Raw genomic sequence first — 72,089 nt, 5'->3', positions numbered from 1 at the left:
GAATTCCCCACTAAGGTATTCTCCTCCTCGATCTGATCGAAGAGCCTTAAGAGATTTTCCGATTTGTTTTTCTACTTCATTCTTGAACTCTTTGAACTTTTCAAAAGATTCAGACTTGTGTCTCATAAGATACACATACCCATATCGTGAATAATCATCGGTAAAGGTAATGAAGTAAGAATAACGTCCCCTGGCTGGCACATCGAATGGGCCACATACATCTGTATGTACTAGGGTAAGTATTTCAGTGGTCCTCTCCCCATGTCCTACAAAGGGCAGTCTAGCCATTTTTCCTCGAAGACAGGACTCGCAAACTGGATATGACTCGGAAGTCAATGAGCCGAGAAGCCCATCTTTATCCATTTTGTTCATCCTATCCTCTCCAATATGGCCAAGTCTGAGGTGCCACAAATATCTTTGGTTTATCTCATCTCTAGATCTTTTGGATCCTTTGGCACTCACTTCTTGCTCGGTAATATTCACAGATACATCCATATGTAAATGATAGAGACTGTCGATCATGAAACCACGTGCGACTATTTTATTTCTTAAATAAATAGAACAGCAGTCTTTGTCAAAAGTAAAAATATGACCTTTCTGTGCTAGACATGAAATAGAAATCAAATTTCTGCTAGTAGCAGGTACATAATAGCAGTCTCTAAGTAATAAACTAAATACAGACGGTAGTCGCAGATGGTAGGTGCCCACAGCCACAGCAGCAACTTTTGCCCCGTTGCCAACCCGAAGGGTTACCGCACCTTCCGCCAGCCTTCTACTTTCCTTTAGACCCTGCATGGTAGTGCACAAATGAGCACTAGAACCGGAATCTATAACCCAACTAGAAGTAGAAGAAACCGTTAGATTAGTTTCAATTATGAGCAAGTCTATACCTTCTGAAGGCATGTCACCTTTCTTGTTCTTCAGGCTCTCGAGGTATGAAGGACAGTTTCTCTTCCAGTGGCCTTCGACATTGCAGTGGAAACATTTTTCTTTGTCGTTAGCCTTTTTCTTTTGAACTTCCTTCTTTGGCTTCTTGTCTTTCTTCTGCTTCTTAGCAGGCTTCTTTTTCTTCCAAGTAGACTTTCTCTTGGAACCAGAAGTCAACTCAGCAGCAAGGACATTGCCCCTTGAACCTTTCAAGGCTCCCTCAGCAGTTACCAACATGTTGATTAGTTCGGTCTTAGTGCATTCAATCTTATTCATGTGGTAGTTTACTATAAACTGACCAAATGAATCAGGAAGTGACTGTAGGATCAAATCCACTTGTAATTCCTTGTGCATGTCCATACCGAGCTTCTCAAGCTCCTCCAGATCCTTGATCATAGTCAGACCGTAATCATGGACAGACTGCCCCTCGCGCATCTTTGTTTTGAAAAGCCTCTTGGACACTTCAAAATGAGCTGTGCGACTCTGCTCACCATACAACTCTTGCAGGTGTGCCAGTATGTCCCTAGCAGTCTTCATATTTTTATGCTGGCATTGGAGTTCATTTGACATGGATGCCATCATATAGCATTTTACTCTAATGTCATCATCCAACCACTTTTTATGCATCTCACGCTGAACATCAGTAGGTCGTGTTGGTAGTGTGGGGATATCTGAATCGAGTATGTAGCCTATTTTCTCACAGTCCAAAATAATTTTGAGATTTCTAAGCCAGTCTTTGTAATTGGTTCCGGTCAGTCGGTTGGTCTCAAGAATACGGGTCAAAGGGTTTGAAGCTGACATTGTATCTGCAGAGAGTAAAGATTCTAGTTAGACTTTTGTACTTGATCCTAATTTGTTCTAAGGTCTTTTAGAACAAATGTAACTCCCACTATTTTCTCGAATCCCTCACACTCTCCTGGTAGGGAAACGGAAATCCCACACGACTAGGGTTTCTAGTGGGTACTGCGGTCCCACCGATTTACATGCCACCTCACCTAACAGTTATTGGTGACACATAGATAGATGAGTGTACAACTCTTGTACAATGCTTCTCAAGCATGGTGCAGTGTAACTTGGTCTCTAAGCCATGAAGACCTCACCTAACAGTTATTGGTCCCATTTCTTAGTTAAATCAGACCCACCGTATAACCATAGGAATAAAGTCGTCATTGGGTCCTCACCTAACAGTTATTGGTGCCCAACCCCACCTTTACCCTACAACATCTCATGTCTATAGAGAGGTCCAGCCCCCCGATGCAACTTGACCACTGTGTCCAGCCGAGACAAATCAACATCAGAAAGGCCTTAGCAGCTCTACTACAGTGGAAGATCTATTGACTTAATATTGGTTAATCAGGTCTTAGTATTTGCAACTTGAGCCCTTCATAAGAGGTAATCGAACAATTGGCCAGGTAAGCAGGTGGGAGGCTCCCCTTACTCAGAGAGTAAGGTCCTAATTAAGTAACCACCTTTTATGCTTTCCTAGACACCAATTAGATCAATTAATCTAATATGACTTGCTCATGTCGGTTCACTCTCGACTTGATTGAGGAGGTTTTGATTTAGGTCTCAATTGGGTTTGCTACATCACATGTAAACCTATCTACCCGACTCGCATTCACATCACATGCAAACGGCACATCACAGGCAATTATAATTGCAGCATCAAATAAAGCTAAACTTTAAATAGGTGATGATCATGGATTCTAGTTAGGTCGTATTACAAGCACATGCACGTCAATCGATCAACTGGTCTTCAACTCTTGAATTAGTTCCAAACCTCCTTGATTCGATCCTTGACCAACTCTTGATCCAATCGCCATCAACCGCTTAGACCCCTGTTCATCTCATGCATCGTCTTCGACTTGATCGTTGACGTACATCACATCACAGAAATACAACCAGATGTAAAATAAAAATAAAAATAAATTACATCTCCTTTTAGGAGGTACGCAGGCCTCTCAAAACATCAAATAAGATGCATGCAAGCATCTGAAAAATTACATGACATCGCAGATCACATCGCAGGTCATTACATTTGATACCAAAAGGGTTTGAATCCTATGATCATCACCATATGCAACAATTATAATTTTCAGATCTGAAAACTAACTGATTATGTCATGACATAGGTTGCTGATCATGCTAATCATGATTCTAAACTTTGTAATCTCATTAACAACGCAATTAGAATCATCATTTTATCACATAAAAATCAGCATGCAAAAATCAGCACCCCTGAAAAATCTGCATGCAGAAATTTTCAGCATGCATGATCATTCAATTTTCAGATCTAATAAGCCTTTAGATATTTAATTCTTACCTTAATCTACGAAGCCTAGGCTCTGATACCACTATTGGGGACCCGCCCATGCCGCTGATATTTCAAAAATTAAATCAGATGGCAGCGGAAGAGGCATGTGCGGGATCGACGTTCATCGCATGAACGTTGTTTCATGAACCGTTCGTAGTTAGATAAGAATTAAAACTTTTAAAACCTTTAGGAAGATCAGATCTTCACCTTGTGCGGGTAGATGATCACCACAAATCTGAGTTCGTGGTTTTAGGAAGAGGGTTCGCTTGAAGCCGTTCAAGTGTCCGGCCTCCACGGGTATCCACACGAAGCAGAGGACCGATCAAAGCTTTCTTGTCTTCCCGGGGTGCTAGCTCCCTTGCAAAGACTTCTTTTGATGGCTGATCTCCTCTCTTTCAATCAACCCTTGATTGTGCTTGAGAGGAGGAAGAAGAAGGATGAAGAAGAGGAAGAAGAAGAATCCCCATGCAGCCCTCTTTTCTTCCTTACGTTGGATGAAGGAAGGGAAGGGGAGGAGGACGCCAACTCTTGGACTTTTCTTCTCCCTTTGCTTGAGGCTGAACCAAGAGGAGATAGAGGGAGGTGGCCACGGCTTGAAGAGGAGAAAAGCTTCAATTGCATTAGGGCGCCGGCCCCTTGCCTCCTCTTATATAGCCATCTAGGGCTCCTACAATCTAGGAGCCCTAGAGTTAATTCCATAAGAAGGGGGCGCCGGCCCCTCTCTTCATGCCGCACACAAGGAGAGGAGGAGGGGCGTGATCCCTCCTTCTTGTGATGCCCTAATCCTCCTCTAAGGAGGATTAGGTGTCCCTCTTATGGCTAAGTCCTAATCCTACTAGGCTTTAACCAAATCATGAATTAATTGGGTTCAATCCATGCTAGTCCTAATCCTATTAGAACTTGAATGAACCATGACTCAATTGAACTCTTCAATCCTAATCCAATTAGGAGTCATGTTGATTCATTAGATTAATAATTAATTTAGACTTAAGGAATCCTAATCCAATTAGGATGTATTTAATTTTAGTCCTAATCCAATTAGGACTCTATTTGAATCCGAAGTCCTAATCCAATTAGGATTTCTAGGAATTCTACTCAATCCAATTTTAATTCAAAATTCCTAATCTCATTAGGGTTGTAGGAATCCTATTCCAAGTAGGAATTCCAGTCCTACTCCAACTAGGATTTCCAGTCCTAATCCAATTAGGACTCTAGGAATCCTACCCGAAGTAGGATTTGTGTTTAAGTCCAATTAATTAATTCCCTTTGTTCCTTCTTCAACCGAATATCAATCGAATTGATTACTCGTGATTCATAATCACTATTCAACCATCGGATCGGTCAATACTTCTAGTGTGTGTGACCCCATAGGTTCTACTCTGACTGGTAGTGAGATATATTATGATCTCTATCATAATATCATTGAAAACTCCTTTCAATGGGTTGGAACGATTCCAACTCAACTCATTAGGGTTTATCGATCATCAAGATAATCCCTATGAGTCCCACCATCCACCAGTGACACCTAGCAGCATGTAGTGGCTACCCAGTAGAATAGAAAGATGAACCTCTAGGTGCAGTTAACATGTGATACAGTCCTACTATCATGGATTCCTACAGGACGGAGGTCATGGACAACTCGTCAAACCCCATCGTCTGTCATATGTCAAGATTTATTCGACTTGAGTTCGATAGTGGAAAACTCTTTTTCCACTTTATATTACTGCCCTGGCCAAGGTCTTAGAACTCAGTCTAACAAATCACATAGGATCACTCCTCTTCTATCAAGGTCGATAGATTTCTTATAGGTGCATACCCTACTCCTACAGTGAACTTACTGCAGCCAATCTACACTGCATAGACCCATATGGCTAGAGACCATGTATGTGTGCAGTCAAACTACAATAACCTCACTGTGAGTAGCCGAAGCACCGCAGGTCAAAGGACCAGTCACACTACTGCAACATCAAGCAAGTCACTGACGAGTGGATAGACATCCAAGTGACTTCTTGTCTTGGTCACGCTCAGTACCCTTGTTCTCTAACAAGCACCTGCACTATCACTTCAGTGTCCCTACACTATGGACTCAAGTCTCGTCCATCCAGAAGAAAAGTGATCTGTGCACTGATCGGATCGATCACCGTCCTCGGATGATCCATTGATCAGGAGCATTTAGAAATTAATCACCAATTATACATGGCTCAAATTCTCAGCTCTTGAGAATATGTATCATCATCTTATTAATTCTTTGGACGATTCATAGACACATAAATAATATGAATGAAAAGATGCCTTTTATTTATTCAATAATAAACAGTCAAGTACAAAATTATGTCCCTATAATCAACAATGTGTCAGCCAAATTGGCTTCTAGGGCATACATCTAACAAGAATTAACCTAGGGCTTACGCCCCCTATCCCTCTTTTGATTGGTGTGTGGAGCTCCTAAAATTTAGGAGCTCCATACTCATCTCCAAGGAGGGGCGTACGCCCCTCCCTTTGCCACACCAAGAGAGAATGTGAACTTAATCCTCCTCTAAGGAGGATTAGGTGGCCCCCATGCATGTGAGTCCTAATCTAGTCAGGTCTCAATTAAATTATGAACCAATTTGGACTTATCCATAAGAGTCCTAATCCAATTAGGATCCAATTGAATCATGATTTAATTAAACTCTTCAATCCTAATCCAATTAGAAGTCATCTTAATCTATTAGATCAAAATTAATTAGGACTTAAGGAATCCTAATCTAATTAGGAATCATATAATTTTAGTCCTAATCCAATTAGGACTTTAGAAATCCTACTCCAAGTAGGACTCTAATTTAATTTGAAGTCCTAATCTAATTAGGACTCTAGGAGCCCTACTCCAAGTAGGACTCTTATTAAAAATGATCAAGCCCAATTAATTAAGTCCAATTAATTCAATTAAATTGCAATTACTCCTTTTTCAACTCACTAACTCTTAGTAAATTACACCAATTATCAAGCAAATTGATAACTATGAACTATTTGTGATTCCAAACCACAATTCAACCATCGGATCGGTCAATACCAATAATGTATGTGACCCCATAGGTTTTATTCTGTTTGGTAGTTAGATATATTGCGATCTCTATCACCATATCATTGAAAACTTCTTTCAATGGGTTGGAACAATTCTAACTTATCTCACCAGGGATCATCGACCATCAAGATAGTCTCTATGAGTCTCACCATCCACTAGTAACACCTAGCAGCATGTAGTGGCAATCCAGCAGAATGGAATAATGAACCTCTAGGTGCAGTTATCGTATGATACAGTCATTCTATCGTGGATTTCTGCAGGATGGAGGTCATGGATAACTCATCAAACTCCATCGTCTGTCATATGTCAAGATTTATTCGACTTAAGTTCGATAGTGAAAACTCCTTTTTTCCACTGTACATACTGTCCCGGCCGAGGTCTTACGAACTCAGTCTTATAAATCACATAGGATCACTCCGTATCTACCAAGATCGATAGATTCCATGTAGGTGCATATCCTACTCCTACAGTGAACCTACTGCAGCCAATCTACACCATAATGATTCATATGGCTAGAGACCATGCATACGTGCATCAAACTACAGCAACTTCACTGTGAATAGCCAAAGCATTGCAGGTCAAGGACCAGTCACACTACTGTAACATCAAGTAAGTCACTGACGAGTGGATAGGCATTCAAGTGACTTCTTACTTTGGTTACGCTCAGTACCCTTGCTCTCTAACAAGCACCTGTACTATCACTTCAGTGTCCCTACACTGTGAACTCGAGACTCATCCACCCATAAGAAAATCGATCTGTACACTGATCTCATCAGATTGATCATCGTCCTCATGATGATCCACTGATCAGGAGCATTTAGAAATTAATCACCAATGACACATGGCTCAAATTCTCAACTCTTGAGAATATGTATCATCATCTTATTAATTTTTTGGACGATTCATAGACACATCACAATATAAATGAAAAAGATGCCCATTTATTATTCAATAATAATAAAGTCAAGTACAAAACTATGTCCCAGAATTAATAATGTGTCAGCCATATTGGCTTCTAGGGCATACATCTAACATGAACGTGAGGCCCTAGAGTTCGAGCTAGGTGGGAAGGTTGCCAGGAAGGAGGCCGATGGCGGTGGGCTGACGGTGGGCCAGTCGGATCCTGGCATTGTTGCGGGCCCCCTAAACCACCTTTTGGCGATGAGGAAGGCAAGGGAAACAGTGATGGAGGGGGTTCTAAAAGTGTTGAGGGAGAAGGGGTTGGTGATGGGACGACCCAAGTTGGGGTGAAGGCAGTTGGGGCCCTATGCTATGAGGAGTACGGGCGGGACTTGCAGGACAATACGAAATGAAGATCCTAGTTTGGAACTGTAGGAGAGCAGCCTAGCCCTCCTTCAACACCTCGTTTAGAAGATTGGCCTAGATGAACAGCCCAAACATCTATTTTTTGTGTGAGATGCGACTTTCTAGAGATGGCCTCCGGCGAGCTCAGCATTGCCTTTCGACTGCTTGGGAGTCCTTTGCAATGGAGAGGATTGATAGGGCCATTGCGTCAGCATGTTGGATCCAACGCTTCCCTGCTTATCAAGTTTGTCATTTGCCTTGGATAGCTTTTGATCATTATCCACTCTTGATCACTATTGCTTCTAGCTCCAGTCATTGCAGTCCTTTCCTCTTCGAGAAGGTGTGGCTTTTGTATCCCCAGTCCTAGAATATTGTTCGGGGGCCTGGGGGACGCCGGTGCAAGGAGATGCTGTTGGGATACCATGCATGCTGCAAAAAAAAATCACAGCGGAAGATGCATGCACGGTCGTTCATCTCATGAACAAATTAAAAAAAACGTTCGTAGATAGATTAAGATTAAATCATTAGAGAAAGATCGTATCTTCACCTTGTGCGGATAAATTTTCACCGCAATCTTATGATTGTGGAAAACTTGAAAGGTTCGCTTGAAGCCGCACACGTGTTCATCTTCTACAGATATCCACACAAGGAAGAGGACCGATTCAAGTGCCTAAATCTCATTGGGGTGCTAGCTCTCTTGCATAGATCACTTTTAATGGTTGAAACTCTCTTGAACAATCAACTCTTGATTGCTTTTAAGAGGAACAAAAAGAAAAAGGGGAGAGGAAAAGGCCACCCCTTCTTTTCTTTCTTTCTCTCTTGCGGTGGAAGGAGGAAGGGGAGAGAGGAGGCCGCCATGCACCAAGAAGGGAGAGAAGAGAGAGGAAGCCCGCCGGCCTCCCTTTCCTTTTATTCTTACCCTAGGCGTGGTGTCCCCTAAAAAGTAGGAGGAGCACCACGCCAAGCCCTAATTAGGTAGGGGCGTGCGGCTCCTCTTCATTTGGGTGCATCAATCCTCCTCTAAGAAGGATTAGGTGGCCTAATCCAATAATGACTCAATCATGGGCTCTAGGACTCTTAATCCTTATCTAATAAGGAGTCCTATTGCAATTAAAATTCTTTATCCTTATCTAATAAGGAGTCCTATTGCAATTAGGATTCTTCAATTAAGATTTTCAATCCTAATCTAATTAGGACACTAGGAGTCCTACTCCAAGTAGGACTCCTAAAATTTGCAATCCAATTGAATCAATCAAATTGCAATCCAATTGCAATTCTTCCTACTCCAACTCACTAACTCTTAATAAGTTAAACCAACTATCAATTAAATTGATAATTGTTGCCTAGATATGCAGCCCAAGTGGGAGGTGATTGGGTTTTTAAAAAACTTTTAAATATAATGCAGCGGATAAACAATAATTTCAATATGAAAGATATAATGTGTTTTAAGTAATGAAATATAGTAAAGATTAAAGTGCAATAGTATAAAGAGAAAAGCATATACAGATACAGAGAATTTATAGTAGTTCGGTGTAACCCACACCTACATCCACTCTCCAAAATTCTTGAAAATTTCACTATAACCACCCAGATTACAGTATGGTTATTTTTCGTGCTCACAACCCAACTCGCTATTTTTTCGGGATCATAACGAACCCAATCGATTATCACAGGATAAACAACCACTATCTTAACACGTTTGTTTTTCGGGTTCACAAACAATCCAGTCGGTTTTCACAGGCTCACCAATCAAAATCTTACACGATTGTTTTTCAGGTTCATAAACAATCCAGTCGGTTTTCACAGGCTCACCAATCAAAATCTTACATGATTGTTTTTCAGGTTCACAAACAACCCAGTCAGTTTTCACAGGCTCACTAACCAAAACCTTAACCTTATTGAATCCCTTGATTCAACAACTTCCAATTGAGGTTTGGAAGAACCTTTATCAGTTTTAAAGCAGATAAAACTATTACAGCAGAGTTTAAGGAATATGTAATAAATGCTGTAACTATGTAAACAAAGCTTCAAGATAAACTAAATAATAAATATGGATTAGAAGCTTTGAAGATGGTTGTTAGCTGTAGTAGAAGATCTGGATAGCACAACAGCAACTCCTCTGTTGAGTATTTCAACTGATTTCCTCACAATATGATTTTTTCTGGAAGACTCTTTTGTGAGGATATTCTTTTGAAGCTTGGATTTGGATGATATGATTTTCTCACTTGATTCTCTCCCTTGTCTTCTTTTTCTCTTGGTGTTCCTTTAAATTTATAGACTATAAGCTTTTCAGAAAGTACTAGATAGCCGTCACACCAAGAAACTATCCGTTGTCACCCAAAAGAAGTACTGTTGAAAGTAGCCATTGGAGCTATCAGGATGCCAGGGGTCGACTCATCAGGTTCGGGGGTCATCCCATGTACAAAGAGAGACGGCTCACTAAGCATAAGAGTCGGCTCTTTCCTTCAATCCATACAATGTTCTAGTGTTTGCCTCAAGGGTCGACTTATCAATGTCGAAAATCGACTCATGTAGATATTGAGTCGGCTCTTCAAACATAAGAGTCGCTTCATTTCTTTAGTGCACATAAGTTTTTTGCGCTCCTCCAAGGGTCGACTCATTAATGTCGGGGGTCGACTCATGTAGATATTAAGTCGCCTCCTTATACACAAGAGTCGGCTCATTCCTTTAGTGCACAAAAGTTTCCTGCACTCCCCCAAGGGTCGACTCATTAATCTCGGGGTTCGGCTCATGTACAAATTGAGTCGCCTCCTTAAACACAAGAGTCGGCTCATATAGTTGGTCTCAGGCGGTGATTCTTCTCTATTTTTTTTGAACTATACAGGGGTCGACTCAGTTTCTGTATGGGTCGACTCATTAAGTTTTTCATAGATTTTTCATGAGATCTTTGATTTTATTCTTCTTGATTCTTGGAGGTTGTAAGTGCAACTTTTGTCTAGAGGTCTCACATTTAAGGCAACATCATTAGAGTGCATATTTAACTCAATTATTTTTGTGGTCATCAAAACCTATCCTTTAGGATTAACAATAATCATAATCTATTGCGATTCCAAATCGCAATCCAACCATCGGATCAGTCAAAACCTCTTATATGTATGACCCCATCGGTTCTATTCTGTCTAGTAGTGAGACATATTGTGATTTCTATCACAATATTATTAAAAACTCTTTTCAATTGGTTGAAACAATTTCAACTCATCTCACCAGGGATCATCGACCATCAATTTAATCCCTGTGAGTTTCACCATCCACTAGTGATACCTAGCAGCATGTAGTGGCAACCTAGCAAAATGAAATTGATGAACTTCTAGGTGCAGTTATCGTATGATACAGTCCTTCTATCGTAGATTCCTACAAGACGGAAGTCATGAATAACTCGTCAAACTCCATCGTCTGTCATATATTAAGATTTATTCGATTTTAGTTCGAGAGCAGAAAACTCCTTTTCCACTGTACATACTACCCCGACCGAGGTCTTTCGAACTCCATCTCATAAATCACATAGAACCACTTCTTATCTACCAAGATCGATAGATTCTATGTAGGTGCATACCCTACTCCTACAGTGAACCTACTGTAGCCAATCTGCACTACAAGGATCGATATGACTAGAGATAATATATATGTGTAGTCAAACTACAGCAACCTCACTATAAATAGCCAAAGCACCGCAGGTCAAAGGACCACAGGTCAAGGACCAGTCATACCATTGCAGCATCAAGTAAGTCACTGACGAGTGGATAGACATCCAAGTGACTTCTTGCATTAGTCACACTCGGTACCCTTGTTTTTTAACAAGTACCTACACTATCACTCCAATGTCCCTACACTGTGGACTCAAGACTCGTCCATCCACAAAAAAAGCGATCTGTGCACTAATCTCATCTAATCAATCACCGTCCCCATGATGATCCATTTTTCTGCTTTATATTGATTGGCATGCAAGGTATTGTATGTGCTGTTGTTTATGTATCCATGCATTTGCCCAATGCTAGTGAACTGGAACACATGCGATTCATCTATGAAATGGTATATCTGTACTTTTCTTTAAATTTTTCTTTCTTCTAGGTAATCATTTTCTTTCTAAATTGGTATTCTGATATAATTTTAAATTATATGATATAGATGGATAAACAGTTCATCGTGAATATAGAGTTAGAGAGTGATAATGATGGGGCAAATGAATCGACGCCCTTAAGTTCTAATACAATTGTACATGACTTCACACATGGCAAACGTAAAAGAAAGTTAACTTTCACCGTTTATCAATATTTTCATATAAATGAAGCAACTAAAAAATGTAAGTGTATAAAGTGTAGTACAGAATATTCATTTGGTGGTAAGGTTGGGACCAAAAATCTGAAATGTCATTTAGAGAATTGCAGAAAGAACCGTGACATAGGACAGATAATCTTATCACAATCTCAAGGGTCCATATCAATGTGTTCTACTAAGTTTAATCCCGACAAATTCCGTGAGTTACTAACACTTGCAGTTATTAAGCATGATCTACCATTTCAATTTGTAGAGTATGAAGGCATTAGATCTTTATTTGCTTATGTTTGTGAGGGGCCAAGTTAGTATCAAGGAATACTGTAAAGGCTAATTTGTTGAAATTATATAAAAAAGAGAAGGACAAATAGTATTGTGGCTACATTCAATTCCTTCTAGAATAAGTTTAACTTCGGAATTGTGGACCTCAATTACTACCGATGGGTATTTATTTTTAACTGCCCATTTTATTGATGAATAATAGGTGTTACAAAAGAAAGTTCTTAACTTTCGCTTCATGCCTCCTCCACATAATGGCATATCTCCATGTGAAATAATTTATGGTTTGTTGATTCATTGGGGGATTGAAAAGAAGTTGTATTGCATGACTTTGGATAATGCATTGGTAAATGATGTTTTTGTTAACATGCTAAAGATCCAACTTAATTTGAATAATGCATTTTACTCAGGTGGTGAGTTCTTTCATGTCTGATGTGCTCATATGCTTAATTTAATTGTACAAGATGGATTAAAAGAGATAAATGAACCCATCTTCAAAGTTTGTGAAAGTATTAAATATGTGAGAGGTCCCCAAGTTCGGAAACAAAAATTTTTGGAATATGTTAGACAAGTTTATTTGGAAAGTAAAAAAGGCTTAAAGCAAGATGTTTCTACAAGATAGAATTCAACTTTTTTGATGCTAGAGAGTGATCTCTTTTACCGTCATGCCTTTCTTCATTTGATATTAAGTGACTCTAATTACAAGCATTGTCCGTCTGAAGAGGAGGGGGGTAAAGTTGAGAAGATTAGCAAGTTGTTGAGTGTATTCTATGATATTATTTTAGTATTCTTCGAAGCTAAATATCCTACATCAAACTTGCATTTTTCTCAAGTTTTTTTGGTTAAGCTTACTTTAAAGCAAGAGATATAGAGTGCAGATACTTTCATACAATGAATGATGTATAGAAAATTTGAAAAGTATTGGTCAGATCATAGCTTAATCGTGGCCATGGGAGTTATTTTGGATCCTCAGTACAAATTTCAGTTTGTAGAGTATTGTTATAAGAAGTTGAATAGTTATGGTTCTACTAAGAGCATGCGCATCCGTGATTGTATATTTTCTCTCTTTAATCAGTATATGCTTGCTTCTTCTAAAACTCCAACTACTAGCACATTAACTCATGGAGATATGGAGATCGGTACTTCTTCTGAAACTTCTGAGGCATGTTGCAAAGCATATGCTTTTTAAGGTAATATAAAACTTTTTTTTATCTAAAATAAATGTATTGTGCTTGTATATGGTATTGTTTCTTATAAACAACTCATTTCATTTTTTCAATAATGTAGAATTTTGATACATTTGAAAGCTTTGATTTTGTGACTACTGCACAGAAGTCTCAATCCGAATTATATTTGGATGAGCTTAGAGTTGATAGAAAGTTCAATTTGGATATCCTTGATTTTTGGGAAGCCAATCAGTTTCGATATCCTTAACTTTCACTTATAGCACGTGATATTCTAACTAATCCAATATCTATGATCACCTCTGAATCTGCTTTTAGTATTGGTGGGCAAGTACTTGATAAGTATCGTAGTGCACTTAAACTAGATATTGTCGAGGCCTTGATTTGTACTCGAGATTGGGTGTTTGATAAGAAGGGTATATGCTTTATTAATTATATTTCTATTTTTTTTGAATGAATTTATTATTAATTATTGCAATATTTCAATGTAGATGTTGAGGCGGCCGAGTTAGATGAGATTGTAGAAGATGTCATAAATTCAAGTTCCTACAATGAAACTCAATCAACTCAATGCTCGGCCAATGTTGAATCCAATTCATAGTGAGATGAATCATGATCATGGATATTTCTTTTTGATTTTGGTTTAAATATGGATGTTGTTATAGTTTGGGACGTTTTTTAGTTTTGCTTTGACTATGGATGTTGTCATTGGTTATTGTAATTTCGGCTAATAATTTCAGCTTCTCAGGTATGCCTGTTAGAAGACCCCAATCATGCCGCTGAAATTTTAAAAAATTCAGATGCAGCGGAAGAGGCATGCGCGGGATGAACCGTTCATCGCATGAACGTTATTCAAAAACCGTTCGTAGATAGATAAGGATTAAAAAACTTTTTAATATATTAGAAGATCAGATCTTCACCTTGCGCGGGTAGATGATCACCGCAAACTGATGATCGTGGTTTTTGGATGAAGGTTCGCTTGAAGCCGTTCAAGTGCTCGGCCTCTACGGGTATCCACACGAAGTAGGATCCGATCCAAGCTCCCTATCTCACCGAGGTGCTAGCTCCCTTGCAGAGATAACTTTTGATGGCTGATCTCCTCTCTTTCTTTCAACTCTTGAATGTACTTGAGAGGAGGAAGAAGAAGGAGGGATAGAAAAAAGCGGAACGAAGCCTGCAGCCTTCTTTTATTCTTCCTGCGTTGAAGGAGGAAGAGAGGAGGAGGAGGCCGCCACCCTTCTTCTTCTTTTGCTCTTGCTTGCGGCTGAATCAAGGAGAGGGGAGAGGGAGGCCACGGCTGCAAGGAGGAGAGCATCACATCATTCGGGCGTCAGCCCCCTTTAACCTCCTTTTAAAGCATCTAGGGCTCCTACAAGTTAGGAGCCCTAGACTTTTTTCCAAGAGGGGCGCCGGCCCCTCTTGTGTTGCCGCACCAATGAAGCAAAGGAGGAGGGGCTTGAGCCCCTCCTTCTTATGTTGCCCTAATCCTCATCTAATGAGGATTGGGAGCCCCTAATGTGGTTTAGCCCTAATCCAATTAGGGTTTAACCAAATCATGAATCAATTGGGTTCAATCTATACTAGTCCTAATCCAATTAGAACTTGAGTGAACCATGACTCACTTGAACTCTTCAATCCTAACCCAATTAGGAGTCATGTTGATTCATTAGATTAATAATTAATTAGGACTTAAGAAATCCTAATCCAATTAGGACTTATTTAATTTTAATTCGGAGTCCTAATCCGATTAGGACTCTAGGAATCCTACTCCAAGTAGGAATCCAAACTTAATTCAAAACTCCTAATCTAATTAGGACTATAGGAATCCTATTCCAAGTAGGAATCCCAGTCCTACTCCAACTAGGATTCCCAGTCCTAATCTAATTAGGACTCTAGGAATCCTACTCGAAGTAGGATTTGTGTTTAAGTCCAATTAATTAATTCTCTTTGTTCCTTCTTCAACTGAATATCAATCGAATTGATTACTAGTGATTCCTAATCACGATTCAACCATCGGATCGGTCAATACTTCTAGTGTGTGTGACCCCATAGATTCTATTCTGACTGGTAGTGAGATATATTATGATCTCTATCATGATATCATCGAAAACTCCTTTCAATGGATTGGAACGATTCCAACTCTACTCATTAGGGTTTATCGATCATCGAGATAATCCCTGTGAGTCCCACCATCCACCAGTGACACTTAGCAGCATGTAGTGGCTACCCAGTAGAATAGAATGATGAACCTCTAGGTGCAGTTATCGTGTGATACAGTCCTACTATCGTGGATCCCTACAGGACGGAGGTCATGGATAACTCGTCAAACCCCTTCGTCTGTCATATGTCAAGATTTATTCGACTCGAGTTCGATAGTGGAAAACTCTTTCTCCACTTTCTATTACTGCCCTAGCCAAGGTCTTAGAACTCAGTCTAACAAATCACATAGGATCACTCCTCTTCTATCAAGGTCGATAGATTCCATGTAAGTGCATACCCTACTCCTACAGTGAACTTACTGCAGCCAATCTACACTACAAGGACCCATATGACTAGAGACTATGTATACGTGTAGTCAAACTACAATAACCTCACTGTGAGTAGCTGAAGCACCGCAGGTCAAAGGACCAGTCATACTACTGCAACATCAAGCAAGTCACTGACGAGTGGATAGACATCCAAGTGACTTATTTTTTTGGTCACGCTCAGTACCCTTGTTCTCTAACAAGCACCTGCACTATCACTTCAGTGTCCCTACACTGTAGACTCAAGTCTCGTCCATCCAGAAGGAAAGTGATCTGTGCACTGATCGGATCGATCACCGTCCTCGTGATGATCCATTGATCAGGAGCATTTAGAAATTAATCACCAATGATACATGGCTCAAATTCTCAACTCTTGAGAATATGCATCATCACCTTATTAATTTCTTGGACGATTCATAGACACATAAATAATATGAATGAAAAGATGCCTTTTATTTATTCAATAATAAATAGTCAAGTACAAAATTATGTCCCTAGAATTAACAATGTGTCAGCCAGATTGGCTTCTAGGGCATACATCTAACAATCTCCCACTTGCACTAAAGCCAATCAGTCATATATCTAAGCCCCATCTTCTCAAGGTGGGCTTTAGTCTTTTGCTGACTTAACTGCTTAGTGAACGGGTCTGCCACGTTATCCACGGAGTCTACTCTCTGCACCTCTACATATTTCTTCCCAACATAGTCGCGTATGAGGTGGAAGCGCCGCTTTATGTGCTTGGACTTCTGATGAGACCTTGGCTCCATAGCTAGTGCTATGGTGCCAATGTTATCGCAGTAAAGTGTTATGGCATCTAATGACATTACATCTAACTCTGCAATGAACTTTTAACCAGAAGGTTTCCACTGCACCATTAGATACGGCTTAACATTCAGCTTCTAAGGTAGAATCTATAATGATCGGTTGTTTGAAACTCTTCCAATTTACTGAACCACCATTGCACATATTCTGATGTAGTCTTTCTATCATCAATATGTGTGCATCCTTCTACCTTCAATTCTGATCTTCTCCCAAAGACCAAGAACATGTCCTTAGTTCTTCTCAAGTACTTTAAGACTGTTCTTCACAGCTATCCAGTGCTTTTTGCCTGGATCTGATTGACATATGCTCGTGACATTCACAGCATGTACTATATCAAGTTATGTACATAGCATGGCATACATGAGGCTCCCTATTGCCGATGCATAGGGTATCTTGCTCATGCGTTGAATCTCTTCAGATGTGTTGGGGCACATCTTCTTGGAGAGATGAATTCCATGCCTTAGGGGTAAGAGACCCCTCTTGGAGTTTTTCATGCTGAACCTCTTCAGCACCTCCTCTATGTACATCTTCTGTGAAAGGTCAAGCATCCTTTTAGATCTATCTCTATAGACCTTTATTCTTAAAATATAGGATGCTTCCCCAAGGTCTTTCATGGAGAATTTTTTTGACAACCAGACCTTGACCGAGGTTAGCATGGAAATATCATTCCCTATCAGGAGGATGTCGTCCACGTACAGTACGAGAAATACGACAGCGCTCCCACTAACCCTTTTGTAAACACACGGTTCCTCTTCATTTTTGATGAAATCAAATGTTTTGATTGCGTCATCGAAATGAGTGTTCCAACTCCGAGATGCTTGCTTTAGTCCATAGATGGACCTTTGCAGCTTGCAGACCTTGTGATCTTCATCACTGGAAGTGAAACCCAAAGGCTGTTCCATATAGATATCTTCATCAAGATATCCATTCAGGAAAGTAGTTTTCACATCCATCTGCCAGATTTCATAATCATGAAATGCTGCAATGGCAAGCAATGTTCGGATGGATTTTAGCATGGCTACAGGTGAAAAGGCCTCCTGATAGTCAATGCCCTCACGCTAACTATACCCTTTCGCCACAAGCCTTGCCTTATAGGTCTCTACCTCTCCATCCGAACCTATCTTTCTGATAGTCAAAGCCTTACCTTCTGGTGGATCTACTAAGGTCCAGACTTGGTTGGAATGTATGGAGTTCATCTCTGACTTCATCGCTTCCAGCCATCTCTCGGAATTGATGTCTAACATCGCCTCGTTGTAGGTTTTAAGATCCTTACCTTGATCCCTATCTCTCATGAGAAACACTTCCTCTACATCCTCTGTAAGCATACCTAAGTACCTTTCAGACGGACGAGAGATTCTACTATATTTTCGAGGTGGAGGAGGTACTACGTGTACTGGCTTAAATAGGTTCTATAGGCACAATGGCTCGTTGCTGTTTAGAGACTTTCTCTTCAAGCTCAAATTTTTCTCCCACTGTCTCTGTCAAGGATAAACTATTTCCATGAAGATAGCATCTAGGTTCACAAACACTTTGTGATCCTTTGGGACGAAAAAAGTCGTATCCTAATGACTCTTTAGGATATCCTATAAAACGAGCATTAATTGCCCTATCCTCTAGCTTGTCTGTCTGTAGTCGTTTGACGTGGGCCGGACATCCCTAAATCTTGAGATGACCAAGACTTGGTTTCTTACCATGTCATATCTCATATGGTGCGGTAGGAATGGACTTCTAGAGGGAACTCTATTCAACAAGTAAATAGCTGAAAATAGGGCATCTATCTAAAGAAACAAGGGTAAATCAGTGAAGCTCATCATGGACTGGACCATATCAATAGAGTCCGATTCCTCCTCTCTGACACTTCATCGAGCTGAGGTGTACCAGTAGGAGTCCATTATGAAACTATACCATTCTCCTTGAGATAATCACGGAACTTTCCATTAAGGTATTCACTTCCTCGATCTGATCGAAGAACCTTAATGAGTTTTTGTGCTTATTTTTCTACATCATATCTAAGCTTTTTGAACCTTTCAAAAGTTTCATTTTTGTGTCTCATACACATATCCATACCGTGAGTAATCATCGGTAAAATGAAGTAAAAAATTACAACCCCTAGCCTGCACATCGAATGGGCTACACACATCAGTGTGTACTAGGGTAAATATTTCAGTGGACCTCCCTGTATCCTACAAAGGATAATTTGGCCATCTTTTCTTGAAGGCAGAATTCACAAATCAAATATGACTCGAAAGTCAATGAGCCCAAAAGCTCATGTTTCTCCAATTTGTTTATTTTGTCTTCTCCTATATGGCCAAGCCTGAGGTGCCATAAATACTTTAGATTTATCTCATTTTTGGATCTATTAGATCCTATGGTATTCACTGTTTGTTCAGATATATTCACAGATACATCCATATATATGTGATAGAGACTATCAATCATAAAACCATGTTGAATCAATTTAATTTTCAAATAAATAAAAAATTTTCTGTGCTAAATAAAATACAGAAATCAAATTTCTGCTAGCAATAGGTAACAGTCCCTAAGTATCCTGAGCATATCTGACAAACCTTCTGAAGGTCTGTCACCCTTCATGTTCTTTATGCTTCCCATGTATGTAGGACAGTTCCTCTTCCAATGGCCGTCCATTATGCAATGGAAACACTTTTCCTTGCAATTGGCCTTTTTCTGGGAACTTCCTAACTTGGTGTTTCTTAGTCTTCTGCTTCTTCGCAGGCTTCTTCTTCTTCCAAATAGACTCTCTCTTGAAAGTAGAAACCAACTTGACAGCGAAAACGATGCCCCTTGAACTTTTTCAAGGTCCCTAAGTTAGTTACCAATTTATTCAACAATTCTATTTTGGTGCATACAATCTTGTTCATATGGTAATTTACTATAAACTGTTCATATGAAGCTAGAAGGGATTGTGGGATCAAATCTGTTTGCAATTCCTTGTGCATGGTCATGCCGAGCTTCTCAAGCTTCTTCAAGTCCTTTATCATGGTCAAACCATGATCGTGGACAGACTGCCCCTCACGCATCTTTCTCTTAAAGAGCCTCTTGGATACTTCAAAACATGTTGCGCGACTCTGATCACCACACAACTCTTGTAGGTGATTTAATATGTCCCTGGCAGTCTCATGTTCTCATGCTAGTATTGTAATTCATTGGATATGGATGCCATTGTGCAGCACCTAACTTTATTGTCATTGTTCGTCCACTTAACAAGCGTCTTACGCTGATCAGTGATTGAACGGATTGGTAACACGGGGATTCCATGGTCTAGCATATACCCGAATTTCTCACAATTCAAAACTATTTTTTGAAATTTGCTGAGCCAATCTTTATAATTGGGTTTGGTCAAACGGTTGTTCTATAGGATATGAGTTAAGAGTCTAGAAGCTGACTTTATAATCCTCAGAGAGTAAAGATTCTAGTTAGACTTTTGTACTTGATCCTAATTTGTTCTAAGGTCTTTTAGAACAAATGTAACTCCCACTATTTTCTCGAATTCCTCACACTCCCCTGGTAGAAAAACGGAAATCCCACACGACTAGAGTTTCTAGTGGGTACTGCGGTCCCATCGATTTACATGCCACCTCACCTAACAGTTATTGGTGACATATAGATTGATGAATGTACAACTCTTGTACAATGCTTCTCAAGCATGTTGCAGTGTAACTTGGTCTCTAAGCCATGAAGACCTCACCTAACAGTTTGGTCCCATTTCTTAGTTAAGTCAGACGCACCGTATAACCGTAGAAATAAAGTTGTCATTGGGTCCTCACCTAACAGTTATTGGTGCCCAACCCCACCTTTACCCTACAACATCTCATATCTATAGAGAGGTCCAGCCCCCCGATGCAACTTGACCACTGTATCCAGCCGAGACAAATCAACATCAGAAAGACCTTAGCAGCTCTACTACAGTGGAAGACCTATTGACTTAATATTGGTTAATCAGGTCTTAGTGTTTGCAACTTGAGCTCTTCATAAGAGGTAATCGAACAATTGGCCAGGTAAGCAGGTGGGAGGCTCCCCTCACTCAGAGAGTAAGGTCCTAATTAAGTAACCACCTTTCATGCTTTCCTAGACACCAATTAGATCAATTAATCTAATATGACTCGCTCATGTTGGTTCACTCTCGACTTGATTGAGGAGGTTTTAATTTAGGTCTCAATTGGGTTTGCTACATCACATGTAAACCTATCTACCTGACTCTCATTCACATCACATGCAAACGGCACATTGCAGGCAGTTATAATCGCAGCAATAATTAAAGCTAAACTTTAAATGGGCGATGATCATGGATTCTAATTAGGTCGTATTACAAGCACATGCACGTCAATCGATCAATTGGTCTTCAACTCTTGAATTGGTTCCAAGCCTCCTTGATTCAATCCTTGACCAACTCTTGATCCAATCGCCATCAACCGCTTAGACCCCTGTTCATCTCATGCCTTGTCTTCAACTTGATCGTTGACGTACATCACATCACAGAAATACAACCAGATGTAACATAAAAATAATAATAAATTACATCTTCTTTTAGGAGGCACGCAGGCCTCTCAAAACATCAAATAAGATGCATGCAAGCATCTGAAAAATTACATGACACTACAGATCACATTGCAGGTCATTACATTTGATACCAAAAGGGTTTGAATCCTATGATCATCACCATATGCAGCAATTATAATTTTTAGATCTGAAAACTAATTGATTATCTCATGACATAGGTTGCTGATCATGCTAATCATGATTCTAAACTTTGTAATCTTATTAACAATGCAATTAGAATCATCATCTTATCACATAAAAATCAGCATGCAAAAATCAGCACCCTAGAAAAAATCTGCATGCAGAAAATTTTCAGCATGCATAATCTTTCAATTTTCAGATCTAATAAGCCTATTAATAATTAATCCTTACCTTAATCTACGAAGCCTAGGCTCTGATACCACTGTTAGAAGACCCCAATCATGCCGCTGAAATTTTAAAAAATTCAGATGCAGCGGAAGAGGCATGCGCGAGATGAACCGTTCATCACATGAACGTTGTTCAAAAACCGTTCGTAGATAGATAAGGATTAAAAACTTTTTAATATATTAGAAGATTAGATCTTCACCTTGCGCGGGTAGATAATCACCGCAAACTGATGATCGTGGTTTTTGGATGAAGGTTCGCTTGAAGCCGTTCAAGTGCCCGGCCTCTACGGGTATCCACACGAAGCAGGATCCGATCCAAGCTCTCTATCTCACCGGGGTGCTAGCTCCCTTGCAGAGATAACTTTTGATGGCTGATCTCCTCTCTTTCTTTCAACTCTTGTATGTACTTGAGAGGAGGAAGAAGAAAGAGGGATAGAAAAAAGCGGAACGAAGCCTGCAGCCTTCTTTTATTCTCCCTGCGTTGAAGGAGGAAGAGAGGAGGAGGAGGCCGCCACCCTTCTTCTTCTTTTGCTCTTGCTTGCAGCTGAATCAAGGAGAGGGGAGAGGGAGGCCACGGCTGCAAGGAGGAGAGCATCACATCATTCGGGCGTCAGCCCCTTTAACCTCCTTTTAAAGCATCTAGGGCTCCTACAAGTTAGGAGCCCTAGACTTTTTTTCCAAGAGGGGCGTCGGCCCCTCTTGTGTTGCCGCACCAATGAAGCAAAGGAGGAGGGGCTTGAGCCCCTCCTTCTTGTGTTTCCCTAATCCTCATCTAATGAGGATTGGGAGCCCCTAATGTGGTTTAGCCCTAATCTAATTAGGGTTTAACCAAATCATGAATCAATTGGGTTCAATCTATACTAGTCCTAATCCAATTAGAACTTGAGTGAACCATGACTCAATTGAACTCTTCAATCCTAACCCAATTAGGAGTCATGTTGATTCATTAGATTAATAATTAATTAGGACTTAAGAAACCCTAATCCAATTAGGACTTATTTAATTTTAATTCGGAGTCCTAATCCGATTAGGACTCTAGGAATCCTACTCCAAGTAGGAATCCAAACTTAATTCAAAACTCCTAATCTAATTAGGACTATAGGAATCTTATTCCAAGTAGGAATCCCAGTCCTACTCCAACTAGGATTCCCAGTCCTAATCTAATTAGAACTCTAAGAATCCTACTCGAAGTAGGATTTGTGTTTAAGTCCAATTAATTAATTCCCTTTGTTCCTTCTTCAACTGAATATCAATCGAATTGATTACTAGTGATTCCTAATCACGATTCAACCATCGGATCGGTCAATACTTCTAGTGTGTGTGACCCCATAGGTTCTATTCTGATTGGTAGTGAGATATATTATGATCTCTATCATAATATCATCGAAAACTCCTTTCAATGGATTGGAACGATTCCAACTCTACTCATTAGGGTTTATCGATCATCGAGATAATCCCTGTGAGTCCCACCATCCACCAGTGACACCTAGCAGCATGTAGTGGCTACCCAGTAGAATAGAATGATGAACCTCTAGGTGCAGTTATCGTGTGATACAGTCCTACTATCGTGGATCCCTACAGGACGGAGGTCATGGATAACTCGTCAAACCCCTTCGTCTGTCATATGTCAAGATTTATTCGACTCGAGTTCGATAGTGAAAAACTCTTTCTCCACTTTCTATTACTGCTCTGGCCAAGGTCTTAGAACTCAGTCTAACAAATCACATAGGATCACTCCTCTTCTATCAAAGTCGATAGATTCCATGTAAGTGCATACCCTACTCCTACAGTAAACTTACTGCAGCCAATCTACACTACAAGGACCCATATGACTAGAGACTATGTATACGTGTAGTCAAACTACAATAACCTCACTGTGAGTAGCTGAAGCACCGCAGGTCAAAGGACCAGTCATACTACTGCAACATCAAGCAAGTCACTGACGAGTGGATAGACATCCAAGTGACTTCTTGTCTTGGTCACGCTCAGTACCCTTGTTCTCTAACAAGCACCTGCACTATCACTTCAGTGTCCCTACACTGTGGACTCAAGTCTCGTCCATCCAGAAGGAAAGTGATCTGTGCACTGATCGGATCGATCACCGTCCTCGTGATGATCCATTGATCAGGAGCATTTAGAAATTAATCACCAATGATACATGGCTCAAATTCTCAACTCTTGAGAATATGCATCATCACCTTATTAATTTCTTGGACGATTCATAGACACATAAATAATATGAATGAAAAGATGCCTTTTATTTATTCAGTAATAAATAGTCAAGTACAAAATTATGTCCCTAGAATTAACAACGTGTCAGCCAGATTGGCTTCTAGGGCATACATCTAACAATGCCCTCATCTAATGTCACTCTTAACTTTTGCTCATGTTTTTATATTGTAATGCTTTCTTTTTAACTTCAGATGTGATCATGCCTGCATCTGCTGAAGCTCGAACAATGGTCTCCAAGAAGCTAATAACTTTATTTAGAGTGGGGAAACTGGGCCTCTTCATTCTCGACGATCTTCCAAATGCTTCACAATAGCGTAGGAAATACTTGGTTTTTCCATCCCTTGCTTTTAATTCGATTAGTGTACTGCTTATTTGTCATTGCGCATGACTGTAAATGTTTAATGAGCAATAAATTAGGATGTTCTTGGTGTAAGTTATAGCTCTTCCACATTTGCTGGTTGTTTTCACTGCACCAATCATGCAGCAAACAATCATCTCATCACTTGGATCTCAAATTTACTCTTTCAGAAAGTCTACAATCTCAATTTGCCCTGCATATTCTTTTTTTTTCTTTTTCCCTGCAGTTGGGATGATAAGGCCCTGATGTTCGATCACCACCATCGGAATAAAGCTATGGAGCTATGGATGATAAGGCCCTTATTCCATTTGTTTATTTTATTTTTTACCAGTGGAAAGAGTAAATGAGCAAGCAATCATGGGAATTATGCTTCTTCAGTTGGCCAGTCTGCATCCACTGCTAATATGTTTCTTCTGAGTGTCATTTAGATATGGAATATGTAACAATGGAATAAGTAGCTTTGAGTGTTCATGGTTTGGGTCATCTGGATAGGCTTTCAGGCATGGAAACTTTTGTGGATGAACAAGCTGCATGCTATATCATTTTCTAAATGTATTTGAGTCGTTTCTTTTTGTCATCGTTTAATTGTGCCATTTAATTAACCTGCATTGCATTGGTTGTTCGAAGATAATATTTGCAGAGAATATGTTCACTATTGTGGACTTTTTGGTCCCTTAGTTTTAATTGTTTCATAGAGGCCTTGAAAGCAGCATTTTGGGATGCTTTTATCAAAATTGGTGCTTGCCTCACAGGTATCAGCTGTTAATCTAAGGTGTTTGAGGGTCAAAGGTACTAGCAGTCAGTCCTTCACTGGTAAAGAAGGGTCATTGGAAAGTTAGTATGCACTTTCTTCAGATTTTCTTTACTGAATAAATGTGGTATGTGTAATGATCAACGGTCACTACTCGCTAGCCTATTATATTTACTAAGAAGTTAACTATTTATTAAACAGGTTAAACAGGTTGGGTTGGGCAGGTTAAATAGATTGAGTTGGGCAGGTTAAACAGATCGGGTTAGAATGGGTTGGGCAGGTTAAACAGATTAAACATGCCGGATCAGGTTGGGCAAACAGATTAAAATAGGTTAAACAGGTCAGGTCAGGATGGGTTGGGCTAAACAAGTTAAACGGGTCGGATCGGGTTGGGCAAACAGGCTACCTATTTATTAAACAGGTTAAACGAGTCGGATCAGGTTACCTGTTTATTAAACATGGCAAGTTCAGGTTGTAATTTCTGACATATTTAATAAACAGATCGGGTTCATGTTTATGATTTTCTGATCCGACCTGTATCTGATCCGATCCGTTTATATCCGACCCGATCCAATTGCCACCCCTACCACACGTGCATCAGCCCGAGCGTGCACACCAGTAGCCCGCACACACGAGCTCAATGCAACGGCAATGCGCGCAGGCCACACCAGCAACAGCCTACCCTCTTCACGCGTGGGATTCTTCATGCCTTGGCCGAGCTCCACTAGGCCAAGGTCCATTTCATGGGAGGCCAGCAGTGCCCATGCACCCAACCACCTCAGCCACTTGGGCGCGCCGGCTAAGCCATTTTTCACTTGGGTTAGGACTTTCAAGGGCATTTCTGTAATTTACCTCCTCTTAGGGTTTGAGGGGCGCTATATACATATGCTTGTGGGGAGTGGGAGGGGGCATCCAACCAAAATATTCATCTTGTTCAGTCGTCAAGGCTTTGGGGAGGCTTAGGCCTTTGTATTCGGTCCTTAGAGTTTGTTCTATGACTTGAGCAAGAAGGATCCATCTCGGTTCTTCCTAGAATTACATTTTATTCATATAACCTTTTGGAATAGAATCAACTAACCTTTCCCACCATTGTTCTTCTTGCAAAGGCTGATTCAACCAAGGCCAAGGGTTGGGATAAGCTGCAGCCAGTAATCCTGTCTTTGGCCTTGTATTCCACGGCAGAAGGAAGCATCCAAGCGAGCGTTACCACCCAAATTGGTCTAGGCAGCAACCTCTCTAAGGCGTGCAGCTAGGAACAACCACAAGGGGGTCTTGGTGTGGGGCTTGGGACCGTGAGCCCCCATTACAATGCCATGGATGCTGCGGAGCGCATCGGGAGGGAGGTCGATTGCGGTGGCTGCCCCTCCGTCACCGTCCTCCATGGACTGCTTCGATGGTGTTAGATTTCACATTGCTCCCTCTTATTTTTTTATTTTATCCGTTTAACTGAAATTAGAGAGAAACAAACGCTAGTTTCTTGGCTGTGCCTGCTGGTCTCCGTGAGTGGGGTGGTGTGGATGCTCAGGGAGAATGGGTCTCAGAAGGTAAAGCCGTTTTGGGTACAAACCAGACCCAACCCAAATCTGTACCGAACCTGAACCGAACCCGAATTTTTTGGGTTGAGTCTAGGTTATACATGCACCCGACTCGACCCAAATGACCCATTGGATCAAAAATTATAATAGTGGACCCGACTCGACTCAACTGAATGACCCATTGGATCAAAAATTATAGCGGTGGACCTGACCTGACTCAACCCGATCTTTTATTGGGTTTGGTCCGGGTCTAAAATTAGGACCCGAATAAGAAACTGGGTTGGGTCGGGGTCACTCATGACCCAACCCAACTCGACCCATTTGCACCCCTACCTCCAAGTTTCCTCAAGGTCAATTTTGACGGATGCGTGCTAGTCGATGGCATGAGGGGTGGTGCAGGTTTCGTCATCAGAGGCCTGGATTCCAGGGTGGTTATTGCTGGTGGGTGCCAGATCTTTGACATCTCTATTCCGGAGCGGAGCTGAGGGTAACTTGGGTTGGCCTGTGTCAAACTCAGCGTACTCTGTAGGCTAGCACAATCCTGCTCAAGGGTAACTCGACAACGGTGATTGGCTAGATCTAGGGAGCACCGGCGGTGTGGTTGGGTGCCACCCCTTGTTCTGAGATATTCGGGCCATGGTAGGTGGAGATGTCACTTTTTAGGCCAAGTATGTATATAGAGAAGCCAATGGAGCTGCAGATTGGGTGACCTCGTATGTGGCTGACCACTCGAGGGGTCCTATGGGTTGATGAGGGAGAGTTGCCTAGAGTGCTTCATAACTTATTATTTTTTGACTTTTTTGGATGTATTCATACTATAAAAGAGTCATATGTTGTAGTAAAATAAAAATGATGCAAATCATATGAGAGACTTGTGCTTCATGGGAAAGAGTAAAGAGAGACTGATGTAGCCGAAATTGTGCAGTAGTCATTGGGCTCTCCTACACCAAGAAAGCGAGCTGATGCATGACATTCGGCTTTCCCGTACACTCCATGCTGCCATAAAGCCTGCACCATTGAGGTTGAAGAGGAGCAAATCAGATGCTAAATAGAAATCAAAACCCACATGCGAGCTACTTCTTGACAACCTATCTTCCATCGTAGATAATTTTTGTGGGTAAAAGCCTAAATGTTAACCTGCAGAAGATGTATGAAGGCTCGAGAGTTCAACAATTGCAGCTGTCTTCTTTGTGGTACATATTCTCAATTTGACAAGTTTCCCCATTCTCCTTGTCATCATTTAATCCTAAAAAATCATAATTATAAAACAAACATGATTAAGCTCAAAACTTTAGAAAGTGTAATTATTTGCTAAAACTTACAAGAACAACAATTATGGGTGTCATTATGTAAGAACTTTGAGCATGGTGATACCATGAACAATTATCTCTTAGTCATTGAAGATATAGCATATAAATGTGATAACTTTGCAAGCCTACCTAGCTGTGATGACCCTCCTGGTTCTCATTCTTCCATTCCATTGACATTCTCTATAACTTCAGCAAGATAAAGTTAGAGCTTTCAGATTTCCAAAGCCTTGTCTCTGAGTAAATAAGCAACACCATATATGTGAACTATAGAAGACTACAATATTAAGCATAGTACTAACGTATTGTTCATCAATACTTGTACCCCTTAGGACTTGAACATAGAAACAAAAATAGGCATTTTACTTACTAGGTTCTGTATCATCAGCATAAAATATAGTTACAAGTCTATCGCAAGGATATTATCATTCATATATCCGATTGTAGATGCATACTGCAAGAAATTCAACAGTATCTATAGTAGATGCAGCAAAGTGACAATGTGGAGACCGAAAGAGGAGAAAAAATTAGAATGATGTCAATCAGAAATAAAGCTAAAATAAAAATTTCATATGAAACAACAATAAAAAGAATACTTGTTTTCTATCAAGAGAGTTAAAATGAGCAAGTTAGTTGCTCATTTTTAATTTCCACAAAACCTTATGCCTTCATCTTCCATGTGGTAGGAAACTTACGGATTTGATGTTCACTTCCTTTCTTTTTTTCAGTTTTCATTTTCAAGCAAAATGTGTGGTGGGTCAACTCTGTTCGCAATATGTTATTTTTGAAAAATGATGTTGGCTACAAGTCCTTGTACCTGTCCGTTTCGGATAAGCGTGCAACCTTCCATATCAACTAAGAAATCTTAAGCTCACAAACTGAGAGATTAGAGTTACATGTTTCGGCAGTTCTGGTTTGTTAAAATTAACTGTTGAAAATACCCCGAAAGATATTATATTGGAGGTGAACTTCGACGACAGTGTGAGCGAGGGAGAGAGCTGCGGTGGTGTGGGTTTTGTTATTAGAGACCATGATGCCAGATTAGTAGCAATAGGGAGCAACGGGTCTTCGACATGTCTGTAGTGTGCGCCGAGCTCTGCGCAGCATGGGAAGGCATCACTCATGCGCGATAGGTGCTGGGCGCAGACTGCATCCTCTTGGGGGACTCGACTATATTCATCGAGTGGATCCGGGGTCGAGAATGCGCGACTGAGGAAAGGCCGCTGCTTTACGACATCCGCCGCCTACTGAGGGAGTGTAGCTCCTGCTTGGCCACATATGTTTTTTGGGAGGCAAACGGTGCTGCTGGCTAGGTTGCCTCCTTTGTTACTCATCACTCGGAAGGTTTATTTGGATGGATCACGAGTCTACGCTGAACCTTTGTGTGGCCTTTTGTTTTCTGATCTTATTGGCCGCATTCACATCTATCGGATGTGAGCCGCCATTGTACCAAAAAAAATACATATTATATTAGGGAGAGAGAGAGATAGAGAGAGAGAGAGTACTACACGTGATGGATCCTTAATATGCCGTCTTGATGTTATGAAGCAAATTGCTCCATTGATCTGCCAGTTCTTCACAAAAGCATCAAATATGTATGTATGTTATGTGCATGTGTGCGTGTGTTTGTATGCATGTTTGTCTTTCCATATGTATGTATTTGTGTATGTATGTATGTGTGCAGGGGCGGCCCAATATATTTGGGGGCCTAAGGCGAACTCATTAGAAGAGGCCTTTTTTTATTATTATTTAAATAATAAAAAATTTAATAAGTATAAATTTTTTTTAAAATTTTATTTAAAAATAATTCGTCTAGCTTTTTGAGAAGCAAAATTACTAATTAAATTTTTATACTCAAGATCCATTAAAATACTATTTTCAATCGATAATATAGCTAATCCATTTAATCTTTCTTGTGACATAGTTGATCGCAAATAAGATTTTATCAACTTTAATTTTGAAAAACTTCTTTCAGCAGAAGCAACTGTTACAGGTATTGTTAATAATATCCTATATGCAATGCATGCATTTGGAAAAGAATCTATTTTTTTTATAAAACTTAAAATATCAATAGGGGTACTAGTTTCTGTTTGTAAAAGTTCTTTTAAAATTTTTAACTCTAAAAACAGATCAATACCATCAATATCAGAATATTCACCATGCTTTAAAAAGTTTTCAAGATTAAGATAACACTTTTTCAAATCATCTTCATTCAAAGATTTTAACTTTCTAAAATTAAACAAAAAACCAAAAATATTTTCATATATGGTAAATTGTTCAAACCTATTTTGAATTGAAGAAATAGCTTGATCTACTATATATAAAAAGTAATCAATTCTAAAAGATTCTTCAGCTGATCTTGTTGTCTCATCATCATTATTTTCATCAAAATATTTTTTTCTACGGATCACACGTTTCTCACGAAATATAGGTTCTATTTCCATTTCATTTGCAATTTCTTTAGATGAATTCAAAGCATTCATGAATCCATTTTTCCTATAACTTTTCAAATAAGAAAGAAGACCTTTTAATTGATCTATAGCAACATCAATATGCATGTCTTCAGATTGTAAAATCTTACTAACTGAGTTAACAGCAAACAATATATCGTGCCAAATATTCATGCCCAATAAGAATTCAAAATTTTCAATCTCATATGTAGCTAAACATGCGGCTTCACTCTTTGTTTTAGGATCTTCACTAGTTTCCGCTAATTGAACTAAAGCATCTCTTATTTTAGGAGCTTGGTTTTTAATTGCTTTAACACTTTCAATACGACTTTCCCAACGTGTTTGTGACAATGGTTTAAGAGTCAATGTGGATATATTATTTTGTAAAATTTTCCATCGTTTTGTAGAAGAAGAAAATAAGGTATAAATTCGTTGTATCACTCCAAAAAAAGATATAGCCTTAGGACATGAGTTAGCAATATCACATAATACTAAATTCAAGTTATGACATCCACATGGTGTGTAAAATGCTCTAGGATTTATATCTAATAATCTCCTTTGTACACCTTGATGTTTTCCTTTTATATTAGATCCGTTATCATACCCTTGTCCTCTTATATCATTAACCTCAAGTTTATGTTTTTCTATTATATTTATAAGTTCATTAAAAAGGCCCTTTCCAGAGGTATCATCTACTTCTAAAAATTCTAAAAAATATTCTTCTACATTTACTGGACTTGTTGAAGTATCTACACATCTTAAAACTAGGGTCATTTGTTCCTGATGGCTTGCATTAGGAGTGCAATCAAGTATTACAGAAAAATATTTTGCTTCTTTAATCTTTTTAATTATTATAGCTTTAATTTCAGATGCTAATATTTGAATCAATTCATTTTGAATATTATGACCTAAATAATGATTGTGAATTTCACCATGTTGAATGCGTCGAACATGTTCTTGCATAACTGGATCAAATTCTGCAATCGTTTCAATAAAACTTAGAAAATTTCCGTTATTGCTTTGATAGATCTTTTCATTCTTTCCTCGAAATGCTAAATTATTTTTAGCAAGATTTTTTACGACGGCAATAATTCTCAATAGAACTTTTTTCCAATGATCTTTCTCTTGGTTTATTTGTTCTTGGAGACTTTTATCAATTGTCTTATTTTTTAGCAATCTCATTTCTAAATCAATCCACCTATTCATGCTAATGATATGTTCATTAGTTGTTTCATGACTTTTAAGCTTGATACCTAGATTTTTCCAATTCCTACTTCCTTCATTGACTAATTGACTCGTGCTAGGCTTTGAATTAAATAATTTACAACAAAAATAATATACTCTATCCAAATCTTTCGAATACACTAACCATCTTCTATCATATTTTTCACTATTAGGTAACTTACGAATATAATATATCGTAGAAAAGTTTCTATTATTTTCATCCTTAGGAAAATGAAAATCATAATCTCTAATTGGACCTCTTTCCACCATTAGATCTCTAAATTTTGTATCAATATTTTTCCATTGACCAGGATCATAAAAATTTATAGAAATAGAACTAGTTTCACAATCTTTTTCCTTATTTATCCTATCTCCATCTGATTCTTCATTGTGCTCTTCAGTAGATATTGTTTCACTAGCAATCTCATTTTTTAACTCTATTTCGGGTGCCTGTTCTGTTGCTAATTCCTGAGTTGAATTTGATGTGATGTTTTGTTTGTTTGTAACAACAAATCTATCTAGAGCTCCTTTTTGAGATTGAATGAGTTTATCAATTTTTCTTTTTTTTTTGAGTTTTTCATACCCACAGTCATATTTTCTATTAGACATTTTAATCTATAAATAATATTATTAAACTAAGCAATTAAAAAAACACCACAAACAAATCAAAATATAAAAAAGTTAAAAATGTTAAAACTTGATTGTGTCAAGAAAAACAAACTCGGATCCCGACAAGTAGTGCCGAACTTAATTGCGTCGAGAAGAGACCGAATAGTGCCGAATTTGACGGCGAGAAGATGCCAAACTGCCGAAGTCACAATCAACCTACAATTGGATCCCAAAAAAAAATCAATTTTAGTGTCTCTAATTTGACTAAATAAAAATTAATTGGATCAAAAGATTAATTAGTAAACTAGCTTAGAAGCTAACAGAGGACAATCATCTAACTTGAGTTAATGAGTACTCGACTAAATAAAAATCAATAGAAATGTCTCACCGGTCACCACTGCCTGGGAGAGTGGACTGTGGCCTGTTGGAGCCGGGAGGCTGGGATCAGAGATTCAGAGTTCAGAACAATCAGTGGGATGCTCACAGCTCACGGTCCAACGGCGGGAGGACGAGGGCGGTAGACTTTGGAGTTTGGAGTGAGCCGAGCTGCCGAGGAGGCCGAAGCGGCGGAGCCCGGAGGTCGGAGGAGCCGAGGACGGCGAGGAGAGCTGGAGAGGACTCCTCTCAGAGCAGATCTGGCCGGCAGCTCGCCACTCGCCGGGTCTTCCGTCGGCCGGAGCCCGGAGGTTGGAGGACGGGGGAGCCGAGGACGGCGACGTCGGCCAGAAGAGGAGATCCGGCCGGCGGTCCAAGAGCAGGAGAGGAGATCCGGCCGGCGGCTCGGCCGGAGGTTGGAGCCTTGGAGGATGGGGGAGCCGAGGACGGCGACGTCGGCCAGGAGAGGAGATCCGGCCGGCGGTCCAAGAGCAGGAGAGGAGATCCGGCCGGCGGCTCGCCACTTGCCGGGTTCTGCCTTCTTGGAGCTGGACGGTGGAGAGATGGAGCCTCGGAGGTCGGAGGGTTCGGAGTCGGAAGAGCCGAGGACGGCGAGGAAAGAGGAGCGGTGCTGGCGTGCTGCGGTGGAGCTTGGAGAGGACTTCGGAGCACTGAGAACCGAGCTTCCGAGTCTGCCGAGAACCAGAGAACGGGAGTCGGGAGATTGGAATTTGGGAGAAGGTTCACCATCACTGGTTCAGCAATAAAAAAGAGAGCACCGGCGGCAGAGAACTGAGAAGGGGGGAGAAAATGCCCGTTGCTTGTCATTTGTCAACTGTCGTAGCCGTTGCGGCGTTGCCCAGCCAGCCTGTCGTCGGGGAGACGCCGAAGGCCGAAGGGGATGCACTGTAGCGGCGTCGCGTCGTCCTGGCTCCTGTCCACTGCCCAGCTACGACTAGCTTACAAGCTATTCAAGCTAACAGAGGAGTAGAGGACAACCCGATATGCTAGCTAAGCGGCTCAGCCTATGCATTAAATAATAAAAAAAAAAAGTGCGGTGGGATGGGGCCTTCCGTGGGTCGGGGGCCTTAGGCGACCGCCTCAGTCGCCTAAGGCCCGAGCCGCCCCTGCTCGCCACTTGCCGGGTTCTGCCTTCTTGGAGCTGGACGGTGGAGAGATGGAGCCTCGGAGGTCGGAGGTTCGGAGTCGGAAGAGCCGAGGACGGCGAGGAAAGAGGAGCGGTGCTGGCGTGCTGCGGTGGAGCTTGGAGAGGACTTCGGAGCACTGAGAACCGAGCTTCCGAGTCTGCCGAGAACCAGAGAACGGGAGTCGGGAGATTGGAATTTGGGAGAAGGTTCACCATCACTGGTTCAGCAATAAAAAAGAGAGCACCGGCGGCAGAGAACTGAGAAGGGGGGAGAAAATGCCCGTTGCTTGTCATTTGTCAACTGCCGTAGCCGTTGCGGCGTTGCCCAGCCAGCCTGTCGTCGGGGAGACGCCGAAGGCCGAAGGGGATGTACTGTAGCGGCGTCGCGTCGTCCTGGCTCCTGTCCACTGCCCAGCTACGACTAGCTTACAAGCTATTCAAGCTAACAGAGGAGTAGAGGACAACCCGATATGCTAGCTAAGCGGCTCAGCCTATGCATTAAATAAAAAAAAAAAAAAGTGCGGTGGGATGGGGCCTTCCGTGGGTCGGGGGCCTTAGGCGACCGCCTCAGTCGCCTAAGGCCCGAGCCGCCCCTGTATGTGTGTATGTATGTCTATGTATGTTTGTGTGTACGCATGTATGTGTAGGTGTATGTGTACGATGTGTATGTATGTATATGAATGTCTGTATGTATGCATGTGTGGATGTGTGTATGTGTGGGCATGTGTATGTATGCGTGTGTATGTGTGTGTATATGCGTCGATGTGTGCATGTACATACATATGTATGTGTGTATGTTGTATGTATGCATATTTATGCATGGATGTGTATATGTATGCAGATGTATATGTATGCATGTGTGTGTATGCATATGTGTTTGTATGTATGTACGAAGCTAACCGTGAAAAGAACCTATTTGTTCTTCATGGAAATCCAAGAAGCTCCCCTAATGCGTGTGAATGTGCATGTGTGCGTGTATACCATATCCACGGACTCGACTAGAAACGAAACGGACTCAAACTAGAAACGAACTGTGAAAAGGATCTATTTGTTCTTCACGTGAATCCATGAAGCTTTCCCGACCTTGCCAGCATCTCATCCACCTCGGTTCTCCCGAGAACGAGACGACTTGAAAAGTATAAATTCACGATACTACTGTGGAGGACAGACAAGAATCACAGGACTCACGGATCGATAACTACAGATTTCTGAGACTTCCTATACTTTCAGGAATCATGCTTATCAACCTACTACTGCTGAAGTTAAGAAACAGGGAAATTGTATTGAACTCCTACATTAGAAGCCTCTGTGGATCTGATAAAGACTGGGTGAATGCTTGCAAAAGGATGTTTCTGCTTAATGAGGCTACTGATCTCATTTTCTGTTACAATATAAAACTCACTCAAGTGATCATGGACTCTGCAGCATGTTGGGCATCTGACCTTCAACCATGCAACAAAGAAGCTTATTATGGTTCAACACTTCCATTGTGAATATCCTGTGTCTTGATATAGGCAATGCACATAAGTGAAATACTATTTGACAAGCTATCTTTCATCATTCAACAATTCTTATTGGTAAAAGCCAAAATATTTACCTGAATAAAAGGTCTCAGAATACCTCAGTTGCAGTTAAAAGTATTCCATCTTATTTCCTTCGGATTATAAAAAGAAAATCTTTTAAATTTACTCGTGGCTTTACAATTGAAGCAGATTAAGGGCAACAAGATCAGCTGGCCTTCAATTTTAGTTTCCATGTATGCGCATTAAGTACTAATATATGGCATATGAAATATAAATATTTTATCCAAAGGAGGAGAAAAGGACGCTTTAATTACCCTGATGATATCGGGTCCGCAAAGGGGCGACGAACTGGAACAATCCTAACCTTTGACATTCTTTTTTTACATTTTTTGAATCTGAAAAAAGGGAACATTTTGTTATATGGCTGTGGTGCTAATTATTGATATTTAAAGTAAATTTGAGAAACATACAATATACTTCTTACTCTGCATTCAGAGTTTGAATTTATATGAAAGAATATATTTATCAAAAATATATAAATATAAGAGAGAAGGGAGTACATTTATAACAACAAAAGCAGCCAGTGAAATTAGAAGATCGTTAGCAAAGCATGCAATCATATAACCAGAAAATCCAAATTAAAAAGGGAAAGTAGGTACCTGGCTATTTTTTTGATGAGAAAAGTAACTTCGCCATATAATTCAGGTTCACCGAATCATAAAAAGTAAAACCAATTGTCGTTTGTTAAGACTAGTACTAGTTTATCAAAACTGATTTGGTCTTAAAAGGAGATTGTCTAACATAGGAGGCCAGATGAAGATGTCAATGTTTAAGCCCCCACCACCAGCGATGAAATAATCAGAGCAGCACAAACACTGCCTTGCATATGATTCAAACTTCCCGAAGGCAACTTCAACATGATTTCAATCACCTCAAATATGTTTACAATTGAAATATACAAATCAATATCATTTAATATACGATCCTAATCACAATGATTTGGAAATACAAATGTAAAGTGGCTTATACATACACAATTACATTATCTGCAGAGCTTTCAGCATGTTCTAATGCCTCGTCAGAGAGGTGAAGATCCAGACAAGTTACTAGGCATGACAATACTGATATGCAGGGAACATGCCCAACCAACCACCTACCAATGCATGACAAGACCTCCAAATCTATTTCTTATTTTGATCTCATCCAGACAAGGTGAATACTGTGAATAAGGTCTTATGTCAAAACTTTTAAATACATGGCATTTCTACCGATGCATCTATAGATCATTTGCTTATGATTCCTCCATCTTCACTGGAGTCCATGAAGCACGCTGCACATTATTCCTCCTGCAGCGGGTTACAAACCCAAGAGCATAACCCACAAAGACCCCAAGCATGAGCATGATTGCTCCTTTCACATACCATGAAAGCGTAGACTCACCACCCACCTCACCACCATCATTTTTAAGCGTATGACCAGATAGAATCTCCACCATGTCATGCATTTGCCCATCATGATTTCCAATATAGGTAAGCGTTAACTTTTCCCTTGTAGCAACAAGCCTGGTGTATCCAAACTCCCCACCCCTGTACATTGACCTTTCAGGTTGCGGGAAGATGGGGACTTCTAGATGTGTAGGCCTTGGCTCCCAGATTGGCTGCCAATCTTGACCTGCCATTCCAATCACCACATGAACCGGTGCACCCCCAGCCTTGAATTGAGAGGCCATATCCACACAATTGAAGTTTTTCACAGGACAGAACCTCTCATACCTATGAACATGACCCCAGAGAGCAAGGGTCACATTGTAGTGTACCAAAAGTGGTTCCAAATGCTCAAGCATTCTCTCTCTCATCGGAGCATCTCTTACTTCATTACTTGTCGTGTACATAGGACGGTGGCCTTGGACAACAATGAAGGGTGTTTTGTTTCTATCAACACTCTCCAAATCAGCTTTGATAAAGTTATACTGGTCACTGCCCTTGAGGAAGTTGGTTTCAGTTGATATGTAAAGGAAATGCACCACACCAGCATCAAGGGAATAGTAGAGGTTCTGAGTGTCGGGAGCTCCTGTTCCAGTTGGCAGAGAGGAGTTCCCAGGCATTTTGAATCTGAGGCTGTATGGGACTCCACATTCACCACCCCCATCCTTTCCATAAACACCATAAGACCATCCTGGTCTCCAAGGTTGCAATGGCCAGTCATACTCATGGTTGCCTATGCACACATGGTATGGGACCCTAGAGGCAATGGGTTCTATCTGATTGAAGAATTCATCCCATATCCATGAGAATCCCCTCGCATAACTGATATCCCCAATGTGTGAAACAAATGCTGGCTTGTTACCAAGGGCTTCAATGTCACGGAGGATCCACTTCACAGTTGACTTGCTCTCCTCTTGTATGCGGTAGAAGGTTGCATATGGAGTATAAGTTCCCATGTCCCCAAAAAGAAAAGCAACAGTCTCATTTGAGCCATTGTCACGAGATATAAAGCTATGCATTTCACTCCAACCTCCTGCATCACTACCAACCTGTGAACAAATATATGCAATATTCTGTCAACTAGAACCCCCAAAATGAAAACATCAAGATACAGTAACATATTAATTTAATGAATCTAAGAAGAATGACTAACTCAAAACAGCATAAAGATCATCAGGATAGTAAGATAACAGCAAACAAATAATGGACAAACAGTTTTGAAAATGCAACTGTGTTCTTGTTGATAAGGAAAACAGAGGTGCCACTAACCCCAATCTCCTTCCAGTGCCAACAAAATCACAAGAACAAAACCCAGAGAGAAGAGTAAGTTCTCAGCATGTCCCACAAGGCACAGAAAGATCATAGCCACAGGAACAAGACATTAATCAACACTGAAAACTAAGACCATACATAAGCATCAATAGAGACTGATATAAAGGAATGCCTTGTTTGGTTTCTAACTGAACTAATTTGAAACGAATTGGCAGAACATTATCCAATTAAATGTCAAGGAGTAGTCCTAAGTTTCATCCATACTACCTTCAATTCCTTGAAACATGGATGAGCATTTTGACCCCAAGGTCATGACTATGGCTTGCAATTTATGTTCTAAAGGATCTAAATTCTGAAAACAGTGAGCTGAATGGCGGTACTACTTTGACACCAACAAGGAAACATGCTAAACAACCTAGTCTCAGTGCAAAGATCCACTTTGGTTAAGGAAAGCTGATCATGGTCAGGATTTACCAAAAGCCTCACACTGTTTTTTACTGAAAGCCAAATACTGCTTAATCTCATATAATGAACATTACTATATAACCCATCACAAAAATAGAAGTGCAAATACATAGGTGTCGAAAAGAAAAACAAAATTAAAGTCAATCAGCTGACAAAATCAATAGATGGCATCTATAGGTGTTCACCGAAAGAATTGTCTAGCCTACGAATTAATAAATCCAATGAATTATGTCACACTCTAACCAGTCTAGGAGCCAAAGATTGTAGTTCTCAAACGAGCAATCAAAAGATTATGGAGCATCCTTGGGGTTAGGTATTGCTCCTCCAACAATTGTAGCACCAAGTACTTCTTGATGAGCTCTAATATGATCAGATTTATACGTAAGCATCCTTTTGTAAAATATGAGCAACACCAAATCCCTCTAGAACCCAAACTTCTATTTCTCCTACTCATCGTCCCCCATGCTTGCAAGAATAGGAGGATCCGGAAAAAACAAATGAAATGGAAGAGATCCGAGTGAATGGAAATGGGATAAGAACACACACACACACACACACACACACACACACACACATATATATATATATATATATATATATATAAAGAAGAAATTTTAAGAAGATATTTGATCGAGAATTCAATTTAGATAGTGATTCAAAACGGATCTCTTTTGTTTCTTTTGCTTTCCCACCTGAGCCAACAGCCTCTATTCTAGATTTAGCACCCGACTCAATAGAAAGAGAAAAAACAAAACCAAGCTCAAAGCTCTGACGCCAAGCCAAATCAGCCCTTCGCTCGACATGAAAGCCCGCAAAATTCCATAAGCATGGTCGTGGGGCGCGTCGAAAATGTAATTTTGTTTCCTATATCTATTCAGGAGCATAACAACTATTAATGAGACTAATCAAGACTTAAGCTTTCTTCCATACCTACACCTAGGCATAATTTATCGACTTATTTACTCCAAGGACTGCAATAAACCTAAGAATATCAACTTGAAAACAATAATCTAAACAAATTTAGTGATGATGAGACGATCTCGAGTACATAAATTTATCAATTTCGAAGCAATTCAACACTAAACAGACATCAGCTTTCCAATCATCCAACCACAATAGGATCAACGACAACATCAAAGCCAAATCCACCTTACCTTATAGTAGTACCTTTTCCCCCTCTTCAAACTCTTCATCACCCCATCATGTATAAACCCCGGATCCCTCCACCCGAGGCTCGAATTCGCCGGCGAATCGCACATATCCTTCCTCTCATACCTCCTCACCGCCGTCTCCACCAACTGATCCAGACTCCCTTCTTCTATCCCGTATCTCACAAAACTCTGCGTCCCATCTCCAGTGACAAACATCACCCGCATCTCGTCCTCCCCGTCCGTAAACGAGAGATGGATCTGGTCGGGCCCCGCCGCCCTCTCGAAGCCGACCTCCTCAGAGACCGCGAGCCGGTGGCGGGTCCCAGGGAGGGGGTTCTGGTCGTGGTCGTGGTGGCGGTAGTTGACCTCGTCGGCGGTCCAGCGGAAGAGGCGGAAGGAGTAGTTGGAGCGCAGGTTGGCGAGGGGGAGGTGGAGGGCGCCGGCGCCGGAGGGCCAGGAAGGGGAGGAGTTGAGGAAGAGGTACCCGACGAAGTGGTCGTCGCGGGAGTCCGGAGGGGAGTAGATGCCGATCCAGTCGAGGGGGGAGGGGGAGGGGACGCCGGACCACTGGATGCGGACGGTGTTGTTGGATTTGGTGAGGTGGTTGGGGGTGGCGGAGAGGGAGGGGTGGGAGGAGAGGGAGGAGCGAAAGGATGAGAGGAGGAAGAGGAGGAGGAGGAGGAGGAGGGGGGGAGCCATGGATTTGGATTTGGAAGGAAGGATTGAGGGTTTCGAGGGTTTGGAGGAGAAGGAGGAGAAGATTTGGGGGAAGAAAGGGAAGGGGCGATTTTGCGTTAGAATATGTGTGATGTTAAAATTAGGTGGGTATCCATTTTCATGTTGCTGAGGAACAATGGATGCCGTACCAAGTACGTGATTCTGAGACTATTCAAGGGAAAGGGGGAGTCAGATGAAGGACTCTTTAGGGTGATTAGGAATTAGAGATTAACATTAGTATAAAGTCTGAGACTATCGAAGTATGCATTTTTAGATATATCTTTTCTATTTTTATATATGAATTGGTATACAACACTGTTTTAGTCCCCCATCACTAGTGTTTTAGTATCTTAATTTTGTGACATATAAATCATCGACATAAAAATCATTTGCAAAGCTTTACTGATTGAAGAATAATAATAATTATTATTATTATTTAAGATGCTAGATAATATTGTTGTTAGGTGTAGCTTGATTTTGGTGAAAAGGATGTTTGCCATGACTCATCAAGTGTGTTGGAGAACAACTTGACAAAGGCAAGGTTTTGGAATTCAAAAAGATATATCAACAATTAGTCAACTAGTTTTATGTGAGCATTGTTTTTTTTTTTTTTGGGTACATCGGTAGCTCACACTAGTTTTATGTGAGCATTGCCATCTGAGTCAAGAAACAAAATATTTTACAGAAGTGGAGAAACAAATATAAATGAACCCAAATTGAGAATGGGTTAATTAATGTATTTATATATGCTAGTTTCCCAAAACTAATCATGAAGGGAGAAAAAGGAATCAGAATTTATTGCATGAATTGTATGTAACTCACAAAATTATGTGTTTACTAGGACCATTAGCATATTGTTTCAGCACGATGAAAATCAAATGTTTTTTCTCAGGATCCTATGAATGGAAATAGAAATGAAGTAACTAAACTAGATATGGATTTTGTATAAACCCCCTCCTCTAGAGGATAATAATTAGTAAAATAATTTCTGTTTAAGACAAATTCATTAATGGCTTGCAAGGTTTACAGGAAATCAAAAAAAAAATATTATTATTAAATTTTGTTTGCTTTCCGTGCATATCTTAATGCTGCAGCTCATTGGATTCATCTAGGAGTGCGCGATGGCGCCGTTACTTCAGGTGCAACCAAAAGGTGGGATATTCCTTTGGTTCGCATTCCAGATGCCTTGTTTGCAAGCAAAGAAAACGATCTGATCTGGAATACAGACCGGATCCGATACTCCTCCTTTAAGCTCAAATGCTTTATATCCACACTTACTTCCCCACATCGTGTTGGGTCCAAAAACGAATTGGTTTCGACTTCATAGGTGGTTCAAACTAGGCCAAAAATTAAGGCGAATTGGATCATTTAAACTACTGTAGCTCAAGTGCAGCTGGGCGAGAGTTGATCTATATTTCTGGAATTCTATCCACGTCCGAACTGGGTTGGCTTTTGGTTTATGGAGCAGTGAAGTTTAGAAGAATATCGAGGCTGTAGTTTGTACATCTAATGAAGCTGCGTGACAGCAGACCGGCTACCGGTCAGGTGCTGGTTGTTGACCGGTGAGCATCAGGTTCGGAAGAAATCAACAAGTTCACCAACAACCGAACTTATACGACCTGCAACTTCCGCGAAGAAAAGAAAAATTTGGTGAAGTTCTATTTCCGTTTAAGACCAACTTTCTGGTGAATTTGTCGTAAATTCTACTGCTAATTGTATCATTTCCTACAACTAGGATTAGTGCACCATTAACATTGCAATTTAGCTACAAAATCAATGTTTAGTGGAGAGAGAACTTCCTATCTATTTCTTCTTGGTCTACCAAAATCTTCCAAATAAATTTAAAATATTATCAAATTCTCAAGACTCGGATTTTAGAGGGAGGATATACTTTTCTTTAAAGGTCTCTATATATATATAGATGTAAGAGTATGTTGTATGTACTGATGTTTTTAAATAGCTTAAACATCAAAGTCTTGAAAATAACTGAGGACGGAATGAATTATTTTTTTATCATAATGAAAGAATTTATTTTTTTAAAATATTATTTTTATAACTCGAATTTATTATGTAATATGTTTTTGTTTCATAATTTGAATTAATTTTTGAGAATTGACATAGTGCACCATTAACATTGCAATTCAACTACAAAATCAATTTTTAGTGGAGAGAGAACTTCCTATCTATTTCTTCTTAGTCTACAAAATTTTCCAAATAAATTTAAAATATTATCAAATTCCCAAGACCTGGATTCTAGAGATAGGATGTACTTTTTTTTAAGATATACTCACTTAAAATGAATATATTTATACCATCGTAAAACACTTGTTTTACTATTCTACTTTTTTTTTATTCTTATTTTTGCATATGTACTCACGCCATCTAATACTATTAAAAAGTTAACGGTTTTTCAAATTAAAATGACTAAAATATCCTTATCGAGTAGATGTGCAAAAAGAAACATTAATAAAGAGATCGTGATGGAGGATAAAAAAGTAATTTTAAAATTTTATTTTATTTTTTATTAAAATAAATATGATTTTTATTAACGAGCTTAGAAGAACCATTATATTAGGAGTATTTGTGCAAAAACAGTATTTTATGAGGGAACATGAATAAATATAAATTTAAGAGAGTATTTATGTAGATTTGAATTTTTAAAAAGATATTCATGCAAAAAAACATATATATATATATATATATATATATATATATATATATATATATATATATATATATATATATATATATATATATATATATATATATATATATATATATATATATATATATTGGGCTTTCAGCACCTTTAAGGCGGCCCAAAAGTTTTGATCCATATTAATACACCTAGACTTTGGGCTTTCAGTTAAATACGGGACTACGTTTCTTGGGTTGGATTCAGGGTGGGATTGGGAGTTCACTCCTGCCAATGGTCGAATTGCTTCTCCGCTTGGTTGCGCTCCCCATCAAACGTGCGGGAGCCAATTATAAGGCCCTGATATCCGAAGGAGAAAGGCCGAAAACCCTAACCAAACCCTAGAAGAAGTTTTCCGGAACCTTGTTGCCCAAGTAATCGATCCGTCTCCCTTTGGCTATTGGCAGGCGCCTCTCGCGACCCCTTCTGGTATTTTGATCCTCGTTGCTCCGCCGAAGCTCGCGCTTTCGATACTAGTAAGAGTTATTTTTGGGTTTCTTCGGAAAAGAATCGTTTTTCTTCTGGTAGATTAAGATTCAGGAGTCGTATCCCTAAATCTCCTGTTTATTTTGGTGGTGATTGATGGTTGCGGGAGTTTTAATCTGTTAAGTTTTGCACAAATTGTTTTTTTCTCTCGATTAGTTCGGTTTCGTAATAAATTTATGATTCTTCTGCGAACCCAAATTTGAATCAAGGTATTGATCTTGGCTGATCACTAATTCCTCCCTCCCCCCTTTCTTTTTGTGTGCATGAATCCTTAAATTTGATTTTTACCATTTAAAAATTACACAATTTGAACCTTTTTTTTTTTTATTTTGTTGTTACAGGTATCTAAATCTTGCCGATCCAATTCCATCATGGCAACTCGTAAGCTTCCATCGATGCTGCTCCAAATAATTAATTTTGATATCTGTATAATGATAACAGGTTTAGTTTACAGCAGTCTGCTGGTTTATGCTGGGTTCTGGGACACTTACAACTTAAGGACTTTGAGAACTTATGATTTATCTAGTAGCTTTGCTAGAGAATCATGGCATTTGAGATGCGTTTTAATTAAATAAAACTGTGGCATAAATCTTTGCAGGTATTCAATTTGAGAACTCTTGTGAAGCTGGGGTTTTCTCGAAGCTGACAAATGCATACTGTTTGGTTGCAATTGGAGGATCTGAAAATTTTTACAGGTTAATTTGTTGAACGCATTTAATTGCTAATGAGTTCTAACATTGTGGTTCTCCTATAAGTTGCTGATGACTTTTTATGTAACAAAGCACAGTGCATTTGAAGCTGAGCTTTCTGATGTCATCCCTGTTGTCAAGACCTCTATAGCAGGCACTAGAATAATTGGGCGGCTGTGTGCTGGTTAGTATTGTTAGGCCATTTTGTTGAAAGTTTGTAAGGTCGTCTCTGTAAATGTGTAACAGTAATTGTTTTATTTTTATTTAGGAAATAAGAATGGGCTTCTACTGCCACACACAACCACTGACCAAGGTAAAATTTTATCCATAAATGCTTTCCAGTGTCATTTGTTGATAGAAGATAACTTTAACTTCTATTGTCTTATTATTTTCTTTTAATTTTACTAATCATATGTGGACCCTACACTCTAGGGTTTAGAGGATCTCATCAATGGAGACTCTGATTAAAAATTTATTCTCATCCTAGAAAGCATCAGTTCTGAAGTTTATCTTGTGTCAATTATTATCTATCTAGTTGATATACTCTGAGCAATCCCTGACTTTGTTCGTATATCTATCTGATAAAAGTGATAAATGGGATCCAAGATTTTAGGTACCGGCCTGTATCGGTGGGAATACTGGACTAGACCAATAAGGTCCTAGTCCTTGATATGCCCCCTGCACTGACTGGACCAGTGTATGATACTGACACCCAGTATGTCATACCGGCTGGGCGTTGATATGGGTTCCCACACTTAAAACCCTGCTTTGTGGATTTAGTGGAGATTACAAATGAGAATTTACTATCTTCATTTATCGATATTCATGACAAGCACTGCAATGATGTAATCATTAGCCTGGAACTACCATGCAATATAATGCTGGAATATCATGGAGGAGTGCTTCCTGGAATCAAAATCATAAATACTGGGATTAATATAGTGTAAATGTTGACTAATCCTACTTCCTGTAAAGTCAGGCCATAGATTGATTTGTCATTATCTATAGGAACCATCTGAAGCACCATCCAAGGAATCACATTGACATTTACTATAATTCATGCTTACTCATTCTTATATGATACCTTCACCCCCTTGGCGTGCACGATCATGTTTTTTGAACCGAAACATTACGATAGGGTCTCAGCCATTAGATAGGCCTGCTGTGTTAGGTCTTATCAACGATTGAGCAAAGGGTGGTTTTAATCATGCCTTACATCATAATGTTAGGTTGCAACCTCTTGCACAGAGAGCTGAAATTACTGAAATCCTATATCATGCTTGCTGCTGAATCAACAACAAAAAATTTTGCAGTGCACTTTGGAGGCATATCAGGCCAGGTTTGGATTTGTTGTTAGGCTGGAATTTATAACCAAAATTCCAGTATAACAGGCTAGAGATTTAGTTAGTAAGGGTGGTAATCAAACTCATTGTGTGGGCTTGTTGGACAAAGGTTTTCATTTGAGTACTTGAGCATGCCAATCAATATTTAAAAATATTGGGTTCTATAAGTTTACCAAGTGCCCATTAATTATAGTTTGCACTTCAGTTTTTTAGGTAATTCTTGTAACATGGGGCATAGAATTTATGGAGTGTCGCTGTAAAAAAATGCAAGAGAGTTGTTATAAATTTATCTCTTTTGGATATATTAGTGTAATTTTTGGTTATTTACTGTTAATGAAATTTCTGCAAGAGAGTTGTTATACATTTCTCTTTTTGATATATTAGTGTAATTTTTGGTTCTTTACTGTTAATGAAATTTCTGTCTTGCTTTACTTGTATACTGCAACGAATGTCAAGTTATACTCGTTTAACAGCCCTAAGTTTTGCACTACTCTTTTGCTACATATCCTGTTATACTCGTTTCAACAAATGTCAAGCTGTTACTCAATAACGTCGAGCCTGCCTTCTCTTTCAAACTCTTTTATTATGAATTATGGTCAAAGGTCGACTTGTCCGCTTTCAACAGAAGGCATGATTGAAGTATTAGAGATATGCCCATCTAGCCTCTAAGCATGAAATGTTTTCTTCTGAATTCCAAAAACCTCCTGTACAATGGTCATGGCATGCGTGCACATGCTATGCATACATATAATAAACAACAAGACTTGAAAATTCACTAGCACTCTTAAGGAGCATGGGATACATGAGTTACTGCATCTTTGAAATGTGGCGGCCTTATAAATTATTTTGCTTGTTCGGACTGTGACATGAACATGCATTTTCTTTTTTTATATGTGCTCATGTCATGCCTGATGTATTTAGAATTCCCTCTCAAAGGTAGTTTCTGTGAAATTTACTGGAAGAAACCTTAGTCACATTCTTTGTTTAAACGGCAGGGTACGGAACACTGTTTTTGAGTTTTGAGTTCAGTTACTGATAAATTAGTTTCCTATGAGTTGCAATTTTCTGCTTTAGCATAATAAGTCTATTGATATTATTTGCTTTTTTGTTGTTTGGTTTACCCTTTCTAGAACTCCAACACCTGAGGAACAGTCTACCTGACCAAGTGGTTGTTCAGCGGATTGACGAAAGACTGTCTGCTTTAGGCAATTGCGTAGCCTGCAATGACCATGTTGCTCTTACACATCCTGATCTTGACAAGGTAAGTTCCCCTTGTTGACCTTGATAGATGAAGAGAGATTCTGTTCAAAGATATTAAAAAGAAAATATGACAACTACAGAACTAATTGGGGCCTAAAACATGATAAATGAAGTGCCGTCAAGCTTCTGTTTTGCTTTGACTGGCCGACATCACTCCTTGTGAGAGCGATATGGTTAGTTTAAGGTATGCCAAAGTGTTATTTTTGTATTTCCAGGAGTACCATTTTGTAATAATGGAGCCCGCAGAAGTTTTCTAAATGACTTGATAGCTATGTTTATAATGATGGTGCAATTTATCTTATGTGCTGTAGAAGCTAGCATCAAAGTGCATTGCTGATTTTGCTTGTTGATTTGCTGCATTTTGGTTTCATCACCAAAGTCCATGATATGTAATTTTATCCTTTTCTGTTCTTGAACTTTCAGGAAACAGAAGAGCTCATTGCAGACGTTCTTGGAGTAGAAGTGTTTAGGCAGACAATTGCTGGAAACATTCTTGTTGGGAGTTATTGCGCTTTGTCAAATAGAGGTGGTTTGGTAAGTTACCACAGCTTTTTCTCTATCCCAAGTGAGGGGGGAATTTTTCTTATAGGCATCAATTACTTCTCACCAATGCTAAATATTGAAACAGGTTCATCCACACACATCCATTGAGGATCTTGATGAACTTTCTACGCTTCTTCAAGTTCCCCTTGTTGCAGGGACCGTGAACAGAGGCAGCGAGGTCATTGCTGCTGGCATGACTGTGAATGACTGGACTGCATTCTGTGGGTCAGACACCACAGCGACTGAGCTCTCTGTCATTGAAAGTGTTTTCAAACTGAGAGAAGAAGCCCAACCAAGCTCAATTGTTGATGAGATGCGGAAATCACTTATCGACAGCTACGTTTAGGATTTTAAGATTATTGATGATTTTTGGATGCAACTTAATTTGTCTCCTGGCTGCACTTATTGTTAAGTGTTCGCTGTTATGTTTCGTGTGATGTTTAGAGCATTGCATGCACTGATGCTGTTTATGCAAGTTTCAACCCCCCCAAAAAAGAGATTTTTTTTTATGACATTGGTTCCTTGCATTTCTTTTCTTCTTGCCTGAATGCGTATCACCCAACATTTTGTACTTTATCTAATGGTGATGGTGGATACTGAATTATTAGTCTGTAGATAAACGGCACAGCAGTGTAACATCACAGTTATGAAAATTGTTAATATTCCGACATCATGAATAATTCATAACTGTTTATTAGTTTGCGGGTTTCTGCAAACCTAACAATCAACGAAAAATTCAGTGACTGCATTTGAGTTGAGATGGATACGGTTAACATGAGCTATTGGATGCCTCATGCAGCAGTCTCGTTGACTCTACAGCTTAGCAGGAAGCTGCCAGTTTAAACTGTCTTATTTAATCTCTTAGATTCTTGTTGAGATAGTCACGCAGCCATGAATCTTTACCAACATTTCACTCTTGGGAAGCACTGTAATTCTAATAGCTGCAGGCTAGGTTTATGTTAGTTGGAACCCTTCTGAAGGTCTTATGCACAAGTTATCATCCTTCTGCACAGGTGAGCTTCACATTTTAAGTAACATGTTTATTTTATTATACCTCACCAAAACTTTCATTGGCCATTATAACGGTTTTAATGATCGTTATTTATCTCAAGAGCTAATTTTGAAATCTTTAATATTAACTTGAAATACAGTTATTATAACGTTATTATAATGAGAAATAATAAGTTATCAAAGAAAAATAAGTGTTATCTTTCCCTTTACTTGTTACTGGATATTATAATATTAACTTTTGGACTATCAGATCACTTTTGAAGGAAATTTCGAGGCAAAAATTTTGTATTTTGGAAAATATATTTTATTTAAAAGAAAGGATAGTCCCTCAAATCAGAATCTTTCACTAGCTTTATAACCTCTCTTCCAACCTAACCCAGTGGCCTAATTGTTACCATGGGAAATAATTCTGTTGTTCACCATACAATTCACCCATCAACTTGTGACTAAACGCTCCTTTCATTGAATTCGATATGAATACAGCTGTTTCGACGTTACAGAATTAGTTCAAAAGACAGGATATTGCTACTTAGACAGACCTTAGACCTGACATAAAAAAAAAGACCTACCTAAGCTAGATGGTTAGATATAAAATATTGAACCCAAAGCTAATTTCAGATAGGATCTGAATCAGGCCAGACATCATCACCGGGATTGCTTACCCACCCAGACCACCTGTGCCGCATGACATCATCACACCACAACGTTGCATGCTATGTAAGACTCACATCATCATGGCCAGCCAAACCCATCCGGTTTGTGACTTTGGCCTCTTGCCATTTACCAGGAGCCTCTCTCTTCATGGATTTCTTGCCTCGGGGTTTAAAGCCCACCACCTCTCTCTCCTCTTCTTCCCTCCGTTTCCCACTTACTCTTTCTTAGAGCTCTCTTTACTCCCACTCCTAGCCATGAAGAGTTCTTCTCCATCCTATTCTGCCAGTACTTCCACAACCACCAACTCCATTAATCTTCGAGCTATCGTCTTGATCGCCGTCTTCCTCTCCGCAGCCTCATGCATCCGGCTTTCCGAGGCATCGTCGTCGCATGAAGCCTTCTCGGGCCCCCTCTGCGACCGCCGCCTCCACCACCGCTGCAGCTACCATCACCATGTAGAGAATTCTTGCTCCACATGGCATCCGCCACCTTCTTGGTGCCTTCCATTCCCACGAGGCCGGCTTCCACCCCCTCCTCAGCCTCCGCCGCCGCCGCCGATGGAAGAGGAGATCGATCCAAGATATGGCGTCGAGAAGCGGCTCGTCCCCACCGGGCCCAATCCTCTTCACAACTGAGAGTCGTCCCGTCCACGTTCTAATGTTCATACGTAGTTATATAGGTTGGCATTTCATCCTCTCTTGTTCTTTCTTTCCGTCTCTTGATGCGCTTCTTGGACAGCATCAACTTCTTGTTTTCTTCTTCCTCCAAGCCCAAGAGATTCAAATGATGTAACTGTTTCAATTGCTGGAAAGGATTTACAATGGAGGACGTTTTGCTTCAGTCTAAAACTGTTTCCTTCTTTATTTTTCAATCGTTTGTAATTCTTGAGTTTTCTTTGATTTACTTCCTAGTCCTTTTTTTTAATCCCTCTCAAAAATTGGGATCTTTTGTGGCTCGAGAGAAGCTCATGAGCTTATTAAATTGAAGGGTGGCAGAGAACTAAATGCATCACCTTTTTGGTGGGGGCAGCCTTGTCCGGCCGACGATGCCACCTCCCTTCCCGTGCTAGCAAATGCATTCATGTGTTGTTCTTGTGACAAGCGATACAGTCCCCGCTACACTGCGCGCTCATTTATGGGATACAGCTATCTCCCTTCCCTTTCTATGATTCTTCTTCTTGCTTCCTTCTATTTAGTCTAGGTTTTTTGCAGTAGATTGGAAAGGAAAAGCTGGATGATTCAAACATTCGTAGATTAATTTGCCTCTGTAATTATTAATGGGATCTTTTTTAACATCGGAAGTTTGGTTAGTTTGAATGTTTTAGCTCATATGCAAAATATAAAATTTATGGATATATTTTGAAAAAGCTGAACAGCAGAAGAGGAGACGACAGGAGCACAGAAATCACCAAGTTTTTAAATAACTATTGGCGTTACAAACGCCTGGCCTCTAGGATATGCATGTCCTCACCCAGACCAGAAAAGGCTATGGCAACTAGCGACCAACAGAACTAGAATTTAATAGCGCCAGAGCACCACATGAATATTTATCGTACATATATGTACATGCTTCTCGTGTTAAGGGATAGCAGCTATAAAAATGGTTATTGTGAATCGTAATTTTGTTGCTGTGATAACAATTCAATGTTTCAGTAGGCGTTATTTATTTTTCCCTCTAATGCCAGAGATATAACAGCATAATCCAGGTAAAAGTATGCCTAAACCAAACAAAATTAACATCTCATTTGTTATATCTAGTGATTATCCATGGATTAAATATCAAATAGTAAAAAGAAGCGTAAATTAATTTCCGGCCCTCCCCTTGACTACTGTATAACGCTAAGTCCCTGTTGACCCAAACCATGCTTTCCGGTCCAAGATTAGGGATAATCTTAATTACCGATCCATAACAGAGGTTTGTTTTTTTTTTTTCCCCCGAAGCTGCCCTTTCATTGTCGTTATGGTTGAAAACATGGAATCGGTTGGGAAATCGACCGCAAACAGGGGAATATGGCTCGGATTCTCCATTGGAATCGTGGACAAACAGGATTTCTCCATTGGCAGCGAGTCGGGGAGATCGTTCATATGGGATATGGCTCTGATTCTTCTATTTTGCTTCTTGGATCCGGAAGAGTCAAGCAGAAAGGGGAGACTTTGAAGCGGAAAGGGAAGAGTTTATCCATTGGAATCATGGACAAACATGGTTTCTCCATTAGAAGCATGTCGGGGAGATCGTTCGCAAACAGGAAATACAGTTTAGATTCTTCAATTCTGCTTCTTCTACCAAAAATAATCAAGCAGAAAATTATGGTTGAAATACTATTCTGTGAGTTGCGGAAAATTCAGGTTCCTCCTTTTTTGTTTGCTTAGAGTCCCTTTCGATATTTAGCGGCAATGGTTTCATTGCACAAGAGTAATAGAGGTTAAAATGCTACTCCAATTTCTCTTAATTCACTGAGGCATCCCTTTATTCTCCTCTGTTTCCTGAATGTTATTGAACGAAAATCCTATTTTAGCTGGCTTATCTTGTTGTGTGTCTGCCATTGCTCATATACTGTTTAGAGACATAAACGTGTGACTTCCATTGCTGATATCATATTCGAAAAATAGTTGCTGTCCCTCTTTTCTCCTTTGTTTCCTGACTGTGATTGAACGAAAATCCTATTTTAGCTGGATTATCTTGTTGTTTGTCTGCCATTGCTCATATACTGTTTGGAGACCTAAACGTGTGACTCTCATTGCTGATATCATATACGAAAAATAGTTGATGTGGTAGCATTCCCTTCGCTTCATTGTTGTAATAGCATTCAGAACTTCAATCATTTCCTCTTTTTTCTTTTTTCCATTGTCATGGCTTCAAAAAAAACAAGTAGCCCTGTTTTCATGGCTATTTGTTCTTATGGTGGTGAAGCTCTTATTATTTTTATCTCCGAGGATACAAATCTCGATCAAATTTACAAGAAAATAGTAGAAAGGTGGAGACATCTGTCTGATACAATGGTAGAAGTTAAATATTTTATTCTAAACAAGTTTAGAATGCTTGTTTCGCTCTTGGGCGATAAGGATGTTCGGAATATGAATCAAATTCATGTCAACTTAAATGCGCCGGTGATCGAGTTGGTTGTTAGTCATATTCCATGCTTGATTGAAGCAGCCGATGTCGTAATTGATATGAGGTAATGCAGAAGTTAATTGCATATGTTTCTATTTTGGTAATCTTAGTTTAACTCTTTGTTGTATTGCATATTTCACTTGTTAGTTTTTTCATGTTAATCACTAATTTAATAGTTAGGATGCTGAATTTTTATTAAACTTATTGTAGGGATAGTGGTCCATCCCAAAATGTTGAGTGTAGCTGCCGATCAAAAAATTTTTCAAAGGGTAGCTCAAGTAATTTCGGTCAAGTTGTTGAAGAAACAAGAGCTGTAATCGAAGAGCAACCTAGTCAAAGCAATTCTTTGGATGCTTGGAAAACTTCTATTGAGAGTGTTGGTTAGGAGTTCAATGATGTGGAAACTCTTCGTGACACGATTCGCAACTTTTGCATTGCAAATTGTAGAGATTTTGTACTTGTGAAGAACGATCACCTGCGACTGACCGTGGAGTGTGCGTATGAAGGTTGTGAATGGCGTATCCATGCTTCCCGACTTGGAAATCAAGAAAGTTTTGCAATTAAAAAAAATGAATAGTCAGCATACATGTGGCGGAGGGTTGCAAGTCCGGTCGCATCCAAGGCTTCGAAACATTGGGTTTCAAACATAGTTAAAGAAAAACTTCAAGATATGCCGTTATATAGGCCGACTGATATCGTAAAAGATATTTGTCGAGAATATGGTGTTGAATTGCCGTATCATCAAGCTTGGCATGAGAAGGAGGTGGCTATGAAGGACTTTTATGGTCACAGATCAAAATCTTATGACCAGATACGCTGGTATTGCGATGCCATTCTTGAGACCAACCCCGATAGCATAGCGGAGTATGAAACTATTGAAGGTCGATTCAGACGCCTATTCATTTCATTTCATGCTTCAGTAGTGGGTTTCATAAGAGGTTGTAGATTTCTGATTTTTATGGATGGAACATTTATAAAGCATAAGGATGGAGGAGTATTACTTGGCACGACTTCGAAAGATGCGAACGACATATGTTTCCTATTGCTTATGGTGTGGTCGATACGAAGACTGATGACAATTGGGACTGACTTTGTCGGAATTTGAAAGAAGCAATTTATAGTTGCATTGAGTGGCGAAGTGAGCAAATCACATTTATGACAGATAGACATCAAGGAATTATTAAATCAGTGCCGAAATACTTTTCTGGTAGTTACCACTCATATTGTTTCCGTCATGTGAAAGACAACTTCAAGAATCATGTATGTATAGTCATATTTTTAATTTTCGGCATACAATATATCTAACTAATTTAGGATGTTGATGATCTCATCCTTTTATTATTGTTAATGCATGTGCTTGTCCATTATTGTGCAAGTGAGAGAAAGAGGCTGCTCGATTTACTAAATGCTACTGCCTATACTGCAAGGCTGAATGTTTTCCACAAATTAATTAGCAAGCTTACATTTGATGCTCCAGGGAGTAGAACTTTTCTCCTGCATGCAAATCCGAAGCATTGGGCAAATGTAGTATTTCCAGGTCCACGATGGGGTATTATGACATCTAACGTGGCAGAGTGTTTCAACAGTTGGATCTTGGAGGCTCGCCATTTTCCTGTGCCTCAGTTGGTTGACCATATCAGGTTTCAAATAATGACATTGATGCATAAACGGCATAATCGAGGTTACAATATTCAAACAAATCTATGCCCAAATGCAGAGAAAGTATTGCATAGAAATGCAGAAGACGGTCGGAGATTATCCGTATTTACGTCAAACATAATGATATATGACGTAAAGGATACAAACTACTCTTGCGAAGTTGACCTCCAAAATAACAAATGCTCTTGCGGCGAGTGGCGAATATTCCGCATGCCATGTAAGCATGTATGTGCATGCATTGAGAAGGCTGGTAGATCACTGTACCACTTCACTGATAATTGTTTCAAAACTGAAATGTACATAGCAACATATGCCAAAGCTATTAGTCCAATTCTTGATATCGAGGAGCCTTATAGTGCTTCAGATGAGATTCATATTTTACCCCTAATTAGAAAGACTTGACCAGGTAGGCCAAAAAAGAAGAGAAGACCTTCGCAAGGGGAGTTAGTACGTCATATAAAATGTGGACGCTGCGGAAAGCTTGGGCACAACAGAAGAACTTGTAATGTGGCCATCGACTAAATATTTTGGAGATTAGGTGTAATGTATGGAGATCTGAATTTTTTATTTTTGTTGTAGTCATGTGCTTCTTATTTTGTTGTGGAAGAATTTTGCACAAACAATTGATGTCAATGAAATGAATGGCATAATTCTCTGGTTGCCCCGGCACACTCTTACTGTTGATGTTATTGGAGAAATATAAGACAAACTTCAAGAAATTCAGATGATTGCATGTCTCTTGTGGAGTGATTGATTAAAACCCTATTTGATTTTGATGAGCTCAAAGCATTTGAGTATATCTTTTGCTTACTAATGAATTCAATTGAGTGTTTCAGTGAAAATCTTGTCTAAGTGTTTCTAGACTTGGTTCAAGATATTTTGGATAAGTTAAGAAGTCAGTTAGAACCAAAGTCTGAGACTCGAGTCGACTCCGGGATATTACGAGTCGACTCCAAGCGTATCAGAATCACTGGCACGGGCTCGAGTCGACTCCGGATCATTACGAGTCGACTCCGACTGAGAACTGACAGACGAACAGAAAGACTCAACTCAAAACCTGTCAGCGAGTCGACTCCTGAAGTGCGCGAGTCGACTCCGATGATTACCGAGTCGACTCCGGAGTAGTATGAGTCGACTCCAAGGAGTTACAGACAGAAAAGTCAGAGAGCGATTTTCGACCCTGAGATTCGAGTCGACTCCTGTGGAACGCGAGTCGACTCCGATGGTTGGCAGGTCGACTCCAAAGAAAGCGAGAGTCGACTCTCAGTGGTACACAAGGCAAAAGTCAGAGAGCAGTTTTCGGACTCTGAGATCCGAGTCGACTCCCGCAATGCGCGAGTCGACTCCGAGACAGCGCGACCCCAAAAAGACAGAAGACCAAATTATTGTCTCTGAGAGCCGAGTCGACTCCCGGACAGCTCGAGTCGACTCCAAGGCAGCGCTACATCAAAAAGGCAGAAGGCTGTGTTTCGGAAACTGAGAGCCGAGTCGACTCCGGAACAGTTCGAGTCGACTCCAAGACTGGACGAGCCAAAAGACAGAAGATCGGGAGTGGGCCAAGTTGAAAAATTAGCTCCATGGACTTCATGGGATGAGCCGACTCCGAAAATGGCAAGTCAGCTCCAGAAGTTGGCGAGTCGACTCCGGGTTAAGTCGAGTCGACTCCAAGTCGCGGAGGTCACTTTAATTCAAATCCGGAACAGTTGCCGAGCCGACTCCAGAAAAGCATGAGTCGACTCCCGCTACAGCCGAGTCGACTCCAGATCGCGCGAGTCGACTCCAACCCCAACGGACATATTGTCAGGATGTGCAGAGTGTGCAGAACGGGCAGAAAAAAGTGTCTAACGGCTAGTTTCCGTGGGGGATGGCTTAAATAGCCACAGAGAACTGTAGCAAGGCAGAGAAGCACTATTCCACTCAAAGAAATCAAGCATCCTATCTCGGCCAACTGGTTTTCAACAGAAAAGAAGGAAGAGTGCCATTAACTCCATCCAGCTACCTCTTCCCAGCATTTAAAGAAGTCTCCTCCTGCCTTCAAGTCGACCAGACATTCAAGAGGAGACTCACAGTTCAAGAAGCCCTACTCTACTCCAACTCAAACGTGTTTGAGGGCTCTTAACTTCTCTCTAGTTTATATTGCTGTATATCTGCTTTTTAAAAGCTCTGTTTTTCTATTTGTCTTTGTTCTTTCCATCTTGTCTTTGCTTGATTCAATCAGGGGATTGAATCAAGAGTGTAGAGGTTGGTTGGTGAGCCGAGGGTAAAACCAACGTGTAAGGGTTCGATTGTGATCCCAGAAAAACAATTGGGGTGGTTCTAGTCGGTGAGCCTGGGAAAACCGACCGAGTTCGTTGTGAGCTCGTAAAACAACAAGTTGGGTTGTGAGCTTGTGAAACAACCGGCTGTAATCCAAGGGATTATAGTGAATTCCCAAGTGAGACTTGGGGAGTGGACGTAGGAGCAAGGGATAGCTCCGAACCACTATAAACATTGTGTTTGTGATTGCTTGTGTCTCTCTCTCTCACTCTCATTTCACTCACAGCACATAGCAACTAATTAATCATCTTGCAAAAGTATTAATTAGTCATCCACAAACGTTTTAACTGCAAAATTATTTTAAAACCCAATTCACCCCCCCTCTTGGGTTGTCTTTCTGGGCAACATCTCTATACCGATTGGTAGTAAGCAACCCTTGGCACACCATGACACACCTCTGGTTATGCAACATGTCAGACATAAGTACTTCTCAGCATACAGTAATCCCTAGCACACCGTTTATTAATACTGGAACACTGTATTTATAGCTCTGAAAGGAGTTAATATAACATGGTACACCATGGCACACTGTTAAAATACAATGAAAGTCCCTAGCACCATGTTAAGTATACTTTGAACACAATCTGTGAATCCTGGCACACATTCCATACTGGTGCACACTTCAGTGGATTGCAATGGAACGCATTTAAGTATGATTGGAATCCACTTATAAAAGCCTGACACATAATTGTTCATTCTATGCAAACAATAAACTATGCTTGGAACACATTTCAGTATGTGGTGTGCACACTTATGAAAGCCTGGCACACATGTTATTAAGGTTTGCACCCATCAACGTTTGCTTGGAACACACTTGTTTTAGACTATCTGAGGTTTTTGAGTTGGCTTTGAAACAATTTCAGATACTTTAGTGCTATTTGCCCCGGCACACTCTTACTGTTGATGTTATTGCAGAAATATAAGACACAAACTTCAAGAAATTCAGATGATTGCATGTCTCTATACCGATTGGTAGTAAGCAACCCTTGGCACACCATGGCACACATCTGGTTATGCAACATGTCAGACATAAGTACTTCTCAGCATACAGTAATCCCTAGCACACCGTTTATTAATACTGGAGTATCAGTCGATCCACATTTCTTCTTGCAAGGAGTATCAGTCGTCCAAATAACCTGCTAGTAATATGCAATTTCAGTAATTACCAATAATTATTTATTTGTGAAGTTATAATTTGCCTTACGATGCAAAAATTACTCTACCTCCAAGTCATCTGCACTATGGTGCATATCCTCTTCTCCGCTTCACCTTGATCCATAGCCTCATCAAAAATTTTGGCATCTCGAAGGAACTTTTCGCCTTGGACATCAGTGGGCCAAATAACCTGATAGGAATATGCATTTTATGTAATAACGATATATACTACAAATCGACAATCAAATAGTGCCGGAAGAAAATAGTTACAAACCTCCACCATTTCTGCACTATGTTGCAAATCCTCTAATTCCGCTACAGCTTGGTCCAGAGCTTCACCAACTGCAGTATGCTCTTCCCTCACTTGAGAATGTGTGGTATTAAATTCATACAAAAATACAAGTTCGACAAGAAGACTGAGTTAATAATTCGTCAAACTTTGATTACCACAGTAGAATCGGTCGCATGCTCACTTCGTTGGTCATCTGACAAGAGTCCCTTATCTTGGAGGACCTTTTCGACTCTGGACAACCTTTTATCTATCAGGACCAATCGGCGATCGTCCCCCTCTTCGTCATCCCCAACAATTTCAGGGTCTTGTAAACTAAAGCCATGTGTTCTTAAACACCTCTCAACCAATCTCATGTGTTTCTCTATGCTTTCCATTGGATGAAGTTCCCTATGGCTAGATGAAGGTAACTAAAACAAAAGAGTTATCCAACTAAGTGTATGCATTTCTTTAAATGCCAAATGAAATTATATGTGCGCCAGGTGTTTGTAAGCATGTGCCAGCAAGAATTAATGATGTGCGTAGAGAAGATAGGTGTGTGCCAAATGAAGCTAAGTGTATGCCGGCAAGTGAAAAGTCCATACCGAATGCAAGTAAATAGATGCCTAATGGTTTAAAGTTATTACTATTGTGAAATAATAATGGTTAGAGAAATGATATATTGAGTACCATATAGAAATAACAACTTTCCATCAATTTAAAAGAGTGTGCCAAGTCAAGAAAGATGAGTGCCAAGTGGTTGTCAGTGTGTGCTGCCAAGAAATAATGATGTCTAGATACAAGAGAGATGTGTGCCATATGTACATAAGTATGTGCCATATAGAAATAACAACTTTCCATCAATTTAAAAGAGTGTGCCAAGTCAAGAAAGATGTGTGCCGAGTGATTGTCAGTGTGTGCCTAAGGCATGGAATTCATCTCTCCAAGAAGATGTGCCCCAACACATCTGAAGAGATTCAACGCATGAGCAAGATTCCCTATGCATCAGCAATAGGGAGCCTCATGTATGCCATGCTATGTACACGACCTGATATAGCTCTTGCTGTGAGTGTCACAAGTAGATATCAGTCGAATCCAGGTGAAGAACACTGGACAGCTGTGAAGAATATTCTTAAATACTTGAGAAAAACTAAAGATTTATTCTTGGTTTTTGGAGGATCATCAGAGTTAAAGTAGAAGGGTACACAGATTCAGACTTCATGACTGATGTCGATGATAGAAAGTCAACATCTGGATATGTGTTCTTGTGCAATGGTGGTACGGTGAATTGGAAGAGTTCTAAACAATCGATCATTGCTGATTCTACTATGGAAGCTGAATACATCGCCGCCTCTGAAGCTGCTAAGGAAGGCTTCTGGTTCAAGAAATTCATTGCAGAGTTGGACGTGATGACATCAGATGCCATAACACTCTACTGCGATAATAATGGCGCCATAGCTCTTGCTAAGGAGCCAAGGTCTCATCAGAAGTCCAAGCATATAGAGCGGCGCTTCCATCTCATACGCGACTATGTTGAGAAGAAATATGTAGAGGTGCAGAGAGTAGACTCCACGGATAACGTGGCAGACCCGTTCACTAAGCAGCTAAGTCAGCAGAAGACTGAAGCCCACCTTGAGAAGATGGGGCTTAGATATATGACTGATTGGCTTTAGTGCAAGTGGGAGATTGTTAGATGTATGCCCTAGAAGCCAATCTGGCTGACACATTATTAATTCTAGGGACATAATTTTGTACTTGACTATTTATTATTAAATAAATAAAAGGCATCTTTTTCATTCATATTGTTATTGTGTCTATGAATCGTCCAAGGAATTAATAAGATGATGATGCATATTCTCAAGAGTTGAGAATTTGAGCCATGTATCATTAGTGATTAATTTCTAAATGCTCCTGATCGATGGATCATCACAAGAACGGCGATCGATCCGATGAGATCAGTGCACACATTACTTTTCCTATGGATGGACGAGACTCGAGTCCACAGTGTGGCGATACTGAAGTAATAGTGCAGATGCTTGTTAAGAACAAGGGTACTGAGCGTGACCAAGACAAGAAATCACTTGGATGTCTATCCACTCGTCAGTGACTTGCTTGATGTTGCAGTAGTGTGACTGGTCCTTCGACCTGCGATACTTCGGCTACTCACAGTGAGGTTATTGTAGTTTGACTGCACATATACATGGTCTCTAGCCATATGGGTCCATGCAGTGTAGATTGGCTGCAGTAGGTTCACTATAGGAGTAGGGTATGCATCTATAAGGAATCTATCGACCTTGATAGATAAGGAGAGATCCTATGTGATTTATAAGACTGAGTTCGTAAGACCTCGGCCGGGGCAGATTGCACAGTGGAGAAAGAGTTCTCCGCTCTCAAACTTAAGTCGAATAAATCTTAACATATGACAGACGAAGGGGTTTGACGAGTTATCCATGACCTCCGTCCTGTAGGGATCCACGATAGAAGAACTGTATCACATAATAACTGCACCTAGAGGTTCATCATTCTATTCTGCTGGGTAGCCACTACATGCTGCTAGGTGTCACTGGTGGATGGTGGGACTCACAGGGATTATCTCGATGATCGATTAACCCTAATGAGTAGAGTTGGAATCGTTCCGATCCATTGAAAGGAGTTTTTAATGATATTGTGATAAGAGATCACAATATATCTCACTACCAGTCAGAGTAGAACCTATGGGGTCACACACACTAGAGGCATTGACCGATTCGATGGTTGAATCGTGATTAGGAATCACAAGTAATCAATTCGATTGATAATAAGTTGAAGAAGGAACAAAGAGAATTAATTAATTGGACCTAAAACAAGAGTCCTACTTGGACTAGGATTCCTAGAGTCCTAATTGGATTAGGACTAGGATTCCTACTTGGACTGGGAATCCTATTTGGCGTAGGACTAGGATTTCTACTTGGAGTAGGATTCCTACAATCCTAATTGGATTAGGAGTTTTGAATTAAATTTGGATTCCTACTTGGAGTAGGATTCCTAGAGTCCTAATCGGATTAGGACTTCAGATTCAAATTAGAGTCCTAATTGAATTAGGACCGAAATTAAATAAGTCCTAATTGGATTAGGATTTCTTAAGTCCTAATTAATTATTAATCTAATGAATCAAGAAGACTCCTAATTGGATTAGGATTGAAGGGTTCAATTGAGTCATGGTTCTTTAAGTTCTAATTGGATTAGGACTTACCTAGATTAAACCCAAATTGGTTCACCCTTGGTCCAAGCTTAATTAGATTAGGACCTAACCATGAGTGACCTTCCTAATCCTCCTTAAAGGAGGATTAGACTAACCATGAAGGGGCACACACCCCTCCTTTTCCTTGCTTGGTGCGGCAAAGAAGAGGGGCCGGCGCCCCTCTTGGAAGTTTATCAAGGAGCTCCTACAAAGTAGGAGCTCCACATGCTATTTAAGAGGAGGCGTGGGGGCTGACCTAGGGCATCATTGAAGCTCTCTCCCTCTCCAATTCGTAGCCCCCTCTCCTCCCCTTTCCTTGGTTCAGCCGCAAGCAAAGGAAGAAAAAGAAAGGTGGCCTCTTCATCCTCCCTTCCTCCTTCCAACACAAGGAAAAGAAAGAAGGCTGCAGGGGTTTTGTTCCTTTACTATTCTTCATCCTTCTTCTTCCTCTTCTCAAGCACATTCAAGAGTTGAAAGAAAGAGAGGAGATCAGCCATCAAAGTTATCTCTGCAAGGGAGCTAGCACCCTGGGGAGATAGAAAGCTTGGATCGGTTCCTGCTTCGTGTGGATACCCGTAGAGGCTGGGCACTTGAACGGCTTCAAGCGAACCTTCATCCAAAACCACGATCATCAGTTTGCGGTGATCATCTACCCGCACAAGGTGAAGATCTGATCTTCCAAAAGGTTTTAAAAGTTTTAATCCTTATCTATCTACGAACGGTTTTTGAACAACGTTCATGCGATGAACGGTTGATCCCGCGCATGCCTCTTCCGCTGCATCTGAATTTTGATAATTTTCTGCGGCATTGGCGGGGTTTCTAACAGAAATAACAACTTTCCATCAATTTAAAGGAGTGTGCCAAGTCAAGAAAGATGTGTGCCGAGTGGTTGTCAGTGTGTGCTACCAAGAAATAATGATGTCTAAATGCAAGAGTGGTGTGTGCCATATGTACATAAGTGTATGCCATATAGAAATAACAACTTTCCATCAAATTAAAGGAGTGTGCCAAGTCAAGAAAGATGTGTGCCGAGTGGTTGTCAATGTGTGCTGCCAATAAAATTAGTTAAATGCTTGTCTGGTTTGCCATGCAAGTATGCGATATCTGTTATGCTCTGAGCTCGGGGCGCGACAACTTTACTCAAAAATACTTACAAGTTGATATTTCAAAAGCTTGAGCACTTATCAATGCTCACCAGTGTACTTTGTTTGCCATACTCTTTGGGAGATCTGGAACTAAATGCTAGTGTTTCAGGACCATATGAGCATCACTACTGCCATTATAACTAATTGAAGCAAAGTTTCTAAGCCGACCAGAGGCTAAGGAGAAAGGTGGTTTGAGGAGTCAGTCACATAGTCTGAAAAGAAGAGCTTTCTTGGTCGATTCAAGTAGTTTACCAATTCTTCACATTTCTATATTTGTGTAAGGGCTCTTGCCCAGCATAAGAGTCCGTTTCATGCCATTCGAGATCCTTTTTCTGATATGAAGATGATAGGAATCATCAAACAGGGTTGGCAAGATCAGTTCCAGACAGTCTGCAGCAAATTCTCTTCCTTGCTTCGGGTTGAAGAGGAGTCAGGTGGCTTCGCCAGGCTAAGTACTCCAATCGCTGCATCTACTCTAATACCAACATTCTGGTGGCGGGGTTTGTCTTTAAAGATCATAATTCTAACCTTTCGTATCTGCCCGAGTCCTTCCGTCGGATGTCTCCTTTGCTGAGGCCGAAGCAATGCTCTCGGCTAAACTAGGTTAAATTGTTGGGCCTAATTCCTTCAGTACAGATTCTTAACAGAAGTTAGGAAAATCTCTTGAACAATCAGCCCTATCATGAAGGATACACAAGTTCTTCATCAACTTGCACTGTATAGTAAGGCACAACTGCAAGGCCAATCAGATGCAGATGGGTTGGTTAATTTTGCCAGGCAACGCCAAGCTAACCATGACTGGAGTGCACAGTTTCCTTTGGTGCTTTTACACCTGTTGTATTTTGATCAAATGGTGCTTCCTGTGGAGTGCATGAACTAATGATTGTAATAAGCTTCAAGCCATCAGAAACATAAAACAATCTCGAGCACTTAAATATGCCATGTCCCTAAGGTATTTTAATTCAGTCTCAGCAAAACCAGGGGTATGACTGCTTCTCTGCTCATTGGTTTCATGTAAATCAAGAGAAACTGATACAAGTCTGAATCTTTAAATTCATGATCACAATATCCGAGTTACTTTGAACACCTTAAAGTTACAGCTTTCAGTTACATAGCTAGCATATACGACATGCTTCATCAGTTGAGGCAGCTGCATCCCTTATGCTGGTATGAAGCACCCTTTTGAATTTGGGCTCGCAAAAATGAGGAATTGAAATGAGAACGAAATGCCTTCCGATGGAAAACCTGCCAAAAGCAATTATTTGCTGTAAGACTGATCTGGTGCTGTTTTAAGATCCAAATGGCATGACATGTAACTCGATCACATAACTAATCAATCAAATAACATGAAAAGTAAAGAGAAACTAAAAAGGAAGCTGCATCTGCCACTGCATTCTAGGTCAAGATATTAGAGTGGGGTTTTCAGATATGCTCTACTTTTTCCTTGTTGGTTCATTTGCTTGGAGAGATGATTCTGCAATCAAAAAACAAGGCATGTTGCTTTGTTCCCTTTCTCTTTTTAATTTTTCCCATGGAACTTGACTTGGCCCACGATTGTATCTATGCCGAAGCAAAATAATGCTTTACTACTTATTAAGCACCCCGATACCCTCAAAATAGTAAGAGATCCTGCTGAAAAGTCAACATTCAAGCAAAACATGTTGAGATTTGAGGCCTTCAGAGATACCAGCAATCACTGGTTCACCATTTTAACTCATGAAATCTCATGTTCCATTCCCAACATTCAAGGTGCTACAAACCTTCCTACAAATAACTTTGTCACTTAATATGACAAAATCGCCAGATTCAGTCCTCATTCAACATGCAAACCAACCGCCCCAACCCCCAACCCCCCACCCCCCTCGTTCCCATATATAGCGGCAAACTTACTCAGGCCAGATTCAGTCTTCGTTTGAAAGAGAACTTGAATTGCGTCTCCCGGTCTATCACAAACTTCCCCCCTTCACATCAAATATGGAATAATTCTCCAGCCAATGCAAAAGTAAAAGGAGATAAAGCAGATCTACTTGCTAAGAATGGAATAGCATAAACATCAAAACAGCCAATGATCATCAATCTTTAGTCTCACTAAATGATACGGATCATCGGAAAGACTTCAACTAATGGCAATCATATCCTATCTAAAAGTACATTATTTCTAATTATAAAAGCAGAAAGTTGTCGACGAATGTATAGGAACTTAAATAGCTTAGTTCAGGTTATAAAAGCCTCATTCCGTAGTTGGAAAAAAAATTGTTAGAGAAATGAATAGCATTTGGATAAGAATCATAAAATCCTCCTCCCCACTCCTCCTCCTACTTCTTTTTCTTGCTCTTCTCTGATGAAAGCCCCAAATTAGGATTTATACAGATTTATTAGCAAGGACAAATGGTTCAGATCTGAATTTCTGTGCACCTAGCAGGTTTCTTCAGCAATCCGTTTGAGAAGTGAACTCAGATCTATCTGATTGTTTGTAGATAACTGTTAGAAGCAAAATAGGAAAATGAATACATAGCAAAGGTTTGAGGAGATTTATGAGTGGTTGAGAAGGAAATAGAGGAGAAGAAAGTGGAGGAAGAAAGAGAGGCCACCAGCTTCTTATCTCAATAATTTTCATGTACAAAATTGTGCCCCAAAATCAGCCGACTGACTCCCTTTTTAATCTGTTTCAATCAGTTAGCCTGCTTTCTTCCAATAGGATTCCTAAACAAGAAATAGGCTAAACAAGAAACAATGACAAAACCCAGCCCCATAAATTCTGGTCAGTTCTTAGTACTCCCAAAACAGAAAGGAATCAGCCAAAACTTGTTCATTTTAAGTGGACTTATCAGCTATGAACTTATAATAATCACCCACCATTGCAGCCTAAATTGACGCAGAAAATAACTTCTAAAACAGTCCCTACAAAATCAGCAAAGAAAATCCTAATGCAATCACAAAATAGTGACAAAATAAACTAGTGGCCTTAAAAGAACACAAGCAAGACTATTTAAAAAAAACTTTTGTTTGACCAGCAAGGACTGGTAGAGATGATTATAATCTGCTACTCCTTTCAGGTCCTTTGGTTACATAAATTCACATCCATTGCTTGTATGCTAGCCTACAAGCTTAAGTAGAGGTTCCATTGGTTTCCATACAGGATACAGTTCTAATACTCCATCAACTTCACCCAGCACTATCTTTCGTATTAGGTTGCTTTAGGCTGCTTTGGAAGCATGATTGGTTGTTTCTTGCTGTACAAGAAGGTATAGGTTTTGTTATATGCATCACATTGGACCTTCCTGTCATACAACCAGGGGCATCCTATCAAAATATAGGTTACAGACATTGGAACAACATCACGTAGAACCTCATCAATATAACCATGCCCCATTGAAATCTCACCATAATTGATGCTTCATGACATCTCGGTAATATTTGTTCAGCCATGCTAGCTGATATGATGCTCTGTTTGCTCCGTTTTTAGATTCAATTTTTCCACGAGTTAAGAAGAGACTACATTTGTTGTGCTGCCACTATCAATGATAAGTTCACATAATTTTCCTTGAAAAGTAATTATCGTTTTGAATATGCTGGTCCTCCTCCCTCTGACCTTGTTTGTTGCTTATGCTGCAAATCATCTTTTTGACAAGCAGATCTTCAACAGGGGGATTTCTAGAGCACTGATTTTCATCTTTATGGTCTACATTTCTGCCCTTGCTCTTTGTAAGAACAGGATTTTGTAGATCCAAAATGCACACTTGGATCTCGGCTGAAACATTACGAATTACTGATATACATCTTTTGTCTTGGTTCTTCTGTTTCCTTTTTCCCCTTGATCAAATCCACAATATATGTAATTTTCTCATGCAGTCGTCTAGTTAAGAACTTTCTTTGTGTCATCCTACAACCCTGTTTTTCAGCTAAAAGAGAAGGCCCAGAAGATTTTGGAACAGCAAGAGCAAAACTTAACACAAAGAAATGGAATTCATAAAGTTGAGAAGATTTAAATCTACAGAAGATATGCTACACAGAATTTATGTCAGATAATTTCACACCAATACCAGATATGATACATAAAATTTATTCAGTTGAATGATTCTGTCTACTAGATGTATCTCAACACATTATCATAATATCAACACCAAGAACAATTCTACCTATTTAGTATCTCCAAAATCGGTTTTCCAAACAAAGATAGAGCAATCCAGCCAAAGATAAGAATCAACCGCAACTAAAAAATCGAAAATTTAACATTTTTAACATCGGAAACACTAAAACCCTACAAAACCCCCCGTGAAAAGTTTATACCTTTCGATCAGATACCTCATCCGCTCCTGATCTCCATCACGTTCTTAACCTTTGGAGCGTAGAGAGAGTACGCCACGGCCTGCCTCTTCGCGATCTCGAGCTGGTTCCTCCCGTCGGCGAAGGCCGAAGAAATCGAGGAGGGTTCCGAGAGCGTATGGCTTTCCCGGAACCCATCGATCGTTCTCCTCTTGGCGTACTCCCTCACGTTGTAGTCGGTGAACTTGGCGGCCGTTCGGAGGAGAGAGCGGAACAAGGAAAGCACTTCGGCTCTCGAAGGAGCTGATGCCGCGCTCGCCATTGGAGAGAGAGAGAGAGAGAGATTGGGGGTCGACAGAGGCCAGCCCTCGTTGGAAAACTCCTGGGGACTATATACAAGGGCGTGGCTTTTCTCGCAGGTTACTTCGCTCGCGGATGCAGATCTTCCTTGACACGTGCCGCTCATCGTGATCCGACGGCCGGAATGGTGCGTCTCATCAATTAGCAAATCTGGAGCCAAATTAATGTGGCTGAATTCCATTTGATCTCAAATAAAAAGGTTTTGTCTATCCATAAAATGAATTTTTATTATCTAGTTAGTAGATGTTTGCTTAAGATTCATAATTCCGCTAACTAATAACTGAATGTACTGCATGCAGCAATTTCATAATATATTAGTAAGATTTTTGATTTTCATTAACTTTTAATATTCTGATGTCATGATTAATTTTGTTATGTTGTTCTTTAGATCTGAGGTATAATTGAAATAAATTTAAATAATTTTCTAAGTTGTAATAGGATTAGAATTGCTGCACCTCATGTGGATCCAATGAAATTAAAGTCAGCTTAGATTATACTGTTCCTTTTTTTTTCACCATGTTTCTTAAATAATGGCAATTGCTATATTTGGCTGGATCATGCATACATTGTCTCTCCAACCAATAATTCTGATATTCGATCTAGACTTGATTAAAACCTAATCAGTACTTGATGATGAATGGGTTAGATATGAAATAAAAATCAAGCATATCAAAACTTTCAGATTAAGCCTGGTTTGAGGCTTTTATGCCCGACCTGAACCCATTTAAATTATTTAGTTTATTAGATACATACGTAGAATATGTATGCATGTATGTATGTGTATGATGTGTGTGTATATATATATATATATATGGAGGCATATATACATATAGTCAAATAAATATGTAAATACATAAACCTATATACAATATTAGATTTTTTCATATACCTTCAATTTAAAAAGTTAAAAGTAATGACATGTAATAACATGTTTGAGTATTTATCCTTTAATTTAGTATATCTTTTCAATTATTAGTTCATTGTTGTTATGCAGTTAACTGTCAAGTGGTTGTCATTCTTGAATTATTTTCATTAGATATTTAAAAACTTCTTAAAGCACGAATTATTTAGCTTGATTAACTCTTCTAGACATAATATTGATATCTGATTGCTATTTAATCCGGCCTTCATCCGACTTGAATCTCACCTCACACATTTATTACTCGAACCGACCAGACCCATCCTTCAATAAATCTGGTAAGGAATGAAAGTTGTACTCAAAACTTTGATGAGTACGAGTCTAGATTCGCTAAAACCCGGACCCAATCTGACCCGATAGAACTCCTAATCCTATGCTTCCTTCATTATTTGACCAACTCAATAGATCATGACGATTTCATATGCTTGCCTCTTTGGTTTGATAAGTAAATATGCAGTCATATTGGCACCTAGAAACAATTTTACTTAAAAAATAAAAAATTAAAAAATAATATTAACTTGACAATTCAATATGGACTTTCATCTTAGAGATAGTAAAATAAAAAAAAACACTCATTAGAGAACTAGACATGATCACCTTAATATTACATAAAGCTGTTAGGTATCAATGACCATATATACTTACAGCATATGAATCAATGAATAAGTATAATTAGGGGAACTAAAAGTATTTTTCTCTATGATTTCCATAACATAGGCAGATGCTAATGGTGGAACTTGCACCTTATAGACCCATAAATATATATATAGCAACATAGGAATCTAGAAACAATTTCCAATATCATAAATCTGCATAGAGACTGTGGATCATTGCAATCTCCATTGTGATTTAGTGTCTTAGCGACTCCTAAGTAACTAAAGCCTTTTTATGGAAATTTAAGTAGTTTGTTTTTCTACATTGAGTCTAAAGATCATATGAAAAAGACTGCAGATAACTTGAAGCCTTTATCTACATGGATCTTGTAAGTTAGGGATTCTCTTAAGTAATAAAAATTTTCATCAGGGAACTGTATACAATTTTCTGCTTTCTCCAATCCTCTTCGGCTCGAGCAAGAGACTATTATGAACTTGTCACCTTTGGCTTATCCTCAAACCCATATCCTCAAACCCATAGCTACTGCCACTCTTCCCTGCTGCAAGCCTGTAACCAATGGCTTATACCTCACCTCTACTCGAAGCCAGTGAAAAACAAATTCCATTTTTAATCATGATCGAATAACCAACTTATTCTAGAATGCCAACTCTCCTAAAACACCCCTTAATCCCTTCTTTAGGAGACTAAAACTGTCTTTGGATCTCTCTTCACAGGGCAATCCATGGACAGAGAAGTAAAAAGTTTAGATCTTGGTGAGCACTCCCAAACACTTAAATGGATCAACTAAAGTTGACAGAATCCCATGTCTTTGCCTTAAATTTTTTATTTTTCTCGATGATAACAGGAAACTAGTGACTCTTTGTAATAAAAATGAAGAATTTTTCAAATTTTGACTCATTCCTGAAGATAGTAGGGAAATTTCTTATTGATTTTGGGTTCTTGGTCATGGCAATGATGTGTCATTTTTGGTTCTTTGACACTACATTTCAATGTAATAACCTTGAGACAAGGACTAGATTGGTGCAAAGGAATTTGGTTGGCTAATAAATGCTGATGTTTAGCATGAGTTGGAGGCAGTGGGGTATAAATTCTATAAATTTCTTTCTTTTAGAACAAAGGTCACTTTTCTTAACAGTTAATTGCCAGTCTCTATCTCAGATTATGTTGTAAATCAGCAAATAGTCAGCTATGTTTTTATGATCCTTGAAATGTAGGGATCTACAATATTTAAAGTTCCATTTAGAGGTTTGCAATAAATATTTGGTAGCATATTCTATCGGCGACAGCAGAAAATTTCTGCAGTCCCCAATTTGAAGCTCAGGACATGCAAAAAATTTATAATCCACACAGCTACCTACAAATAATTTTTCCTTGACATAGAGAAGCTTTGATTTGTATGCTTATATGAATGTAGCATTGGCTGATCAATCCAATATGATAACTTTAATCCAGTAGGTGCAGAGGCAACTAGTATCCCCCTTCACCCAAAAAAAAAAAAAAAGACAATTTGTTTATCAAGTTTGTTACCATGATTGGAGACTAGTTGACATGACATTCATGGATGGTTTGCTTTATAGATGCGCTTTAAGTCATCAACTGGGACCAAAATTTCCAAGGTTCACCTTCATATCTGGTAGACATTGGCCGGCACATCAAAACCTGCAGAATTTTTGGAGGTCCATCCAAGTCACAATCTTCCGAAGCTCCTTTAAACCCCCCCCCCCCCCCCCCCCCCCCCCCCCCCCCCCACCCCCACCCCCCCAAAAAAAAAAAAAAATCATCTTCCTGAGCTCCTTGGCACCAAAAGATTATCAATGAACCCCTCAACACGGTATGTATTTTCCTTTTGCGAAGAGACAAGGAAAAAAGTTTTCAGATATGCTGTGTTTCAACATGGGAGCAGTGTGAGACTGAAGACACTGGAATGCAGCATTTCGACATAAACTGCGGATTCTTTTCCATGTAAACATAGCTTTCCAACATAATCCCTACAAAATAAAAGTGTAGATTGCTAAGGCATCTGATAAGAGCGTCATAATAAATTATAGAAAACAATATACCAAAAGTGCAATCCTTCTTATCATCATCAGATCTAACATCCTAAATTTCCAATGCATGATTTCTAAAATGAGCTCTTTAATACCTTAAATATAATTATCTTTAAATAAATCTTCAAACTGCATCACAGAAAAGACCCACTTCAAACTTCAAGGGAATTCATAAATGTACCTGAAATTTTTTTATCTCTGAATATCTCGAGAATGCAAAGGATCCTACTACAACCACAAGAACATACTAAAACATGGCAGAAGAATCTTTACCAAGAATATTTAGAGCATTCAAACCATAGTCAAGAGGGATGGCATGGAAGATGTGACACATGAAACAGCAAATCAGAATATCGACAAAGAAAGGATCCTTTATTTGCACCACATGACATCAAATTTTCTATTCAAAAAATGAAATGTAAAAGAACCAGATAATTATATGTCACAGAAAGAGATTTTTATTTGGCTACAATTTATAAACTTCCACTTAATATTGTATTGTATTACAGCAAAATGCCTTCAAAGCAGAAAAATCTTGTATAGGACCATGAAAGATAATAGAAAAATGACAAAATTGCAATAAGATGTCCAGGGAACAAAGTTGTATTGTTTGGATATCCAGTCGTCTATCCTGGAAAGGTTATTCAAAGCTATTATTTCAAAGATTTGAACTTTATAGAAACTATAAAGTCATTTTTTGTGATCAAATGTATTGTATTAATGGAGAACATGTCATAATTTATGCAGTCTAGCATGTAAATTTAAATGACATGCAAATTTACCTAATCTCTGTGATTAGAGAATACTCGTTTAATCAATAGGTTTCATGAACATTGCCATTCAGCTTTCAGCAATCTGGACATGTCTGCTGGTCATTCAGTCTCTCCAGTACCCTGTGTACTTCTTCCATTTGCGGGTGCATTTGCTCACCTGCAACAAACTCATGAACACATCCACCGAGTTCTATTGAGCTGCAGCCTGGCGATTTAGGCACTCCTCCATCCTTCATAGATTTTCTTAATCTTCTGGCATAATCATTCTTTCCATAATTCTCGTAAATATTTGAGAGCAGAACATAGACTCCACTATGGACTTCCAACTGTAAAAGATGTTCAGCCGCCATTTCAGCCAATTTGGTTTCCCCATGATTCCAGCAAGCACTCAACAGTGCCCTCCAAGCAACTGCTCTCTCTGTCGGACTGCTCAAACTGGGTATCCTTTCAATAATTTCCTTAGCCTCTTCAAAGCGCCCAGCTCGACCAAGAAAGTCTACTACACACCCATAATGCTCACTTCTAGGCTCAATGTAGTATGAAGTCTTCATTCTATTAAAAAGATTTAAACCTTCTTCCACCAAACCTGCATGACTACAAGCAGCCAATATCGCAATAAAGGTGGCATCATCCGGTCTCAACCCTTCCTTCTGCATGCTATGAAAAAACTCGACTGCACCCTCTCCATCCCCATGCATTGCCAACCCTAAAATCATCACATTCCAGCATATAGTGTCTCTTTTCTGCATCCTATCAAAAAGCTTCTTAGCCAACTCCAAGTTCCCACATTTCACATACATGTCGATAAGAGCAGTCCCCAACCGAATGCTCAATGGCAACCCAACCAAATTCAAATAACGATGAATCCATGATCCTAGATCGATTGCACCAAGCTGCGCACAAGCACAAAGAGCACTCACTATCACACCTTCGTCCGGCTCTAGTCCTTCAGCTTGCATTAGCCGAAACATCAACAGCCCCTCCTTAAAGCAGTTATTCTGAACATAACCAGAAACCATGGAGCCCCATATCCCCCTATCCTTTCCCGGTGCATCATTGAAGATCTGACGAGCTGCTGCAACTTCCCCCAGCTTGGAATATCCCGAAATCATTATAGTCCATGTCGCAGCATTTCGTTGGGGACTCCCATCGAACACTTCCCTCGCCACTCGCGCGTTGCCGCAGGACATGTACATTGATACCAGTGTGTTGCTAACAAATATATCAGCGCAAAATCCAAGCTTTACGACATGAGTGTGGACTCCTGATCCAGTTCTAATGTCCCAAAGATTTGCGCATGCTTTCAGCACGTAAG

The 72,089-nt window shown here is 39.8% G+C and overlaps 2 protein-coding genes, 1 long non-coding RNA gene and 2 pseudogenes across 7 annotated transcripts in view; 1 reads left to right on the top strand and 4 right to left on the bottom strand.

Moving 5' to 3' along the window:
• Positions 1-36,036: 36,036 nt before the first annotated feature.
• Positions 36,037-40,502, bottom strand: LOC103709435 (putative inactive purple acid phosphatase 2). The gene is made up of 2 exons (XM_039116770.3): positions 39,525-40,502; positions 36,037-37,682 (listed from the first exon to the last, which is right to left on the bottom strand). The coding sequence occupies exons 1-2, from the start codon at positions 40,218-40,220 to the stop codon at positions 36,441-36,443; spliced, it is 1,938 nt and encodes a 645-aa protein (XP_038972698.3). The 5' UTR covers positions 40,221-40,502; the 3' UTR covers positions 36,037-36,440.
• Positions 40,503-43,110: 2,608 nt separating this feature from the next.
• LOC103709397 (eukaryotic translation initiation factor 6-2) lies at positions 43,111-47,768 on the top strand. Of its 2 annotated transcripts, none has more exons than XM_008794701.6 (8): positions 43,111-43,409; positions 43,761-43,800; positions 44,018-44,114; positions 44,207-44,292; positions 44,377-44,421; positions 46,582-46,712; positions 47,135-47,245; positions 47,340-47,768. In XM_008794701.6, exons 2-8 carry the CDS (start codon positions 43,791-43,793, stop codon positions 47,598-47,600), a joined length of 741 nt encoding a protein of 246 aa, XP_008792923.3. In that variant the 5' UTR covers positions 43,111-43,409; positions 43,761-43,790; the 3' UTR covers positions 47,601-47,768. The 2 variants fall into 2 exon arrangements, with proteins under 2 accessions (XP_008792923.3, XP_008792925.3); XM_008794703.6 differs by having other exon boundaries at positions 43,230-43,362.
• A 9,169-nt stretch (positions 47,769-56,937) lies between these two features.
• Positions 56,938-58,371, bottom strand: LOC103699866 (uncharacterized). Its single transcript, XR_016409121.1, has 3 exons — positions 57,435-58,371; positions 57,229-57,350; positions 56,938-57,141 (listed from the first exon to the last, which is right to left on the bottom strand). It is a non-coding gene; the product is annotated as an uncharacterized LOC103699866 (long non-coding RNA).
• A 3,718-nt stretch (positions 58,372-62,089) lies between these two features.
• Positions 62,090-66,531, bottom strand: LOC149768566 (uncharacterized; annotated as a pseudogene). Its single transcript, XR_016409118.1, has 2 exons — positions 66,084-66,531; positions 62,090-63,038 (listed from the first exon to the last, which is right to left on the bottom strand). The product of XR_016409118.1 is annotated as an uncharacterized LOC149768566 (transcript).
• Positions 66,532-69,712: 3,181 nt separating this feature from the next.
• The window catches only part of LOC103697140 (pentatricopeptide repeat-containing protein At5g66520 pseudogene), an 8,652-nt pseudogene continuing 6,275 nt past the window's right edge, over positions 69,713-72,089 (bottom strand). For both annotated transcript variants that reach the window (XR_015986499.2, XR_015986488.2), the window contains exons 2-3: positions 70,784-72,089; positions 69,713-69,941 (exon numbers count right to left, since the gene is read on the bottom strand). The exon at positions 70,784-72,089 is cut by the window's right edge. The product of XR_015986499.2 is annotated as a pentatricopeptide repeat-containing protein At5g66520 pseudogene, transcript variant X2 (transcript). The remainder of the gene's footprint in view (positions 69,942-70,783) is intronic.

The sequence above is a fragment of the Phoenix dactylifera genome, chromosome 1 (genome assembly GCF_051530095.1).
Source record: "Phoenix dactylifera cultivar Ajwa chromosome 1, Ajwa_hap1_PhDact_Kaust_v1.1, whole genome shotgun sequence".
NCBI lineage: Eukaryota > Viridiplantae > Streptophyta > Magnoliopsida > Arecales > Arecaceae > Phoenix > Phoenix dactylifera.
The sequence above is the reverse complement of the archived record's forward strand: the minus strand, read 5'-3'. Positions and strand labels throughout refer to the sequence as shown.

Bases quoted from the DNA above. Each gene is read 5' to 3' on its own strand.
- LOC103709435 (XM_039116770.3), bottom strand. From the start codon at position 40,220: ATGGCTCCCCCCCTCCTCCTCCTCCTCCTCCTCTTCCTCCTCTCATCC. The intron at 37,683-39,524 runs GTAAGGTGGATT...ATTTGTTCACAG, and splicing joins GGAAAAGGTACTACTATAAG to GTTGGTAGTGATGCAGGAGG.
- LOC103709397 (XM_008794701.6), top strand. The intron at 44,293-44,376 runs GTTAGTATTGTT...ATTTTTATTTAG, and splicing joins AATTGGGCGGCTGTGTGCTG to GAAATAAGAATGGGCTTCTA. The intron at 46,713-47,134 runs GTAAGTTCCCCT...TTGAACTTTCAG, and splicing joins CACATCCTGATCTTGACAAG to GAAACAGAAGAGCTCATTGC.